The sequence below is a fragment of the Ovis aries genome, chromosome 18, assembly GCF_016772045.2.
Source record: "Ovis aries strain OAR_USU_Benz2616 breed Rambouillet chromosome 18, ARS-UI_Ramb_v3.0, whole genome shotgun sequence".
NCBI lineage: Eukaryota > Metazoa > Chordata > Mammalia > Artiodactyla > Bovidae > Ovis > Ovis aries.
In genome coordinates this window covers 32,105,428-32,174,408 of record NC_056071.1, presented here as the reverse complement: position 1 = coordinate 32,174,408, position 68,981 = coordinate 32,105,428, and the positions used below count along the sequence as shown (strand labels likewise).

Genomic DNA, 68,981 nt, shown 5'->3' with positions numbered 1-68,981 from the left:
GATTCCAGCTTGTGCTTCATCCAGCCCAGCATTTCTCATGATGTATTCTGCATATAAGTTAAATAAGCAGGGTGACAATATACAGCCTTGACGTACTCCTTTTCCTATTTGGAACCAGTCTGTTGTTCCATGTCCAGTTCTAACTGTTGCTTCCTGACCTGCATACAGGTTTCTCAAGAGGCAGGTCAGGTGGTCTGGTATGCCCATCTCTTTCAGAATTTTCCACAGTTTATTGTGATCCACACAGTCGAAGGCTTTGGCATAGTCAATAAAGCAGAAATAGATGTTTTTCTGGAACTCTCTTACTTTTTCAATGAGCCAGCAGATATTGGCAATTTGATCTTTGGTTCCTCTGCCTTTTCTAAAACCAGCTTGAACATCTGGAAGTTCACATATTGCTGAAGGCTGGCCTGGAGAATTTTGAGCATTGCTTTACTAGCGTGTGAGATGAGTGCAATTGTGCGATAGTTGGAGCACTCTTTGGCATTGCCTTTCTTTGGGTTTGGAATGAAAACTGACCTTTTCCAGTGCTGTGGCCACGGCTGAGTTTTCCAAGTTTGCTGGCATATTGAGTACAGCCTTTTCACAGCATCATCTTTCAGGATTTGAAATAGCTCAACTGGAATTTCATCACCTCCACTAGCTTTGTTCATAGTGATGGTTCCTAAGGCCCACTTGACTTCACGTTCCCGGATGTCTGGCTCTAGGTGAGAAACTCTCACACCTGAGCAATGGGGAGGGGTGTGTGGAGAGGAAAGTGGAGGGTGGGAGAGAAAACAGGAGTAGAGTCAGCCGGGGGCCAGGCATGCTTTGTCTGGGCGAGGGCCTCTGGGCGGAGGCGAGAAGATGGAGCCTGGCCTATGCCCCCAGTTACAGCCTTGGGAGCCTGCACGAGGAGCTGACGCTGGAGCTGTCCACCCCTCATACCCACAGTGTGCACGTGTCAACAAGCACACATAGAAAACCAGCACAGTGCATGTAAATGGAAATGAACATGCATGAACACACATGTGCACGCAAACTCCTCATGCGAAGGCAGATGTTCGTTAGAAATTCTAGAACATCAAGGCTGAAGGACGTCAGACAGTCTCATCTGACTCCCACATGAAAAAGAGAAACTGTATTTTCAATGGCCCAGGACAGACTCTCCTTCTGGGGAGACCCACAGGCTTACCCAAGTCCCTCCAGGAGCAGCTGAGCTCCCTACCAATTATTCCCACAAGTTGTGTGGAGAGAGAGTGAGGTTGGGATCAAGACCCACCTGCCCTCTTGGCATGATGGCAAAGCCCTACCACCACGGCTGCCCACGCTTCTGAGTGCCTGCTGTCTCCTTCCTCTCAAAGCTGATTTCCAGGCCCACTAGACCTTCTCTCTCCATCTCCTTTGCTGTGTCTTCCTTTGTCTACCTTCACTCTAACCCTGGTTCTTAGTGATTCTGCGGTTTTTTTCTTTCTTTCTCCCCCATCTCTCTGTCTCTCTTTCCTTGGTCTCTCAGTTTCTCTCCGGTTCCCTCTCTGCTGGGCTCTATCCCTCTCACTCTATTTTCTTTCTCTCTCTCTCCAGGATCTTTCTTTGCCTTCCAGGAAAAGCTGACGTGGCTCTGGTCACTCAGCGGGAGTGAGGCCTCTTTGGGGTGGGGGCTTCAGGAGGGCTGAGCCGCTGCAGCTGGGGAGGGATTGGCCGCCCCATGGGAAGGAGAGGCTGGAGGGATGGGAGGAGAAAGGGCTGGGCTTCCAAGGAGGGCTGGAGAAGGGGGAGCCGGAAGAAAAACTCTGGGAAGAGGCGAGCACCACCTCCCCTGTTAGGGCGATCAGCTATTCCAGCTGGCCTGGGACTGTCTGGATTTTAACACCGAAAGCCCTGCATCCCAGGACTGCTGGGCACTCTACCCTGAGGCCCACAGGAGCCAGGATGGGGCAGGCAGGAAGGGCTTCCAGACCTGACTCCTTCCCTCACACTCCACACCTTCCAATTCTCCCACTGTTGAAGGGCTGCCGGGTATCCAGGGATGGTGCAGAGGTTTGGGGTCTGGGAGATGCTCTCTAGTCCTGGGCCTTTATGCCCGCATCTGCGATCTAGGGATAGTCAGGGTGTTCACACACTCACCAAGGACCCCCACCTCCAGGCCCCCAGGGAGCTCCTGGCCTGGAAAGAGAAAGGGGAGCTAACTCCTGGTTGTGTCCTTACCTGCTCGCATCATCTCCTGTGGGACAGGCTTTGTAGGGAGAGCTTGATAAGATGATGGCACCCGGAGAGCTGAGGGGCTGCCTAGGAGGTGATAAGTCCCACCCTTGGAGGCGCGCCACTGCTTCTCAGGCTTTGTGGTGGGTGGCCCCACGTGGCCCACTGTGAAGCGCCTTGGAAGACACGAGACGCTTCTTAGTAGAGGCCCGCTGCATCCCGGTGGCCCTTGTCCTGTTGTCCTTCCTGGGAGAGGTGGCTCATGCTGCCCCCTTTTTACCCTCAGGAGGTGATGGGATCTGGGCAGATGGGGGAGGGTTGTCAGTGACTGATGGGTGCAGACTCGATGGGCAGGTTACTCTTGCTTCACCTGCCATAGCTCCCATTCCCCCCACACCCCCACCCCCAGCTGTTCTGCACGGGATTCTGAGGATGGCCTGGCGCTGGGTTACCATCAAGGTCTTTGGCAATGTGGAATGAGGTGCAAGGACCCTCAGGAAGGCTGGTAACATGCTCACATACCCAATGGACTGCGGATGCCCCACGCACGCTCATGCTCATGTTAAGTCGCTCAGTCATGTCCAGCTCTGTGCGACCCTGTGGACTGTAGCCTGCCAGGCTCCTCCATCCATGGGATTCTCCAGGCAAGGGTACTGGAGTGGGTGGTCATTCCCTCCCAACCCAGGGATTGAACCCACATATCTTATGTCTCTTGCATTGGCAGGCAGCTAGTGCCACCGGGGAAGTGGGTCCCCTACATTGTGTGAGATAGCCTTAAAACATCCTAAGGAACCTGGTCTGGACCCAGAGTCCCTATCTGTAAAAGAGGGTGTGGAGAAGGGAGCCTCCAAAGTGCTTTCATTTCTGGCATCTGATGCTCACCCAACTCACCCACTCGTTGAGTCAAGAACTATTTATTGAGCATCTTCTCTTGTGCCAGGGATTAGCAACAACTGGGAGGACACATTGTCTGCCTTCAACAGGCTTCCTTCCTAGTAGAGGGGTCTCCCTTTAAACACGTGGGAGTACATTTATGTTGAGTGAATTAACTGAGAGAACCTCTAAAAAGAAAGACAGTTCTAAACAAGTAAACTAACAGGGGAAAATTAAGAGGCAACTTAAAGAAATAGACAATGTAGATAGAAGGACACTTTTTAGAAAAGGCTATTATTAGCTTCAGAGAAATAAAAAATATATATACATAAAACAAGAACTGGGTGTAAATCTCCTCCCCGGAGGCAGTTAGAGTTGGGACAGTGGAGTTCAAAGAGTGATACTGCCTCTCCAGACAAGCAGCACCAACGGTGGGGTTTCAGGCCCTTTGGGAGACCCCAGAGAGAATATTACAGAAGGAGCAAGGTCCTCAACCTCACCTGGCTGCCAGGCGCAGTCCTGGGTGATAGAGCCGTCTCTGTGCCTGAGTGCCTCAGAATCCCCATCAGAAAGCTGAAGCCTGGCTGATTCCTGTCCGGAGCTTCCTTTTACCCGACTGGAGTGCAGTCACATCCCTGCCTGCCTCCGCCCTCCTCTCCCAGCTCATCCAGAGACCTCCTGGGACTTCAAGTGTTTAGGACAGCCCAGCCCTGGAGCCAGCAGGCAGCCGTGACTTGGGGCGGCGGGCTGGTGAGGAGGATGTGTTTTCTTACAAAAACAGGTCTGAAGTTTTGGCTTCTCCCTGAGACTCTGCATCATGGTGGGTGTTTTATACACTTTGGTCTCAGCTTTTCACTGGAACACACCCACCACCCACACAGACACATGGTCACAGAGATGCACATTCATTTCTACACATAAACACACACACACGTGCCTAAATATACGAATTAGACTCACGCACATCCACACAAACACACAAAGACTTAACCTCACAACCCGCACAAATACACACACTCAAACATTCCCAAACACACAAATTCACACATACATGATCTCACACCCACATCCACACACACACACACACACACACACACACAGACACAAACTCATCCACACACAGAGATGTCACACCCACACTCAGACATGCAGACACAGTCCCTCACGTGGTCCCAACTTGGAGAATGCCCTCTCCTTTTTCTCCTGTTCAAAGTGAGGTTAAAAGTCCCCCACCTTCCATGGGATTCAATTTCCCACCCCTCCCTCCCATAAAAGCCTTCTGGCCCATCTTTTCTTGGGTCCTGTCCAGCTAGTGCTGTGGCTTTAAGGAAGTTGAAGCTGCTAAAAGTGAGTGAGAGAGAGAGAGAAGAAAAAAACAAAAAATTTGGCATCTTTTCCCCCTCAAGTTTCTGGTGTCACTTATGAAACACGGGTCCTTGTTGCTGCAGAGAGGCAGTCGTTTTGCTGGAAGGAGGGAGTATACGGACTGCCTGGGTTCCCTTCCTGCAGCCTCGTGTCAACAGATGGTCTCAGGCACCCTGTCTGGATAAGGGCAGGCCCAGGTGTGCAGACTGAAGGTGGGACAGGGACCAGGCTGTCCCTTCCTCCAGCATCGTCATCTTTCCTTGGCCCTGCAGACTGTCCAGGACTAACTCTTTCTTTGTTGCTTATTGGTTCCATCTTAGAAGAAGCTCTGCTTGACTAAGAAAGAGTAGTTTGAAGGTAAGTCAGCGGCAAAAGGGCTCTAAGGGCCAGTGGGAGGAGAAAGCAGTCTACTGGGCACGGGGACTGGACACTTTCCTGTTGGTTTGGGGTGCTCAAACAATCCCTTCCTTGGATCTGTTCAGGGGCCACGGATCCCTCTAACAACCACAGCTCTGGAAACCCCAGCAGTATTTGGGTTGAGCCACTGGCCTCATCCAAGCCAGCTGAGAGGTCCTGGCAGGGGTTTATTTAGGCAGCTGCCTGGTGTAGTTTGAACCGAAAAGGCCAAGGGTGTGAGTCTGTAGAAAGGGTCTGGTGTGTGCTGTGGTCACGGCTGATAGGAGCAGGAGAGCGGTGGGTGGGGCGGATGGGGGTGGTGTGCACTGCACAAGGGGCCTTGTCTAGGCCAGGGGGCAGAGCATACCTTTGGGGGGCTCCAGGGGGAGGGGCTGTGGCCAGGATGTGGGAGGGCAGGAGGGAGGCTCTGCCAAATGCTGGGGGAGGAGGCGGCTGGAAAACAGATTTCAAGTCACAAAGTCAGCTAGGAGCCGGCGGAGGCAGGGAGAGCTCTCGGCTCAGAGAAGGAGCTGGGGTCCTCTTCCATCTTGTCTTCGCCCCCTCCTGACTGCGTGACCTCGGGCAAGTCCTGGACCTTCTGTGGGCCTCAGTTTCCCCTTCTGTAGAATGGGGGTGGTGGGCTAGGTGGTGTGGGGGGTGTCTTATCTGGATTATGTGGGCAGGGCCTTCTGATGGGGAAGAGCTCTGTGTCGGGGTGCTGAGAGGGACAAGTGCCTTCTGTGGGTCTTTGGGGGTCACCTTGGAGGCATGTCCTTCTCTGCAGGATGCAGGAGCTGCGTCTGCTGTGCCTGGTGGTCCTTGTGGGCCTGGCACGGGCCTGTCCAGAGCCCTGTGAATGCGGGGAGAAGTACGGCTTCCACATTGCCGACTGTGCCTACCGTGACCTGAAGGCTGTGCCATCCGGCTTCCCGGCCAACGTGACCACGCTGAGCCTATCGGCCAACCAGCTGTCAAGCCTGCCGGGGGGCGCCTTTAGGGAAGTGCCCCGGCTGCAGTCGCTGTGGCTGGCCCACAATGAGATCCGCAGCGTGGCCGCGGGTGCCCTGGCATCTCTGAGCCAACTCAAGAGCCTGGATCTCAGCCACAATCTCATCTCTGACTTTGCCTGGAGCGACCTGCACAGCCTCAGCGCCCTTCAGTTGCTCAAGATGGACAGCAACGAGCTGACCTTCATCCCCCGTGACGCCTTCCGCAGCCTTCGCGCCCTGCGCTCGCTGCAGCTCAACCATAACCGCCTGCACACGCTGGCCGAGGGCACTTTTGCCCCGCTCACTGCACTGTCTCACCTGCAGATCAACGATAACCCCTTCGACTGTACCTGCGGCATCGTATGGTTCAAGACGTGGGCCCTGACCACGGCCGTGTCCATCCCAGAGCAGGACAACATCACCTGCACTTCGCCCCACGTGCTCAAGGGCACGCGGCTGAACCGTCTGCTGCCGCTGCCCTGCTCCGCACCCTCGGTGCAGCTTACCTACCAGCCCAGCCAGGATGGGGCCGAGCTGCGTCCGGGCTTCGTGCTGGCACTGCACTGTGATGTGGATGGGCAGCCAGCCCCTCAGCTCCACTGGCACATCCAGACTCCTGGTGGCACCGTGGAGATTGCTAGCCCCAACGTGGGTGCCGATGGGCGTGCCCTGCCTGGTGTCCTGGCGGCCAGCAGCCGCCCACGCTTCCAAGCCTTTGCCAATGGCAGCCTGCTCATCCCTGACTTTGGCAAGCTGGAGGAGGGCACCTACAGCTGCCTGGCTACCAACGAGCTGGGCAGCGCAGAGAGCTCGGTGAATGTGGCCCTGGCCACACCAGGTGAGGGTGGCGAGGACGTGCTGGGCCGCAGGTTCCGGGGCAAAGCGGCCGAGGGGAAGGTCTGCTACACGGTTGACAACGAGGTGCAGCCGTCGGGTCCGGAGGACAACGTGGTCATCATCTACCTCAGCCGCGCCAGGGGCCCCGAGGCTGCAGCAACAGCAGAAGGTGTCTCTGGGAAGCAGCCCCCTGGCCTGCTTCTGCTGGGCCAGAGCCTCCTCCTCCTCTTCCTCGCTTCCTTCTAGCCCCACCCCTACCTGAGGGCTTGCTGACTCCTGCCCTGACCACTGGCTGTCCCTCACAAGTGGTGCAGTGGCCTGGGGGTAGCAATTCTTGGAGCCTGCATCAGGGACTTCCCACCTTCCTACCTCCCCTTCTCATCCCTTCTGGGACACCCAGCACTCCCACTTCTAGACTTGCTCAAAGCTAGTGACTAGGATGAAATTGGATCCCCTAACTCACCGTCTACGGTGCTAATTGCTGCTAACCACGCTGCACATGCTCCTCTGTCTCGGGGGCAGCATGCCGACCAGGCGATGCCCTAACCACCCAGGGGGAGCCTCCCTGACGGACTTCCAGGCACTGGGACTGACAAGCTCTCTAAGGCTACGGTCAGGGCCTGGGGCCTGGGGCTGGGCGGGAAGTAGCCTAAAGCAGATGGGCACGGGAGATGTAGAATTAGGACACAGAGCAAGTGGCTGGCGTAGCTTGGAGGCTCTCTGATCTGCTTGAGCTCCTGCTGACCTTCCATGTTCTCTAACGACTTGAGGGCTGGGGAGTCTCTGCCCTCAGACAGGACTAGAAGGCCCAGGATGGTGCTCATCTCCAACTCTTCCTCCCTTGATGTGCCCCTCCATCCTGGATTCCTGCCCTGCCTTCCTCTCCAGGTACACATCTATCACCTGCCTTCCCCTCTACCTCGGGAGAGGCTAGCCAGCCTGGGGGCGGCAGAGAAATAAATAGCATTTCTGATGCTCCCCTGCGTCTGCCTCGAGTTTTGTCTGGATCTAGGAGCCCTGATGCCTCCAACCCCGCCCCTTTCCAGATCAAAGGGTGCTATGCTTAGGGACAATAGCCTGTGAAAGAAGCTCTGAAGCCTCTGACCAGAGCCCCCAGAACTGCTGAGACCAGCAAAGTGGAGACAGGGAGGCCCAGGAACGTAGGGTAGCAGCTGTGAGACTTGGAGTCTGGCCAGCCCCCCTTCCCCCTCCTCTACACACAGTATCTCCTCATCCCTGTCAGCTTGCAGCTCCCACTAGGCTGCTGTCACCAGAGCACAGGCCGAGGATGACCTCACCTCTGATGGAAAACAGCAGGATGCAGCCAAGTCCCCTGTGCTGTGTTACCTTGGGTGAGTCACTGCCCATCTCTGGACTTTGATTTCCTCAGAAAACAAAGGATGGGGTGGGACATGGTAATGTCAAGGGTTCCACTGACTCTGAGTATCTAAGGCCTTATAATCCTAACCCAGCATGGACCCCTTGACATCTCTGGCTCTGTTCACAGCTGAGCAGGCTTGGCTTCTTGCAGTAGGATGTGGGCCTAAGACCTGAGTTGGGGGCAGCTGGGGAACACTTGTGTCCTGCCTGAACTAGCTAAAGTCCCCTGTGGCCCCGTGCCCTCAGGGTGAAGCCAGAGTCTCCGGTCAGACGTTTCTGGCCCTTCTGGCTGGCTCTCTGAAGTCACCCCTCCCCACCCCTATGGGAACAGCTAATTAATTGTTCCTTGAACGCTCTGAGATGCGTCATCCTCTGTATATTTACTTACACTGTTCCATCTCTCCGGACATCCTCCTGCTTGTCACTTGACTAAGTCAGCTTTTGAGACTCGGCTTAGGTACCACCTCCTCCAGAAATCCTTCCTGGATGCTTTTCCCTCACCCCCTCAGACTGGACTAGGCCCCCTCCTCCAGCTTACATAGCCCTGAGTGTCCAGTGTCCCAGTCTGATCACACACTTTTATGACTGTTTCCATATGAAGGACAGACCCTGTCAATCACAGACACAGGGCTAGGAATACATTTTTCAACGGGCTTCAGTGGGATCATCTCTGCCTCCCTTGCCCTCTTCCTGGGCACCCTTGAAGGTGAGTTGGAGCTCCCTGGCCCTGCCTGGCTTCCTGCCAGTTTGAGGCTGTAGTTTGGGATTGGGAATGTGGTGGGGGTGGTCTTCACTAGCTGTACAGACATCTCTTGAGGCCCCACTGATCTGGGTGTGTGGGGTGGCTGCATTCGGCCCACTCTCGGTAGCCCCAGCCCCACAGTAGTCCCCACCTCAGCCAACCCCCAGCAGGAGTGGGGGGCCCCCTCAGTGGCCCTTCCCTTTGCAGGCCAGTCTCCTCCCACCTCCGTGTGTGTGTGTGTGTGTGTGTGTGTGTGTGTGTGTCACTCAGTCTTGTCCAACTCTTTGCCACCCCATGGACTGTGGCCCACCAGCCTCCTCTGTCCATGGAATCAAAGTGGGTTGCCATTTTCTTCTCCAGGGGATCTTCCTGACCCAGGGGTTGCACCCCAGTCTTCTGCATTGTAGGCAGATTCTTTACCCTCTGAGACACTAGGGAAGCCCCCCACCCCAACCTCCATACTCTGTTTCATATTGCTTTCTCCTGAAATCTCTCCTCCTCCCCAAATCGCCCATTCTTGAAGACCCAGAATCAGTCTTACTTCCAAAGCCTACACTGACACAGCTCAGGGGTGGCACCCTGGGTCCCGAGTCTCTCCACCACCCAAAGGGATGTGGCCACAGGTTCCCCTCTGCCCTCTCCACCCAGCCCAGCATGTGACCAGAATACCCCAACCCCACCCAAGCCCCACAAACACACTGTTGATTCACTGAAAGTCTGGGTGGTTTTCCCCACATATCCCCTGCCCCCCCAACCCCCACCTCAGGAGGACTGCTTCTCAAGCACAAGTTTATTACAGAGAGCACACTAACCTCTTTCATAATCTCTAAGGGCATACCAACTACAAAAATATCAGGCTCTCAAGTGTGGCCAGCTCGGTGTGGGGTCTGGTTGAGCCATGACTTTGCTGTGGGATAGGAGCCCATGGCTTCCTCCTGGGCTGCCTTGCAAGCCATGAGAACCCCCAGAGGGAGAGGGGGAAAGCTGTAAGAGACAGGAGGCACTGCGTCTCATCACGGTGGTGACGAGAAGCTGAGGGGGCCAAGCTGGAAGGCTAGGCTGTCCTGGCCTGAACCGCCAACCCAGGTCAGGAGAAGGCTTCAGGGAAGCCTGGAGGCTGGTGGCAGGGCCGGGCATCGGGAGGGGCCTGGACCTGCTTCCTGGGCCAAGCTCGCCTTCTCCAGAGCCCTTACTGGCTTCCCAAGGTCAAGAGGGGCAGACCAGAGCCTTCCCAAGGCTCGAGGCTCATAGTGCTGACGGACTTCCATCCAACCACAGCGAGCCCCGGCTGGTTCTGCTAAATCCCCGGGCCCTGCAGGCAGAGCTGGGGCCAAGCAGGGGGCTGCCGTGGCCATGGTGATGACGCTGGGAGAGCCGGGGAGGGACGGGCTGGGAGGCAGGGACACGGCAGTGCAGCCTTCCCCGGCTCAGGGCTGGGCACCGTTGGCCCGAGCACCTGGCAGGGCTGTCTTCCGGAAGGCCTGCAGAGCTGGGTTGTGCAGCAGTGTGTACGCCAGACCCCAGCGAGCCCTGCCGTGGCGGGCCCTGGGCCCCGCTCCTCTGGCCACCAGGTCCTTGGCCTGTAGCAGCTGAATCCCTGAGAAGAGGCCTTCTGTGAGTCACTCAACAAACACCCGGCCAAACCCTGCCCTCCCCCCGCCACCCCAGCACCAAGATGGGGGCCAAATCTGAAAATTGCCCGTGTAGAGTCGGGGAGGTTGACGAGACAGGGGCTCCGGGTGCTATTTCACAGGGTGGGAAGCCGGAAGAAGTGTGGGGCTGCAGAAGGGGTTTGTTCAAGCTCAGGTGGTCACCCTCTGGGTGGCCGGTGGGACAGGGTGAGGAGGAGCTCTGTGAAGGCAGGGCTGGGACCAGGGACTGGAGGCAGCTCAGTGTCCCCCTCCCTACTACACCCAGGCTGCAGGGCAGGGAAGACAGACGGCTTAGAAGGAGAGTAGGGGTAGCCCGGGTGGGGCGGTGACAGAGCCCCTTAGCAAGACAGCGGTCTCATGCCCAAGTGAGGACTAAGTGTGTGTGCACACATGTGACAGACAGTGTGTATATGTTAGTATCAAGGAAAAAGTTACCCTGAGATGGACCAGGAAAATTCTCACTTCTCTCCCACAGGCAGCCCAGAGAGGAAGTAAGCATTTTCCTGGCCCTCTCTCCCTTGCCTGTGTTGGAGAAGGGGGCGTGCCTTCCTCCTGGGAGAAGCCAGCTGGGTTCCACCTCCCCCCGTCCCCACTGGAAGGGCATACCTTCCTCTTCCTCCCCCAGTCTGAGGCCATCCCGGGGGGTCACGCGGGGCTGGGGCCTCTGAGTCTGCAGGAGCAGGGTGCAGAAGGCTGTCGCAGCTGGGTGTGCCTGGCTGACCTCCATCTTCAAGAAGTTGCAATATGTGTGGTAGCCTGGGTGGGGGGTGCAGCGCTAGCTGGGGAGGGCCCAGATGCCCCGAAACACAGACCCGGGAAGTGTCCTGCACACCCTGCCTGTGAGCGCGCGGCCCCCTGCACATGCCCATGGCTCAGGGTTACGGACATCCTCCAAGGAGACTAGGTCAGGGCAGAGCCTCCCTCCCTGCTTGGCCAGGCTGAGCATCCCCCACCATCAGCTCCCGCCCAGTGACCTTACCGGGGTCAAGAGTGGCAGCTCTAAGCGGCAGCAGGCTGAGGTCCATCCGGCCAAGGTGGACGGCATTGTAGAGGGCGGAGAGGAGCACTCTCCAGGCGGCCACCATGGTGCCCACCAGCATGTTGATGGGGAAGAGAAGGAAGGTGGCTGCAGAGAGTGCTCTTCTGCGGGCCGGGAGAAGAGGGCTGAGGCAGGTCCCCACACAGAGGCCCTTCCTCGGGTCAGTGTCAGACTGAGATGACCACAGCTGCCGTGCATTTACTGAGCACACCTCAGTGCACCCACGTTGTGCCTTACGTCTGCCCTCTTAACCCAGCTCACCCATTCCCCCAATCTGGGATGCCCAGACAGATTGACTGACTTAGGTGACTTAGCTAAGGCTGCCTAGCTGGTCAGTGGCAGATTTGGGGTTTCACTCCAGGTCCACCTGGATCTTTCTATGATCCTGGTGTCTCCCACTTCCCTCCTCTGGGTCCCTTGTCCACGACTCTAAGCCTCTCCTGGGGCCAGGATCTCCCACAGCCTAGCAGAGAAATGACATGGCTATTAACCTCGTTCCTGCAAAGAGGGGAGCAGGGCTGATCCCCAAGAAGGGAAACTCAAGGGGGTATTTCTGGCCCTGTGACAGGTAAACAGAGGCATTTTGAACTAAGCTGGGCCACGGCAGCCTCTCTCTGTGGATAAGGCGAGCCCTTTTTACCACCTGCTGGGGTTCCCTGTTAGAGAAAGGGGAAAGACAGCAGTGGAGGGAGAGGGGGACAGAAAGGAAGACAGGGAAGAGGCGGCCAAGGGCCTGAGGGAGCCACGAGCCCAGGAGCCACCTCACCGGTTGGTCAGCCCCGGGCGTCCATGGTGAGTGTCCAGAAAGAGCCAGTGGGCGGCCACCTTCTGCAGGGTCACAGCCAGGACCAAGGTCAGCCAGAAGGGCCTGTGAGAGGTGAGGGGATGGGGAGGGTGTCACTGTTAGTGGCCCTTGGGGAAGGGGTCTCAGAACCCTCAGCCTTTTCCTCACTTACCACGAGGACTTCAGGTAATGGAGGAGCAGGAGGTTCCTGCCGTGAAGCATGGGCATGAACACCAGGAAGGCCAGGGTCAAGGTCCCCAGGAAGAAGAGGATCTGCTGTACCAGGAGTCCTGCCAGCATCGGGAGGAGGGGCGCAGGCATCAGCCCACCCCCTCCACTCCCAGGCACTCAAAGCTTTGGAATCAGGTAGACCCGGTTTCAGATCCCTGCTCTGCTGCTGTTTAGTTGGGCCACCTTGAGCAAGTTACTTAACCTCTCTGAGCCTTGGTTTCTTCCTCTGTAAAAAGGGGAAAGCAGCCCCTACCAGGAGGGCCGCGCTGAGAGGGCAGTGAGACGAAATCTGTGGCCACTCTTGGAAAACCACAAAGTGCTTTGCAAATGTTATTTTCCCCCCAATTGCTCCTGCATCCTTGAGGACAAGACAGTATTTGAAATTAATGTTTACATTCCTACTGGCCAGAGCCTGGCCCATGGTAGGCACCTGAAAGCTGTCTATTAAAATGATGGGCTATTGTTTACCTAGGATGTGTACAAAAGGGCTTCAGAGGCTTAAAGTTTACCAATTCAAGGAATTATGACTTTTAGTGCTAATAGTCCCTCTACCCCTTTATCATCTTTTCCCACCTTACCCAGAGGGGCGAGAACTGAAAGAAGCCGCAGGAAGGGAAATCAGGTCCTTGCTGGCTTCAGCCCGCTCACATTTGAGAGGACTTTACTCACTGCAGTGCCCAAGGGAAGAATCAGAAACTTGGAGCATGGAAGGGTCCTTGAAGTCCACTAGTCCAATTCTCTCAGAGTAGGACCCCCTTTGCAGCCCCCAGTAATGGCCACATAACCATGCTAGTGGAGGATGGGGAAGCCTGGCATGATACAGTCCACGGGGTTGCAGAGAGTCGGATGTGACTTAGCGACTGGACAATATCAGCCATGCTTGAATACTCCCATTGACAGGGATCTCATTACCTACTGAGAGCCCATCATGATATAGCCCTCCCTTACAAAAGCAGGAATGTGCCTCCTTCAACTTTCCAGCCCTGGGTCACCCTCTGTGCTAACACCTGGTAGCACCCAGGAGCCAACCTAGTGAGGGATGTTCTTTCACCAAGGGCTGCTGCTCCTAACCCCTCCCTCTCATCCCACCTGTGCGGACTCCCTGAGGGCAGGGGAGGCAAGGTGGCTCCTTCCTTTTGCTTTTATCCCAGAGCCAGCTCCAGCACAGGCAGACCTGCAGGGGCAGCCAAGACCTGCAGTGCATTCCTTCCCCTACTCGGGCCAGCGTCTGGGGTTGGAAGGCGGTCAGTGCTGAGGTCAGGTGGAGCGGGCGAGGGGGGCTCACCAAGGCAGGTAAAAGCAGTCTGGTAGGCAGTGAAGCTCATCCAACAGAATATGGCCTGGCGGGAGGGGTGGGGGCTCTGGGTCAGGGGGCCTATGTCCAGGGCACCCCCTCGGTGCAGAGCTCGCAGGTTGGTCCTAGGGTGGGAGTGAGGAAGGCAGGGATCTCAGGGTGCACACATGCTTCCTTATTGCCAGCTCTGGGCCAGCCTCTGGCTGAACTCCTAGTCTAACCCACAGCCACGGGCAGGGAAGCCCAGGGCTGTGGGAGCCCAGTGGAGCCTACTAATCCAGCCTGGGAGGTCAGGGAGGGCTTCCCAGAGGAGGTGATGCCTGAGTTGAGTTTTAAAGGATGAATAAGAGTAAGTTGGTAGGGGCTGGGGCAGGGATCAAGGGAGACAAATTAAAACAGAAGACTCAACCTGAGCCAAGTCAGGAAAGTGAGACACAACAGTAGGGATAGAAAATGACTTGCAGCTCAGCCACCAGGGCAGGAGGCCAGGTTCCAGGTAGGCAGAGGCTTGAGAGCCTTAGCCACCTGACAGGAAGAGCCGACTCACTGGAAAAGACTGCTGCTAGGAAAGACTGAAGGCAGGAGGAGAAGGAGGTGACAGAGGATGAGATGGTTGGAAGGCATCATTGACTCAATGGGCATGAGTTTGAGGAAACTCTGGGAGTTGATGAAGGACAGGAAAGCCTTGTGTGCTGCAGTCCCTGGGGTTGCAAAGAGTTAGACACAACTTAGCAACTGAACAACAACAACAAGTAGCGCCAACCCAGTAAGAAAAGATCCCGGAGCAGGAACCCTGAGGTCTGATCAATGTAAAGCACGGGGACCAGCTCCCTGCTAAGTCCCTGGCCCTCCCCTTCCCACCCACCCTACTCCCAACCAGAACTTTCTCTCCTTCTCTGCTCACACTTCTTCAGTGCTCCTTACCATTCACCATGAAAGGGCAAGGTAGGCGGCTTGGCATTCAATATCCCACAAGAATCTCTCTGGTGCCCCAGGCGCCAGCCGGCCCGCCCCCTCACCCACACTCACACTTGCTCTTGCTCACGCAGCTCCTCCCGCCCATGGCACCCTGCCTCCCTCATCTCCCAGTAGGACGCCAGCTCTCCCAGGTAACCCCTCCTCAGAGGACAAACTCCACACTTCAGCCCTTCATCAGCCATGCCCTGCATTAGTCACAGACGTTTCTCCGACCAGACAGGGACACCCCACCTTCTCCACCCACTGCAGGGCAGCTGGCCTCAGGGACAGCTCGGTCCTGCAGGCATTCTCCCTCCCTCTAGTCCCAAGATTTTCCCCTCCTGGGTCATGGGTCCTGCAGGCCCGACCTCTCCCCAACATCTGTATCAGGGGGTGTCAGAGCCTGCCACTGACCTGTGTGTCACCAGCGAGTGGACCAGCATGAGGAAGGTGAGCAAGCAAGACAGGACCAAGGCCGAGATGTAGCAAACTGGAAAGCCGAAAAGGAGCAAAGTGGCAGGTCAGGGCCTGGGGCGGGTCTCCTGGGTAATCTCTGAACTGCTGTCGAGGGACGGCTGGGTGGGAGTTACCCCCACCCCACAGCCACACTGAGCAGAGGCCTCTCGTCACTTTCCCTGTTCTCAGATCCAGTGTAAGTCGACAACTTTGGTTGGCCCATACTGCCAGGTGACATCTGATGGCCAGGATGGGAGAGGCCAGCTCTGAGGTTGCAGACCTGGCCCTCACTCTGGTCTTGCTGCTTCCACTGCTGTGTGGCCCCCAGTGAGGGACTCCATGGGGGTCTGCCTGGTGTCTGCCTCCAGCTCCATGACCTCCCGGCTCTGAGGCATCAGGAGACCATGCCATTGCCCAGCCTCAGCTTGTCCATACCAGGCACACCGCTGGGCTGCCCATCTCCCAGCATGTTGTGAACACTAAAATCCCATCAAGGCCTGCATTAGTGGCCTTGGTTCAGAGCACAGAAGATACAAGCACCCATCAGCGTGACCTGAGTCCATCAGAATGAGGGACATAACCGCTGCTGCGCCATCTCCTCCTCAACTCCCCATCCACCCTGGCCAGGAGTTCCTTGTATCAGCAGCAACTGGGAGAAAATGCATTGAACAAGCCTGGTCTTTAAGCATAGCAGAGCTGTAACCCTTCCTATATCCACAGCCAGTACCCTCTGTACCCTCAGAACAATCCCACAGGAGAGGCCCTGGGAGATGTGGGACCCACAAAGAAGCTGAGACTCAGAGCTGGTGGGCTTGACCCACCAGCCACACCACTTGGAAGTTATGGAGCAGGCTGTGCAATCTTTCGATCTAGGATAAGCCTGGGAGGTCTGCACCCTGATCTCATTAGTCATCTGAGGAAAGTGTTCCTGGTTCCCATCAGAGACTCAGGAGGGGAGCAAACACATCTGGTCCCCTACCAGAATCTGGTAGGAGAGGCAAGCACTGGGTCCGTGCAGCCACAGGTACTGGAGATATGAGTCTTATCACTGACAGCATATTAGGATCACCTGGAGTTTTCAGTTCCCATGGCCCAGGGACTTCCAGTGGCCCAGAGGTTAAGAATCTGCCTTGCAATGCAGGAGACATGAGTTTGATTCCTGGTCGGGGAACTAGGATCCCACATGCTGCAGGGCAACTAAGCCCACGTGCCACAGCTACTGAGCCTGTACATCACAACTGGGAAGCCGGAGTGCCACAAGGAAAGATCCTGACTACTGCAACTAAGACCCCACGCACCAAAAAAAATAATTTCAAAAATTCCCATAGCCCAAGCTGTGCCCCAGAGCAATAAAGTCAGAATTTCTGGGCATGGAACCCAGACCTTAGCTTTTGGGAAAGCAATCCCAGTAATTCCAACTTGCACTCAGGGCTGAGAACCACTGAACTGGTTTTTGTTTTTTTTTTCCAAAGTCAGAGCCTTAATGATTTCTTTGCGTCAACAGTTGATTGAAATCCAACAGGTCAACCATCATGTGTAAAGCGCCTGCTACAAGTGGTTCTCAAACTCAGTCTTGTATTTGAATCATGGAGAAGGCTTGTCCAGTCACAGAGGCTGGGCCCCACCCTCCAGGTTTCTGAGTCTGACTAGAGCCTTGGGATTTCTTTAAAGTTACCAGGTGATTCTCAGGCACAGACAGGAGCGAGGATGACCGCTACAGAAACCTGGGGCCACTGTGCCTGTCCCTGGTTCAGTCGTGCAGAGGGGGGCCCTTTACTGAACATGAGGTTAGAAGAAAGCCCTGGGCATGCACAGCTCTGCTCCGCTCTGTCTAGAGCCCTGCCCTCCTAGAGCCAACATGATGCCCGCAAAGATACACTCTGGACTGTTTCTGCCAGGAGTCAAGGAGTTTGCCTGCAGAGGCTGCCAAGGTGAGCAAATAGGTTAACTGAAGGGAAGAGTTATCTGACTCTGATCCCCAGCCTGGCCTTGGTCTTCAGGTGTCTACCTCTCACTCCTCTCTCCCTCAGTTGGTTCCCTCCTAATCCTGGTACTCATAAAATCTTCCTGCTCTTCGCTTCCTCTGGAACTCTGCACCTTCCCCCTTCCAGGCCCGGGTTTTGCGGATCAGTCTGTCTCCCACACCTGATCAGGAGTCTCGAGGACAAAGATGCCTTTAGAGCTTCAACACCCATCTTACAGGTAGGGAGATTGAGATCCAAAGGAGTAAACAGCTTGCCCAGGACACACAGCTGGTAAGTGATGGAGCACAAATTCTAATCTAGCTGGCCTGACTCAAATCTAGCTGGCCTGACTCAGAGTGCGAGCTTTCTGTGAAAGATGCCGGGCTTATGGTCCAGGTGTCGGGTGGGTAGCCCTAAAACAGGCTCTCAAAGCTCAGAAGACATTAGCTTCTTAGACTGAGAACAGACCAAAGGGCCTCAGATCTCATCTCAGTTCTACCCCTGGTTTGCCTTGTGCTTAGGGCATATCCCTAAACCTCTTGGGCCTCAGTTTGCCTTGCCTGTGAACTGGAAAGGTAAACACTGATCTACTTAACCCCCGCTTCCAAGGAGATTCAGAGTGGGAGCATCTGGACTTGGAAACTGCAGCATGTGATTGTAAGTGTCAAGTGTGTTGCATAGAAACCAAATCCCTTGTCCTAGACATGTCTGCCTCTTGATTTCCTGCTCTGTGAGAGGAGATCAATGATGCTAACCCAACAGGGCCGCTGTGAGCAAGGTCTGAGCTTGGATATGGACGGATAAGGGTCATGTCTGCTCCTGCCTGTGGCTCAGATTGCAACCAACTTGGAAAATCTTGGAGATGTCATTTTCAGCCCATCCAGAGCTTGTCACCTACGGGCTTCAGTCACAGTTCCAGGACAGATTCTGGTAGGGGAGCAGATGCACTCAGGAAAGTGGTGGTCAGGGAAGGAAGCAGTCACTGCACACACCTCTGCCCACCCGTATTCCCTCCCTGATGGTCTTGGTAAGGAAGAGCAGCAGAGCAGTCATACCTCCACCTGCAATAATGGCAGCCTAAGCTCCGACCATCACATGTTACTCCTCAGGAGCCAGGGTGCCTGTGCCAGCCAGGGACTCCCTAGCCAGAAGAGAGTGTAGGCCACATGACATCTGACCAACAGGCCCTGTCTTAAGGTGGTAGATAGTCCCAGCCTGGGTGTTAGGAGACTTTATTCTTCTCTTGGCTCTATTTCTGCCTGGCTGTACAACCTCAGACCAGTTCTTCCCCCTGTGTCAAGTGAGGATGTGTCTCAGTCTCCAGCATAGGGCTGTGGAGATGAGGTAGTGGGTAACAGGGCGAAGGGCTAGAGGAGGCATCAGACCACAGAATTGGCGAGGGGCACCTGGTATAGTTTTGGAGCCCAGGAGCTCATTGTCAAGGGAAGGAAGGAGAAAGGAGGTGCCTTGAGGACAGGGATTGGGAAGAGAGAGCATTCACCCTTCCTGACCCCACCCACCTGCCATAGGATTAACTCAGAATCCTGGCCTGCCATCCTGACACACTGCCTGCTTGCCTGCTTCCCTCAGAGCCCACGGCTGTCCCCTCAGCTCACACACTCCATGCCCTCCTCCACCTCCACCCCTGCAGAGCAGGGCAAAGTTGCTGGGGGCAGGGGTGGGGGTGGAGGTGAGAGATCCCACACAAGCTGACAGGGGACCAGTGAGATGACCCCTTCAGGTCTCAAGACTCGAAACTGGAAGCTCCAGCCTCCCAATTTGTAGATGAGGCAGCCGAGACTCAGAGAGGGGATGCCCAAGGCGCCCCACGTGTCCATGGCTCCTGGGATAGAGCTCAGGCATCCCAGCTTGGGTCCCCACTGCAGCGCCTCAGGGGCTTCTGGGAGGCCTCACCTTCTAGAGCCCACAGGTGGTGCTTCACCAGCTCTACCACCTCCTGCTTGTCCTCTGAGAGCACGATCCCAAAGCCGGCCAGCAGGTAGGAGACGTCCGTGGTGATCCCTGCCCTCACCTTCTGGATGGTGGGTACCACACCCACTAGCAGCAGCAGGGCCACCTGGAAGAACCCCAAAATTAGGATGGCAGGGCCTGGCTGTGCTCACACCAGGCATTCCCATCCCAGGAGAAGTGTTTTCTGAGACTTCAGGAGATAAACTCCAGCAGCCTGTGGGCTGCAGCCACATGCCCATCACTCATCACAGTGTTCTTATCTGTCTCTTGGAGCAGCATCCTCAAGCCTCTAATCAGCATGTTACAGATACGACTTTAGCCTCATCGACCCCAGACATGCTTTCAAGCAACTCAAGTGCACATGTGCATCTCTGAATCGTCTATCTAAATTTAGTATGAAATTTCCAGTTTTTCCATGTTGGAGAAAGCAAAGTGTCCCCTAAATGAGCACAAGCATTGAAGCTAGCCAGACCTGGATTCGAATTTTGGCTACCCCGAGATATTGGCTGTAGGAACAAGGCCAAGTCAAATTCATCTCTCAGCCTCAATTTCCTCCATCTGCGAAAGGGAGAAGACTCATACCTACCTCCCAGGATGTTCCGATTTTTTTGTCTCTTTTAGGGGGAGGGGTGGTGGGGGGTGGTGGGGATTTATCAAACATACATTATTTCACTAAATCTTCCCGACTGAAAGGAAGTAATTCTATTTCCTCCATTTCACAGACAAACTAGTGCGTTCAGGGATGTTGAGTACCTTGTCCAAATCACTTGAGGTAAACAAAAGAGTGAGGATTTAAATCTATGTTTACATGACTCCAGAACTCATGCTCTGACCCTGTGTGAGCCCAACAAGGGTTAGCATCCCCTCCCTTCTGGGTAGGCCAGCATTCCCAAGATGGCCAGAAGCAAGAGGATAGGATTGCGGGTGGGGCTCTTGGAGAGTTGAGCCTAAGTCATCTCAGGGTTGGGGGTTGGGAGCAGGGGTCCAGAGGCACATGGCATGACAGAGGCAGGACATACCTGGTAGATGGCCGTCCCTGTCAGGGTGACTGAAAGCACCAGCTTCAGGGGGAGTCGGAATCCTGCAGTCCCCAAAAGGAGGGGTATGGTGAACCCCAGCACCACCCAGGCCCCGGAGCCCCCTCCCGCCCAAAGGACCCAGGAATAGGACCAGGGCTCACAGGATCCTGGACCACCAAGGCCAGTCAGGGGCTTCCCCTTGTCTCCTGATGACAATGGTACTAAAGGTAGGAGCTGGCCTTCTACAGCAGCTGTTCTGTGCGGATGAGGGGTGCGGTCACCCGTCACTCTTGACCTCAGCTCCCCACCCCATACCTCGCTGCGGAATGTAGATGGAGTGTCTGAAGTAGATCCAGGCCCGGGATGCGAAGCCATGCTTGCAGGTGTGGGAGCTGCGGAAAGACCCAGGCAGGGGGCAGCTCTCAGGAGAAGCTCCTGCCCCGAGCCTGGGCCCCAAGGTCTGGTTGATTCTTCAACTCTGCCCCACCATGGGGCCCAGCGCCAACCTCCCAAACAAACCTGCCTGCCCAGGCCTGTCCCCCAGCCCACAGGATGTACCTGGAACCTCACCTGCTTTTCAGCTTCTTCTGGCAAAGGAGGGTCCTCAGATATTCTTCAGAGTAGCTGCTCTGCAGCCCCTGTGGGGACAGAGGACAAGAAGGTGGGACCTGTCTTGAGCCATCCCTGGGGCCCTGGCTCAGGATACCTTGCTGGGCACCCAGTAGGTGCTCCATACAAACCTCTTGGCTGTGGTAGAGTACAGAGAAAGGGCACCTTGTGGGCATAAGGGCCCCCCCAGAGCTGTCCTCCCCTCCTCCTTAAATAAAAGACTAATCCGTCTCCTAGCTAAGAACTCCCAATGCTGGCAAGTCTTTCCTAAGGGCTATTTCCAACCCTCCCCTGCTTTGCTCAGTCTCTTCACATCACTGCCTTCCTCCTGGCCCTCTGGCCTTTGCTAGCTGAGACGGGGGCTAAAGGGATACTATGTCCCACGAGTTTATCCCTGACCAGGACACAGGCTGGGCCGTTTTGGGTCAGATGCCCCAGGCCTCTCCTACTCCAGGGAGATCACAAGGGTGACCTGATTTGTCTAAGCCACATTCCAGGCCTTAAGCTGCCTGCCAAGTGGCAGAGGTCCACAGTAAGATGCGGTGAGCCCCTGGCCCCTGATCATTTGGAAAATATAGGCCAAGTCACCCATTGCCATGGGAACCCTGGGATCCAGGGCAGGTGTGGATCAGCTCAAAGAATGACTGTGTCCTTTGAGGATTAAAACTCTTTGACCAAGGGCCAAAGAGGATTTTATTTCTCCTAAGACTTCCCAAGAGGAAAGGCGTGCAGTGGAAGGAGAGGCTGAGACGATCCCCAGGAGAGGAGGGAAGGGCCTGAGCAAGGCAGAGACGTGCTGGTATCCTGGGGAGCCACTCTCCTCCTCTGAGCATCTGGAGGGCAGTAGTGACAAGTACTGAGGACCCTACTGCTACCCTGTGAGCATGAAACCTGCAGTCAAGGGGGCCAGCGGGGTATCCAGGGCCACCCTGGAGACACTGAGCCCACCCGCCTCTTCTCCCCTGTGGGGACCTCACTCCTTCTCTGGTTTCAGTCCCAGCCCCTCTGTTGAGCTCCAGGCCCAGGGTCCAGCTGCCCGCCAGACCCCTCGGCACCACACACGCACAGCTGTACATCGCCCCCCGCACACCTGCTCTCATCCAGGGCATCTCGCCAGGAACTGGCGCCACCACCCACCCGCTGTCTGTCCTGGATGCCACCCTTCAAGCCTTTCCTTCAACCTCCCCATCTGCAGAGCAACCAGCCTTTTGCATCTCTGTGGGGTAGTTTCCCTCCTCCCCCTCTCTCACCAGGAAAAACCTTGGACCCCTCCTCCACCCATGCTCTGGGATTGCAATTCTCGCACTGTAAGTATATCTCTGTATCCATTGCCCCCAGCACGCTGGGAAGTCCAACACAGGTCACCCAGCTGAGTCTAAAGCCCCAGCCCAGGACCTGGCATAGGATAGGTGCTTGGAGAATGGAGAATATGATTGGCGTATCTTGTAAGAATTCTCCCTTGCCATGACATCTTCATCCACACACACACCTACCCAAAACTTCAGAAATATTTGCTGAGTGTCTACCATGTCTACCAACTCTACCATGATGCTGGGAAAGTTTGAAGGCAGGAAGAGAAGGTGATAGAGGATGGGACGGTTGGATGGCATCACTGTGTCAGTGGACATGAGTTTGAGCAAACTCTGGGAAATGGTGAAGGACAGGGAAGCCTGGCGAGCTGCAGCCATGCAGTCACAAAGAGTCAGACACACTGAACCACTGAACAGTGTGCCAAGACCTGCCCGGTGCTGCAAACCATGCAAGAGTGAGCAGATGCAGCCCGTCTCTGCCACTCACACTCTTTGCCATGCCTGCAGTGCCTTTCTTTTTTTCTCCCTATGCCAGATCTTCCCTGTCCTTCACCCCCTGCCATGTCTGCTTCCTCCAGGAAGCCCTCCAAACACGACTTAGTTCTTCCAGCCCTGCCCTTTACCCAAAGTTATCCAACCTAGGGTTGATGTAATTCAGGTGCTCTCTGAATCATGTCAGCATCTACAGAGCTTCTATTAGGCCCAAGGCCCTGGCCTGTCTCATTTCTCCAGCTAGATCCTCTGTGTTCCAGAAATAGGGCTATGAGTTCCCTGTCTTCCAGCCCACTTCTCCTTTGTTGAGTCCCCACTCTGCAAACAGCTCGGTGCCCCAGGGATCCTGGGTGCCAGCTGAGGGCCTGACTTGGCCTTTGCTTTGGGAAGGACGACTCACCAGTTCCTCAGTGACTCAGCAAGTGTTTTCTGAGTACCTGCTATATTCTAGGCCCTACACCAAGCATGACCACATGTAGGAGACCAAAAGACCTGGGTGAGTCCAAGGTGTCTTGAGTGCTAAGTACAAGCCCACCCAGCCCTGAGCCTTTACCTTGGAACCCGTGGCTGCCCCATGACTGAAGCTTCTCACCAGCTGCACTGGGTACCAAAGGCTCAGGAATCCGAGGCCCAGAAGGAGAGGCAGCGAGGCCAACAGGGAGTAGTGCTTGTAGATCTGGAGGAACAGACAAACACGAAGACACATCTGCCTTCTGCCTCCTTTCCTCGGTCAAAGACTGAGATTCATTTCCCTTTCCAGCTCACAGGGGCCCCTGAAGGTGATCGAGGGTGCGTGGGAAGGCTTCTGGTTCTATTACTATCCTACAACCTAGGTCACTTGGCACCGACTCCTACTTCTCCTTCTTGGGCCCCACAGAGGTGCTTGCCCCTCCTCCAGGCCCCTAGACTCCCCGGGCCCTTTCAGGAGCCAAAGGGAGGATGTTTTGTGAGTCCCTCCTACCCACCCCAGGGGACTGCTGTGGGACCTGAAACAGGAGACAGCCACCTTCTATGTCCCTATGTTCCTGGTGCTTTGACACTGGCCTGTTTTTGTTTTTTTCTATTACAGTTTGCAACCTGAGCAACTACGAAGAACATGCCCTGCCTCCTGGGGCTGAGGCCCTCCTAGGGTTGAGCCTGGATTCATTTATCTGTTAATGCCATATGTTTTTACTGAGAGCTTAGTATGTGCCAGGTCCTGGCTGGTGAAAAAGACCAACCAAGTCCTTATTCTCACGGGAACCACCTAAGCTTCAACTCTACCCTTAAGGATTCGTGTTATCAGCTCCATTGTGGGAGTGGGGTGGAGTGGGTGGGGGAACCTGAGCCTCAGAAAGGTGATAAGGTGTTCTCAAAGAACCTGGCACCACTTGGCATCATTGCATATATTTGCTTGTTTGACTGTGTGTCCCCTTCCAGAAAAGGCAGCTCTTGGGATGCCAGAGACTTCATCAGTCTTATTCACAGCTCTACTCAGGGCCTAGAAATGCCCCTAGGACAGAGAATATACTCAAATATGTTTGCGGAATGAACTAAGGCAGGAAGGGATAAAGCTGGATTCAAACCTGGTTGTCTGACTATGTAGGTTACACTCACACCCTTTGGGCTCTGGACCAGGCAGCTTCACACCCTAACCAAGCCCAGTGAACCAGGGTCTGAGGTTCTGGAATTCTCTTTTTAGCCCTCTGAGACCATCACCCAACTCAGTGCTTGCATTCTGCAGCTTTCTTCACTCCTTCTCCAGCCCGGCCAAGGGAAGTCTGGGCAATTAATAATGGGGAGATTTCAGGGTTCCTCTCCCTCCTTCTCTGCCCCTTCCCTCCCTTCCCTCTCCCAGACAGGAAGCTCCTGAGGGCAGGCCCAGCTGTCTCTCCCACAGAAGGGCCGAGCTTGGAAGGAGCACATGGCTAGAGGCATGAATCCCATGCCCAGCAGAAGTCAGCAGGGAAGCATGTAGACAGAGATGAAAGGAGCCTCGCCGGCTGACGCAGCTCCCCCATGCCATGCTGTCCCGGGCTGTCCCGAGTCCATGGTTACCTTGGGTGACTCGGGACACTCTGCCCTTTGCCAGACCTGGACCCCCAGATGAGCCCAGGACAGCAGGCTGCCGAGCAAGTGGGCAGCTCCATGTCTGATGGTGGCACAGGCAGCCAGCGGATAGTAGAGGGCAGGGTAATAGAGCAGAGCCAGTATCTTCCACGGCCCTGGAAGGCAAGACAGGCAGAGAGACACACAATGGAGGAGCAGAGGTGGGGCCTGGGTCCCTCCCATCCCCACTTCCCTCCCGTCTCTATCTCCCCAGCCCCTCAGCTGATTCAATAGGCAACAGCCCTGCATTCAAGCCAGGCTCTTGACTAGTATCACCTCCGTGATCTTGGACAAGTTACCTCTTGAAGTCTCAGCTTCCCCATCTGTAAAATGGAAATAAGAGAGCATATTAGCCAAGATCAAAGGAGAAGGTATATGTAGGGTGCATAGCACCGTGTCTGAGTTAGTACTAAATAAATTCAGCTACTATTTTATTAGTGTTCCCATCTCTGACCCTTGGCCTCCACCACTGTAGAATGGAGCTAATATCTGCACTTTGTGGAGTTGTTGTGAGGATCAGATGACCTAAAGAGGCCACGTTGGAGGGCGGTGGCTCCTCTGGATGGTGGCTGTGCTTTCTACCACCACTTCCTTAAGCCCAGATCAACTCTCCAGGACCCCTCCCTATTCCCCTCCCCACGCTCCTTCATGTTCACACGAGACTAGGCTGTCTGGGGTCTGGGGGACTCAGCCTTTGCCCCCTCACCCAGGGGAGCAGAGTTTGTACAGGAGCCAAGAGAGCAGCATTGACCCAGGGATGGAGTGACAAGATTCCAGGCACTGTGGTGGGACAGTTGGCGAGGGTGATGGGACAGTGTCTTCTGGCCAATGGCTCATGACTGGGATCAGGAGCCCCAGTGCTCTGGAGATCTACCCGCCTGCTGCCGTCCATCCAGCCCCGGGCATGAGCCATGCTGGGTACCTTGGCCGAGTGGTGAGGCGAGGCTCAGGAAAGGCAGCGGGTCCTCGGTGGGGAGCAGCAGGCACAGGGAGCTGAAGAGGACCATGAAGACGGCGACAGGCACGGCCCGGGGCCTGTCTCCAGCCAAGAAATCCACAGGGCTGGTACAGAGCAGGGGCAGACAAGAGCGAGTCACTCAGGCCCTGCAGGCCCATTACCACCCCGTGTTCCAAACAGGGGGGAGGTGGAATCCTGCTTTCCAGATGGGGAAACTGAGGCCCCTTCATGTATTCACTCTACAAATATCTATGGAGTGCCTCCTACGGATCCAGACCTGGGCCCTATGGCAAGTGACTCAGGAACACGCCCCCCTCCCCCCAACACACAGATGCAGAAGGAACAAGTCTAAGCACTGCTCCCCCCCCCCCCCACCCCGCCCACTCTGGAAGCTTCAGGAAACGGCCGCCTCCACACTAATCGGTCTGTCTGGGCTGGCAGACCTTCAGAGAGCTGGAGAGTCACAACATCCTTATGCAACGGCCGCCGCCCTGGCCTGGGAGTGGCCCCAGGGCAGAGGGCAGACAGCGGGCACGGTTATCCCAGGCATTGCCCCTCTGAGCTCAGAGCAAGCCTCTGAGACCCTCTGCTTGCTCTAGATTGCCTCCATGCCCAGAGGGCTCTATCCTGCTTCGTTCTCCCCCGGGCCCACCCCTAGGCAGGGCAAGCTCTTTTTCCAACCAGCTGGTGCAGCAGAAACCCCCGGCTCATTCCCATCAAAACCAGTATGGCAGGCCCCACCTTGGTGTGCAGTTCTGAGTGCAAGGCTGTCTACACTGAGGCTCCGCCTTCCACCACCCCCGATTCTTCAGTTTCTCTCACACTTGCCTGCCCAGTCCCAACTCCTCAGAGTCATCCCCACCCCAGGCTCTGGGGTTGCAAGGCTGAAGGAGGCAGGGGGAGAAATGTCAGCCAGAGGGGCTGGAGGGCAGTCCCTCATAAGCCTAAGTCAGTAGGAAACACCCTCAGGGAAGAGGGCGAAGATGGCGCGGAGTGATCATGGCCCGTCCAGACCATGGGTTGCCTGGCCCGTCCAGACCATGGGTTGCCTGAGGGGGTGTGTCCTGGAGCTGGGCCCTCTTGGGCTCCGTCTCCCTGGGGTCTGGAACAGGAGTGGGTGCCCCTGAGCAGGTCCCTCCCCTTCTCTCTGGGAGTCCCAAACAAACCTGGAGATCTCGGTGAGGGGGGGCAGACGGGAGAGCCTCCAGACTGAGAGGGTTCTGGGTGTCACCGAGGCCCAGGTACCTAACAACGCACCACCCTCCCAGAGTGACCCTGTCAGCTGGGCCCCCCGGAGAGGGGAGCCCAGGCCAAGGCACCAACCTGGGCAGCCCGGGCCTGCCATGCCCACAGCGGGGCCAGAGCTGGCGGCGCCGCACCAGCGTGGCCAGCAGGAGCAACACGAGGATCTGAAAGAAGAGCACAGAGGCGGGGCTAGGGCGCCCAGGCCTTCCCCAGGGGCTGAGTCAGAGCCCTCGGCCCTGGGAACCCCCTAACCCCCATGCACGCTCGGGCAGCATGTTGGGGACTGGCACGGAGGTGACAGAGGTTTGAGAGGTTTTACTCCGTCTGCATCCTGGTTTGGGTCCCTACCCTGGGAGAACTCCCAGTACCACCCCCCCCCCCCCACCCCCATGTTTAGGCTCCCAGCGTCTCCCTTCACCACCCCAGCCTACATCCCCCTATTCAGGCTGGCAGCAGGTCAGTTTGGACTCACCGACAGCACGGCCAGGCAGGTGTGGTAGAGGCCGGGTGGCACGTTGGGCTGGCAGGAGGGGACCAGCCTGCAGAGCAAGTGAAGGCTGGTCAGGCTGAGGTAGGAAAACCCCAGGTGTGCAGCGAGGTCTGGGGTTCCAGGCTCCCTATGCTGGGGCTCTACTCATCACCTCCCTTGACCCCTCTGATCGCTCTCACACAGTTCCACCTTCTCAGAGCTGTTCTGGGCCCCATGACCCTACGGGGTGCCGGTCCCATACCAAGGCTTCAGGTTACAGGGCTGAAGGAGGCAGAGGGCTCCCCGGGGAAGACATGGGAGAAACAGAATGGGTAGACTCAGCCTTTCTCTCCATAAAGGCTCGCTCCATTCCTCCCTCCTCCAGGAAGCCCTCCAGACTGCTCCAGGTGTCAAAGGCCTCTTCTCCAAACTGCGGCTGAGCATACCACCTGGATCCAGCAATCAAGCACTTGGTTCTGTGATCTGCCTTTCACTCACTGGTATCTGAGTTTGGTCTGTCTGTGACTGGAATGATCTACCTTGGTCTCCCAGGATTTATGTCTCTACTTATTTTACTTTTGCCAAGGGCTGAGTCCTGTGTCAGTGAAAGGTATCAGGTGGAAGCCCTGAGCTCAGGATTGGACCTGAACCTAGAAGAGCAGATAGGATTGGGTTCCTGCGGGAGGGCTAGACCTCTGGGTTTGCTCAGCCAGAGCCTGGGAGCTCCAGCAGGAGGCCACCAATGTGGACGGGGCCACCAAGTTCTGGCCGATGAGGCATCGGAGGAAGCCCCTGCTGCAGCTGGGCCTGCCCTGCCTAGGGGTGGGGGTAGAGGGCTCACCCACCCTGCTGGGCTCCTCCCCCTGTGTGGACAAGACGAATCTCAAGGGTGAGCCTGAGGACTCTGCACTAGAACAGCCCAGGCTTCCTGAGCTTGGAAATATCAGAGAGTGAGCAGCAGGAAAGAACCCAATCCTGTGGGCTTGTCCTTCGGGTACAGGGTACAGAATAAGCCTTTTTTGTGCAACTTCTTGGCCCAAGCAGCTCCAGCCTCTTTCCAAAGCAGAGTAGTGCTCGTGGTAGAGTAGGCACCACAGGGGACCAGGTTCCTTCTGTCTGCGCTCAGGCCTCACACAGCCCACTTACAACTCTGAGGCACCTTACTGGAGTACGTGGGGTGGGGTTTGGGTGAGGCAGGCTCCCTGACCAGCCCCAAGAGTCCAGAGCCACCACTCCTGGCCATCCCTGCTGGCATCTCATCACTTGACAAAGTCCGACTCAATCCTGCCCCCACCCCCAGGCCCAGCCAGAGCAGGGGCCTCCGCAAACTGTTCCTGGGCAGCCTGACCCTTTCCCATTCATCCTAGACCAGGAGGCACCCTGGACCCCTCCACAGCCCTGTCTGGGGGAATCACTGGCCTTTCTGTACCACCTGGCATCCGCCTCCATCTACCCTTTATTTATCTCCATTTGGCTGAGACTCATGGACCCTCAAATGTTTGAGGTCTGGGCAACAGAAATTTGGCTGAGCAAATGCTTGGCTGATGGCCCGTGGACCCATGTTTCGTGCTATGGGGCAGACAAGATGGCACAGACACAAAGAACGCCATGGTGGGGAGGGTGGGAGCACGCTCCTTGAGGGAGTGCAAGCAGATAAAGATGAAGAGGGGGAGACATTTGGGGCAAGGCCTCCGGGCGGGTGGTATTTGAGTTTGGAAGATGGTTAGCATCTCTTCAGGCAAACAAGGGCCAAGGGAGATCCATGCGGAGGAAAGAACAGGAGAAAGTGCAGCGGCGGGCAGCAGCGAGTGGAGCTGGGGCCGCACAAGGCTTTCAGCTTGACTGGAGCCCAGAGGGCAGGCTGAGGGCCGGTTATAGCAGGCATGGGAGGCACTGAGAGTGTTTAAGCAGGACACTGCTCCAGATTCTAGGAGATTTCTGTGGCTAGATTTGAAGGACTTCCCTGGTGGTTCAGTTGTTGGGAATCCACCTCCCAACGCAGGGGACGTGGGTTCAATCCCTGGTCAGAGAACTAAGATTCCACATGCCGTGGGGCAACTAAGCCCACACACACAAGTGCTCTGGGGCCTGTGTGCAGCAACTAAGACCCAATGCAGCCAAATAAATAAACATTAAAGACAAAAAAAACAGCCTAGTACTTACTAAGCATTGAATAAGTGCCATGTACTGCTTGTTCCACATGCTAACTCAGCTGTTACCTAAGAGGTGGATGCTATTAGGATCCTCCTTGTGTAAATGAGGAAAACAAGGCTCAGAGAGGCTAGGCGTCTTGCCCAAATCACACAGCTAGTAAAGCACCAGAGACAGGATTCAAACTGAGGCAGTCTGACTCCGGTAGCCGCAAGTGAACAGGACGTGAAAGATAAGGAATATGTGGAAGCTATTAAGCTGAACCATATGAAACTGCCATTTCTTTACATCAAAGACAGTTGAGTATCAGCATTTTCAAATGGCTCGGCGCAAACAGTCTCAGAGGTATTCAGGAAGAAGAATTGACATGACTTAATGTGGAGGAGCGGAGGGAAGGGGCGTTTCTGGGATGGCTGTAGGGTCCTGGGCCTTATCCCAAGATGAAGAGTGAGAACCAGCGTCCAGTGGAGTCCAAGGAAGCAGAGGCCTGGTACCAGGCAATTCAGAGGTGGTAATGGGCACTCGGGGACAGAGGCCAGACTGCCAAGTGGTGAGGACAGCGGGACAAAGGAGAAGCCAGAACACTGTTTCTAAAGTTTGACTCTGAGCGAGAAGCTGCACAGGGCCCCACCCAGAGCAGAGGGTAGAGCACAGCTCTGGGAGTGAGACAAAGAGGCTGACTGTCTGGGGCAGGGGTCTGCAGGCCTTGGGTCCAGGGAGGCCTGAAGCCCTGCTCCCTGGCCCTGTCCCCCTCCCACAGCAGAGTGACCTGCGCATCACCCTGGCGCTGGCCTCGCTTGGTAGGAGGGCAGGCCATGGAGGAAGCCTCCCAGTTCCGCCTTCCAGGCAGCTCTTTGAAGTGGTGGGGAGGTGACTGACATCCTGGACAGCTGCCACAGATGTATTTGTGTCCCCAGGCTCTGGCTGGGGAGCTCAATATTGATGATGGGTGGATGACACATGAGCACATGGCAAGTAGCGCCCGTAACCTGGCCGGAGGAGCCTTTATGGGGAGGAAGGAGCCAGCCTGGCTTCTATAGATCGATCCTATGTCCAGAGAAGACCCCTGCCAGTGCATCCCATCCCCATCAGATGCACCCCCACCCCCTAACCTCTCCAGCCAGGCCCTGGTGCCAAGGGGGCATGTGGGTAAGTGTGACCAGGAGGTTAAGTCCGTCCCAGACACTGTCACCATTTCCCATGACCCTGACTCCAGCCCAGTGAAGCATGGGGGGAACCCCTGTTCAGAGCTCCTCCAAGTTTGGGGGTACCACCTCACCGGGGTGTCTGACTCACACAGGAAGAAGTGAGTCCAAATTCACCTCCTTGGGATTCCCCTGGGCTCCCAGCTTCCCACGCCCACCTCAGCAAGAAGCTCGACTTGGTTGGGCCAAGTAAATAGAGTCAAACAAAGTTTTTCATTCTCACCTGCAGTGGGAGAAGGGAGCTACAAATACGAGATGTCACCTACCTCATAGGTAGTACTGCTCGTCACTCAGTCCCTGCCATGCTTCCAATTTTATTTAAAGGCCATGTCTAAATACCGGAGCCACGGAGCTGGCTGCAGGCACCCAGCCCCAGCCAATGCCTGGGTCCTGAGGTGGCTATGGACACAGCTTCCAACTAAGGCCTTAACTTGGGTGGAAGTCTGTGTCCTCCTGGGGCTCCTAGGACCCTCTCCATTCTTCTGTTTCTCTCAGCTCACACGCGCACACACACACACACACACACACACACACACACACACACACACAGCAGGAACCTGGGGAGCCCTGGGCTCTCAGGCAAGGGAGGTGGGTACATTGTGCTGACCGCAGGACTGCATCCCAGGTGGTCAGAAGCCCAAGTTCTCCAAACAACACTCCTTCCCCCAGGCTGGGGTGGGGCCTCCCTCCCTGCCGGGTGACCCAGGCCTGGCTAGGCTGCAGCCCGGCCCCTGGGAAGGCACCAGAGCATTTTCCCTTCTCCAGTTTTGGTTGCTGATGGAGAACAGATGTGCACACATCTGGCTTGACACCGCCCACCCCCAACCCCTGGCCTACCTCACCTTTCCAGTTCCCCAAACCCTCAGACAGAGCAGGGAGGTGGGGGATGGGGCCGAGGTCAGGAACAACAATGGGAGAACTGGGCTCTGGGGCCCACGCAGGCTGGGTGTCCTTGGCAGCATGGGGGCACAGAGAGGTCCAGCTCCTCTGCCAGCTTGCCCAGATTAAACAAAGATAGAGGGATCTGGGCAGAGGCAGCCGTGGGCCGAGTCCTCAGGCCACATAGGCCTGGGCAGAGGCCACCTCCCTCCCCTGACCTGGCCCGGGCACTCCTGCTGAAGAGAGCTGGATCTCCTATCTCCACAGAGCCTCAGACCAGCCTGCGCCAACAGGGCAGCCTGTTCCCCCAGGCCTCCCCCTGACCCGGGCCTGCTCAGAGAAACTGACGCTCATTAACAGCGCACCCAAGATGGCCACCTCAGAGACCAGTAACCCCTTGAAGGCAGGACCAACTTCCCTCAGCCACTCACCCAGCACTCTCCGTCTTGGCTACAAGCCAGAGTCACCCAGCCCAGTTGGATCTGAGTTTGCAAGAGGGGCCCCAGGAGTCTATTTTTGAAACACACCACAGGGAGTTCCCTGGTGGTGCAGTGGTTAGGACTCAGCGCTTTCATTGCCAGAGCCCGGATTCAATCCGTAGCCAGGGAACTAGTATCCCGCTGGCCATGCAGCATGGCACCACCATCCCCTCCAAAATAACAGTCAAAAAATAAACACACCACACAGGTGATAGTTAGGTGCCTAGCCTGGCCAAGGTCCCCCACCTCAAGTATCTTAACACCAGCGCAAGGGCTGTTCTCACAGAACAGGGGAGGAGTTGAAACCCAGAGAGGCTGTGACTTGCCAAGGGTCCACAGAGCAAATGAGCAACAGAGTCCCTCTTAGCAACCCTTGCTCAGGGTCTTCCCCACCTACCCCCCAATATCAGTAACCTCTGCCACACCCCACATGCTGGCCAAGAAGAGCCAGAGAGAGTACAACTCACCCCTCGGGCTGGAGCTCCTGGCCACCCTGGGGCTCGTCGATGTACCAGCTGTCATAGGAATCCTCGTCGTCAGTGGCCCCGGAGGAGGTCTGGTTCCCTGCTGCCTGGGTGGACATCCTCAAACCCTTCTCCTCTGACCCCGAACAAGAGGGAAAAAACCACTATAGATGTGAAAAGAGGCTTAGGGGGAAAGAAAAAGAAGAAAGAAAGAAAACCCAAACAAAGAAAGGTTTCTCTTTAATCCTAAAGGTTACTTTCTTGCTTTTAGCTTTCTGGGAAAAGCCCGTCTGGGAGTGAGGGCTGCAAGAGGAGGGAAGGGCTTCTGTCCCCTCCTGTCCCTTCCCGCCCAGTCTCGTGTGGTCTTGCAGGAGGCTATTATCCCTCAGGGTCGGTGCCCCCTCGGGGTCCCTAGGCTCTTGCTAGAGCACCTGTCTCTTTGTGACTGGCCACCGGTAGGCTTTGCCTCAAAGCACCATTTTCAAGGAAGTTTTATCCAATCCAAGCTGCTCACAGAGACCTCCCCCCTTCCTTCCCCTCCTCCCACCCACCCAGATGGACCCACAGACACACACTCAAGGAAGGACCAGGGAGGAAGAAGCTGCGGAGATGAAAGGGTGGGCGGGCAGCGGGCGGGCTCAGCACACCCGGCTGGACTCTCCCAGCTGGGCTCCTGTCCCCTCCCGCTCTCAGGGGTCCAGCCCAATCCCCTCCTCTTTGTTCAGGTTCCCTGGAGACCATCCCCCAGCCTCAGCCTGCCCCTCACTGGCCCCTGTGGGCGCCACTGATGGGAACATACCCAGGGTCCTCGCAAGCCCCCCTCCCAAAGGTGGAGGCCCGGCTCCACCGGCGGTCCGAGCCTGGGAAGAGCGTGGCCTGGAGGGCCAGCACCTCACTGCACCCACATACCTGCCTTCCGCGCCTGCCCCAAATCGCTCACACCTTTGCCCAGCACATCTACTGGGCCCCTACTTACAAGACAGGCATTCTGGTAACCCAGGGAGACTGCTGGGGCTGGGCCAGGGGTGGAGGCAGGGGAGGGAGCCCGTCCTTTCCCTCTCCTGGAGGAACATGTGTCCCTCGCGGGTAAAACCTTTTTGTTTCTCCAACTTGATTTCACAAGGAGATAACTCACCCCCACAAGGCATTTAAATTAGTCCTTTAAACTCAAACCAGACCCGCGAGTAGGCAAGAGCCCTGCCTGCCTCCTGTTCCCCTCAGAGTGTGGGGTGTGGGTGAGGAAGGCAGGAGTGGGGGTTCCTCTCCCCTTCCTGGTCCCCAACTGTGGGTGGGAGTACAGCAAGATACAGACGAGGCAGAGAGCGGTTCTCAGGACCCTACTCCTGGGTGGGAGTCAGACCCCCTCCCTGAACTTTTGAGGGTCCCTGAACTTTTGAGGGTCCCTGTCCTTTCAATACCCCACAGGTGCCTGAGCCACTGCCCTACCCAGCTAAGGCATTCATTCAACAGCTTCGGAAAAGGACATTTATCTATTTGTTTTAACACAAATTCACTGAACACCTACTAAGTGCCAGCACTGTTTGGGGCCCTGTGACAGGAGAATCTACAGTTTAGGAGGATACAGCAGTTTAGGAGGAGGCGGTAAATAAGCTCAAATCTGAAGGTCACAAAGGGAACGCAGATTGCCCTGCTGTACACAAGAAACTGAATTTGGTCTGAAAGGACGGGTTGGGTGGGCTGGAGGGAAGCATGTTCCTGAAAGAGGGAACAGCCTGAGTGATGCTCAGAAGGGTCAGAGCTTGAGATCCTAAAAGCTGTCCTTCCAGATTCTGCAGCCAGGCCCACCAAGCCTTCCAGAATTAGGACGTGATTTTGCCCTGTTGGCCTTGGCTCCTCCCTCTGCTTCCCAATGGCCCCTCTTCCGGGAAGAGGGCTCCGGCCACCCCTCCCCTCCCCCACAGAGACGTCAGTATCTTGCTGACTCAGAGCTGAACCTGAACTTTGATGCAACACAGGAGCCCACACTGCCCATCTGATTTCAGGCATGTGGGGGTGAATCCTGCCTCCCAGGCCCCGCTACGATCTAAGGACAGAGCTGGGTCTCTGCTCCTCTGCCCTCCTTCCCCCTGATGCATGGTTGACTGGGGCCACACAGGCTATCTAAGCTGGGTTTGGCTCGCTGCCTGCTCCGGTGACGATGACTCCTCCATGGGCCTGTCTCGTGCACGCTGCTGTTTCTCCAGGCAGGTTTCCAGAGCCCTCTGCTCCAGCACCCGACCCACCTTCCCTTCACTGCTCAGGAGTCTTAGACCCATAGCTTGCATGCATGCCCGCTAGGTTGCTTCAGTAGTGTCTGACTCTTTGCGACCCTATGGACTGTACCCCACTGTCTATGGGATTCTCCAAGTAAGAATACTGGACTGGGTTGCCATGCCCTCCTCCAGGGGATCTTTTAGGGAACAGCTAACTCTCTGATGTTAAATCCCCCTCCTGATTCCTCCAACAACTGGAATCCAGTCTGTGCTGGGGAGCTCACTTGCTCTACCAGGTAGAGAAGTTCAGAACTGGATAAATGCCCATCAGAAACTGCTTCCTACCCTGTAGGCAGCCTGAATCTGCCTTCCCAGTCTGGTTTGTTCATCCCCTCCTTCATTCAACAGCTCTAACTGCAGGCCGATTATGTGCCAGGCAAGGTTCTCCACACTGAGAATAGAGCAGTGAGCAAGAGAGAAAGTTCTGCACCCCAGGGACCTTTATGTGTAGTGGGGGCGGGGAGAAAGAACACGCATCACGTGTGCTGAAAGGGAAAATAAAGTGAGAGGAGGGAGGAGAGACAGATAGACAGAAGCAGTCTGTTTTCGGCAGGATGCTGAGGACAGGCCAGGTGAGAAGGTGATGTTTCAGCAGACACCTGAACGAAGGTAGGCACCCAGATGGGCACTGAGGAAAGGCACTCACGCTGCCTGGAGGGGCCTCCATCAGCCTCAGGGGCTGCAGCCAGACCAGCAGGGAGGGGCCCAAGCTACAAGGTCCAGGCTTAGCCCCTTCCCCATAGCACCCTTTCCTCACCCAAAGCCTGCTCTGCTTCCAAAGAGACCTCAAGTGAAGTCCGTGCCTCCTCCCAGGACTAGCCCGGAGCCTACGCAGAGAAAGCGGAGACCACTTTCAGGAAGGCCCTCAGCAGAGGTGAGGAAATGATGAGCTTCGCCCCTCTCCCCAGCTCCAGGCGCAGTGGAGAGAGGGCAGCCTTCTGCCCAGTTCCCCGAGTCAGGGCCAGGCTGAAAATGGTAGGAAACAGGTCCAGAAGGAAAGAGCTGGGTTTCCATGTGGCAGCGAGAAGTGCCCCGGTTGGGCAGGCAACCTACCTGGGTGATTTGAGCCCTGGGACGGGCTGTGTGGCCGTGAGTGATTCCCTTGGCTTCTCTGAGCCTCAGCCCTGCCTCTCTTGCAGGATGGGGTAGGTTATCCAGCCAGGAGATTCTTTGTGGGCTCTCTCCTCTCTCCAAGGCCCCCACTCCCTGCCCTCAATGACTTCATGGCCCAGGAATGTGAAGCCAGCACACCAGGCACTGGTTGTAGTAAGAAGGTCAAAGCCACAGAGAGCGGCTGCGATTGCCCAGGGCCCCCCATTGTCTTTTACCCACCCACCCTCTTGGCCCCCCAGTAGAGTGGCCTCCACTCCGGGCGGGGCGGGAAGCAGGCTGAGTTGAAGATCCATGGCTATTGGGTGGTTGCGGAGCTCAGGCTAGGAAGGGAACCCCACTTCTTGAGCCCAAAGCACCACCCTAGCTTGAAGGTAGGAGAGCTCACATCTGTGAAATGGAAGGTTATCACTGAGGTGTTAGGAAGGATGCAGCCCAGTCAGATTGTGAGCTGGTGAGGAAAAGTCTTGAGAAAAGAAAGATGGCAATGACATGCTCCTGAATTCCTCCAAAGGCCTGGAGGCAGAGGACAGGGCAGGCCCTCTGGGGTTGGCTGTATAGGGGGACTCTATCCAGAAGTCAGAGGCCGGCACCTGCCCTTAGGAGAGGAGGGGATGTCGAGTGGAGGTACTTGGAAGACAGTGAAATCTTGGAGAAGGGAGAAGAGGGGAGGAGGAATAACGAGATGCTTTGAGCAGTCCTGGAGGCTTCCTGGAGGAGGGGGCCTGGAGCGAGGCCCAGAGGCTCAGACTGTGAAGAATCGGCCTGCAGAGCAGGAAATCTGGGTTTGACCCCTGGGTTGGGAAGATCCCCTGGAGGGGGAAATGGCAACCCACTCCAGTATTCTTGCCTGGAGAATCCCATGGACAAAGAAGCCTAGTAGACTGCAGTCCACGGGGTCGCAAAGAGTTGGACACGACTGAGCGACTAACACTTGAGCAGTCTTAGAGACTTCCTGGAGGAGGGGGCCTGGAGTGAGGCCTTGAGGTCAGACAGGGTCAGCAATGGCAGCAAAGATGAGGTGTGTCATAGGAGAGTTGAGAAGGGGAATTTGAGAGACAAGGAGAGTGCAGAGCAGGGGTCAGAGATGCCTGGCACACTCAGATGAGGCCAATGCCAACACCCAAGGAACAGCCCAGGCCAACAGGGCTCCCAGCTGAATACAGATCTGGGGATGTTCATGCTGAGAGGGGGTCACTAAAAGCTTCTGGGCTTGAGCAGACAAAAGTCATCTGCCATCTGGGCTTGGCACTGAGCTGCCCGGCCCTGCCCCTCGGGCTGGAGTTGGCCCATGCAGACCTCAGGACAGAGCTTCCTTCCTCTCCGTGTTTTTGTTCAAGTTGATTAAATCTGAGGAATTTTTGCGTCCAGGAACAGAGGCCCACGTGTGTGCCTTCAGCAGCCCGTGGTTATCAAAATCCTTAAAGGGCAAAGTGCTAAGCTTAAAAGGAGCTGACAGTGGGCCAGAAGGCAGGAGGAAGAACCTCAGACACACCCCCAAGGACCCCCAGTTCCTCCAGAGGCCCCCACTTAGCATCTTAGCAATATCTCCAGAACTTTAGTAACACCGCAAGAACTCCCAGAACCCAGTGTCAACCCTTTATGAGCCCCCAGAACTTCAGTAACACGCCAGAACATCTACAACACCTGAGAACTCCAGCTACTTCCTGAGGACCCTCAACTCTGGCAAATCAGGCATGGGTGGGGCAAGATGGTCAAAATCATACTGGGCAGGTTCAAAAGGCCCAGAGACCCCTCACTGCTCACCACATTCCTATCCCAGCTTTTGCCTTAGAAGTCCAACTGCACCCTCAAAATTTCTACAGCACTGAAACCTCAGTAACATCCCAGAGCCTCAGCAACACCCCAGTCTCTGGCAGGGAGCCTGAAATCTCCCACAGCAGACCATGGCCAAGGAGTGCTTCAGTCCAGGAGTAGGGGGACGGCCCATGCCCCTGCCTGTGCAGTCCAGCCCCCACGAGCCTGTGGATAAGCAGCCAAGGCAGGTTCAGCCCCATGTGGATCTATGAGCTCTGGGTCTGTCCCCATCTACACAGTGCGCACGCACACGCACGCATGCACACACACACACGCACACGCACACGCACACACACACACACGCACACGCACACGCACACGCACACGCACACACACACACACACACACACACACTGAACTGCCCCTGGCACACACAGATACCTAATCCTGGCTCCAGACCCAGCCTGACCCCATTCGGTGGTTGGAAGGCAGCATTACTGGCTGCTCAGCTTATGAAGGAAAAGTGTGGGTTAGCTCTCTACTCCTACCTCCCTTGCCGCATGAGAGCATCAGTAGCATCATCTGATATGCCCTTCTTGGAATTCTCCTGCCCCCTCACCAATAGCATCACCACAGCAAGAGAGACTGAAGCCAGAGCGTGCTGGCATGAGTGTGGGCACTGGTGGGAAAGAGGGCAGCCAGCTCTTTCAGGGGAGCAGTTGTTCTTCCCCTCCCAGAGTGCTAGGCTAGAACTGGTTCAGAGGAGGGAAGGCAGGGAGGCAGATTTCAGCTCAAGATAAAGGTAGGTTTCTTAATCTCACAGAGTAGTGAGCCTGCCACAAGAGGAGGCAATCAAGAATTGGCTAGTAACATCAAGATACTACAGAGGGTTTCCTGCCTTCACAGGAGGGCTGGTCAAAAGGCCATGAGGACTCCCCTAGCTTTAGAGGCCTGGATTCTCCCTTCCTAACACCTCCTCCCTAGGATGGTACCACCGTGGTCTGGTCTTGAGATGTGGGCTTTGTGCTACCCTCTTTCCTCACTAAGGACACCGACTACTGGGCAGATCCCGAGTTCTCCTTCCTTGTTGCCTGCTGACTACAGGACAGGGCTCTCCATCAATCTCTTGCCCACTTGCAAATCCTATGTGCTCAGTCACTTTAGTCGTGTCCGACTCTTTGTGGTCCTATGGACTATAGCTCACCAGGCTTCTCTGTCCACGAGATTCTCCAGGCATGAATACTAGAGTAGGTTGCCGTGCCCTCCTCCAGGTTCCCAACCCAAGGATCGAACCTGCGTCTCTGGTGTCTCCTGCATTACAGGCAGATTCTACTGAGCTACCTGGGAATCCGATGCGGACTTTATGCAGACTCAACTGTTCTGGTGTGCCCCTGCCTTTTGGAGCTTGCACTAGCTCCCAGGGTACCCCAAGTCCAGCCATCTCCAGGCCTCCAACCTCATCCCCCAGAATTGCTCGACCCTACCATTCCTGCCTCCTTCCTGCCCCATGCCTTCATTTGTGCTCTGCCCCCCACCATACCTTTTCCTTGCTCCCCAACCTGTCGCAAACCTACCTGGCCCACAGGCTTGGCTCCAGCCCCACTGCCGCAGCGTTCTCTTGACCTCTCCCTTCGGTATCTCTTCCTTCTCTTTAGTGATCACCCTCAGGAGTCCTGTGCCTCCGGGCAGACAGAGTGTTCCCCACCACCTGGGACCTCCTACTCTGAGCACCAGCCCCAGCTCTGGCTGGGATCCCGGAGGGATGACTGGCTGTACCGCCGTCTCAGCACTTGGCCCTGAGCAGAGTCCCCAGCACCTGCTTTAAAAGGTGTTTGATCTCCTCCCTCCCTCCAGGAAAGTCAGCTCCCTCCTTCCCACCAGTCCTGGCCCTGCCCCTCCTCCCGCCCCCCAGGCCTCTCCCGCCCCCCAGGCCTCCCCCATCCCCCAGGCCTCCCCAACCCCCCAAGCCTCCTGCCTGTGATTCTGGGGATCAGAGAAGCCCACCTCACCCCCATCTCTCCAGCTCAGGCCCACAGCCCGGCTGGGGCCCCACACAACACACAGGGCGGCTTGTTTTTGGCAGAGACTCTCCAACCCCCAAACCATTTGCCCGAAACTTGATCTCCTTGGCCCTTAGTCACCTCGGTGGAGAAGCCTGCACGGGGCTTTCTTTGATGGCTGAGTTTCCCCAGCTGTGGCCCTGGGTGGGTTCAGGAACCCCCTACCTACCTCCGTTTGTCACCATCCATCACTCCCAGGGGGCCATTGCCTGATGAATTGCACCAGGCCGGAGGGGAACCACCAGCTAATCTTTTAATAACCCGATCAGCGTCCTGCTGCTGCCCAGCTGGGCTGAGGGCCCTGACTCTGGGAAGAGGGGAATCTGTCACACTTTCATGGAGCCTTGGGGCTCAAAATTCAGGTAGGATCCATTCCAGGGGGAGAGCCTAAAGCATCTCTCAAAGAGCTTTCTCTCTACTCTAGAAGGCTGGGTTTCTGGGGGCTGCTATTCACCCCAAGCGCAACCCCCAAGGCTGCAGGGACAGTCGCCCCGTCCCTGTCCCTGAGTTGGGAAGGGGAGATGTTTGGGTCAGATTTTCCCATTCCCCCCCACTCCCCCTAGGAGGGGTGACCTGGAAGAGTGTGAACCAGGTAGGGAAGGAAAACAGGGCTCAGAAGATGCCAACATATGGTGCTATGGTAGTCGGGGAGGGAAGGAGTGAAGGTGGAATCCAGAAGCAGGGCCCTCAATTCCCAAGAGAAGGATACCAGGGGAGGTGTCTTCTGCCTCCTCAACCTGGGAAGGGGACCCAGTCAATGAAAGGGTGGGGCAGCCTAGGCACCAATTAGAATGTGAAATTGGCTTCTGGTGATGGCACAGACCCCAGAGCAGGACTTCTGTGGTGGTCCAGGGGTTAAGAATCCACCTGCCAACGCAGGGAATGTGAGTTTGATCCCGGGTGAGGGAAGATCCCACGTGCCGTGAAGCAACTAAGCCTGTCACCACAATTACTGAAGCCCACGTGCCGAGCCTATGCTCCGCAACAAGAGCGTGGCCCCCACTCACCACAACTAGAGAAAGGCCGCGCATAGCAACGGAGACCCAGCATGGCCAAATAAATAAATTTTTTTAAAAAAGACCCCAGAACAGCGGGCACAGAGATGAGGATGTTGCCAGAGCTGTGCCTGCCAAACAGGAGGGAAGGAAGGCAGGAGGGAGAGGGAGCCGTCCAAGCCAGGACGGAAGGGGTCTCTGACCTGACTATTATCTTCCCCATGGAGAAGGATTTTCACAGAAAGGGTTAAACCCCCAACACTAGGAGAGAATTCAACTTTGGCCCATTTTTAGAAATCTGTCCTCAAGGACCACTTGTATATGTATATGCAGAGAAAATGCCCAAGACTGTCAGTAATGTAAAAATTTGTCAACACGCCCAATATTCATCAATGAACTTTGGTAAGTCTGTATGGTAAGGTACTGTTCAACTGTCCCAAAGAATGAAGTACCTCCACATGAACCAACAAGGAAGAGCTCCAAGGCAGAATGCCATGTAATAACCAAAAAGGCAAGTTACAGAATGCTATATACATATGCTCCTTTAAACTAGATACACATTTGTGTGTGTGTGTTGTTTGTGTGTCTGTAAACACACAAAATGAAATGGACAGACACACATCAAACTGTCCACAGTGATCACACTCAGGGGAAGGATGAGTTTGGGGAAATGAAGGGCGATTTTCACTAATAAAAACTATTATCTGTCTTTAGTAAACAAAGGAAAACATTGTAAGGCTGTGTTGAAGCTGCTGTGAGGAGCTGTGACACCATCACTGAACTGTGTGAAACGATTCTGTGCCCAACATAGTACTGAATATTTCACAGTATTCCTTGAAGTTAGATGCAACCTTGTGTTCCAAGTCTTAGCCAATAAGATGGAAAAAGAAATGCTGAGCGTGACTTCCAAAGAGGTGTTCTTTTAAAGAGGGGTGGTTTCTTTAGCCCTTCCTTCTTCCAACTGGTTGAAATGTCCTTGTGATGGCTGGCCCACAAGCAGCCATCTTGGACTATAAGGTAGAGGTCATGAGTTAAGTAGGAAAGAGCAATAAATTAGCGGCTAAAACAGAGTCTGAGTTAAGACCACATCCTAGGGCTGGAGGAGACCTGAGACCCCTGCCTGAACCCACATCCAGAGGAAACAGAACCTCTGGGGGCACGTGATATGTCAGGGGCAGTGACTGAGCTAGCAGAAGCTTTGCCAGAGATCCCCCACCCCCATCCCACCCACACATATACACAGAGTTCATGGTTCTTTCCCCAGAAACCTCCCTCCCCAGAGCTTTAATGTTGCTCCGTTCTGTGACTAGGAGACTCCCTCTGGGGCCCAGTCTTAGGGTTGCATGAAGGCCCCCACAGTTGCTTAAGTGACCGGCCTGGGACATACCTCTCAGGACTCGGACTCTGGTGAGGACATAGCAGAACCTCTGCCCACCGGTGGGTCTGTCAGTTTCTCCTACTTGCTTTCTCTCTCTCTCTCTCTGTCCTGTCTTCTTGTCTGTCCCCATCCATCAGCGCCTCTTTTCATCTCAGTTATTGTCTGTCTAGCCCACCCGCTCTCTGAGCACCCCAGTCTGCTTGTCTGCTCTCTGCCCTGTCTGTCTCTGCCTCCTTCTCTCTTGTCTATCTCTGTCTCCCTCTGGTCTTCCTGGCTTTCCCTTTCTGTTTCGCTCCTGCTCCTGCACTGTCTCTCTTTCCATCTCCCTCTCTCTGAGCCTGACTGTGAAGCACACCTCTCTCCTCAACACTTCGGGCAGTACCTTTCGTTCGGTCACACTGTGTGCTGACTCGGTGCCACCCCGCCAGCTCCTGCCTCCTCTCTTCCCCTCTACCTGCTCTGTCTGCCTGTGGCCCCCAGGCAGGCTGGACGCCCTCTCAGGGGTTTGAGTCCTTGAAGCCAGTGGGGCAGCTGAGCAACTGGGCACGCAGAAAGCAAAGCTCAGTGCTGCGGATGCTGGCGGAGAGGCTAGCAACTGCTCCCTCCTACGATCCCAGAACTTTATCCCTTCTTACCAAGGCTGGCAGAGTGGGCTATTGGGGTGAGCCCAGGGACCATGGGTATGACTCTAGCTCACACTTGGCTGAAGGCCAGAGCCAGAGGGCTTCAGGAATGACCTAAGACCCTCCAATGTTCCATGCTGGCTCCTGGAGCAAAAACCACCAGGGGAAGAGTATGTAAACTGATGGGTTCGGAGGCTTGGGGACTGGATCAGCCACCACTGAGACAGGAGAGTTTCAAGGTAGCCATGCCCCAATCCTGACCACCACAATCAAAGGAGGGAAGAAGCCAGGCTTCTAATTTTGCCTTTATCACTCACTAGCTGAGTGACCACAAATAAAGTCCTTTCCAGCCCTAGGCCTCAGTTTTCCCTTCTGTGCAATGGACGGAAACAGGCTGCTGTGTTTCACTTTGTTGGTCTGAGTCTGTGATTCTGTCACCCCATGAATCTCTAGCACAGTGGATCTGAAGGGAGTAGAGTATGGGGCTCAGATGGTTTCACTGTTGGGGAGGGGAGGCTAACAGGAGAGGGGCTGGGGGCTGAAATCCCAGTGTGAAGCAGTGATGATCACATGATCCCACTGGCCTGGGAATGAGGCAGTCTGAGGTCCAGATCTGTCCCTTCACTCATCCACCTGGTCTCTCTGTGTCTCCGTTTTCCCTTCCGTAGAAGGGGATAGTAGTAGTCCCAGCTCCCAGGCCTCAGGAGGACCCAGGGAACTCCTCCTGGTCCCTGCCAGGAAGACTCAGCTCAGAGTGCGGAGGTGAGGGGTGAGGAAGGGGGGAGTTGGCGGTGGGCCTTGGGAGGTGGGGGTCTTCGGGCCCACAGGAGCCATGGGGGCTGTCAGCAGGGGAGCAATTATGGGAAGCAGGAAGGGGGCTCTCTGGAGTGGGCTAATCACAGGCTGCAGCTCTACCAGACAAAGCCAGCAGCCTCTGAATGGCCACTCTTCTGGAGAAGAAAGAACACTGTAGGCCTTGCAGGCTGGAACTGTGGAAAGCAGCCTGGAAGTCCGCCCCGCTGCCTCCTCTCCTCACGCCACACCCCCTGCCCCTTCTTGGCTCCTTCTGTGGGAGTCAGGATTCTTCCTAGAGTTTAAACCTTTTGAAAAACCACAGGAGGCTGAATCAGGGAGGCAGCTGGGAATAGAGAAAATACTAGGAAGGGAGTCAAGATCTGGTCCTGCTCTACTATCCTGGGCTCAGTTTTTCCATCAGTAAAATGGGGGTACTATCCTGTCCTGACCTGATAAAATTCATGAGGTGTCCAGACTTTCTTGGTGGAACAGAGGCTAGGCTCAGAGAAGCCTGAGAATTAGGAACAGGCCTGCTGCCCTGCCACTTGCCCCCCCTCGCTCCTGGCACCAGCCTGTCCCCTGAGATACCAGGATGCATCTCTGAGTCCAAGTGGGGGTCAAAAGCCCAAAATGGTCTTCATTATCACAGATGGGTTCCAGATGAAATGACCAAAAGAACTATTTCCTATTCTTTCATGCACTCACGGGCTTCCCAGGTAGCTCAGTGGTAAAGAACCCCCTTGCCAATGTAGGAGACAATGTAGGATTCGATCCCTGGGTTGGGAAGATCCCCTGGAATAGGAAATGCCAACCCCATCCAGTATTCTTGCCTGGCAAATTCCATGGACAGAGGAGCCTGGCAGGCTACAGTACATGGGGTCGTAAAGAGCCGCATTCAACTGCACAAGCCAAAGCTGGGCGAGGTCTGTCCTTCAATTCTTCCTTCTTTCCCTCCCTCCCTCCCTTTCCCCTCCCACTCTCCCTTCCTACCTTCCTTCCTTTCTTTCTACAAGGCTTTAAGTTCTCCCAGTCACCTATCCTTTGCCCAGCCCTGTCCTGGGCACTCAGACATGATTCCTGAAAAACCTTCAGTGGAGCATGGGCAAGACATCATTTGAGACAGGAGAGGAATATGCAGTGTGTGGCAACCGGGAGGGGTCGACAACCTGATTCCAGAGGAGGAGGCTATTAGCCAGACTGGAGGTTGAGTAGGGTGACATCAGGGGAGCCTGGGCAGTCTGGGCAGAGAAAACAGCCCCAGCAAAGACAGGAAGGGGAGACAGGGCAGGCCTGGCCTGGGGCAAGAGTGAGCCCTCCCCAGGACACTACATGGAATGAAATAAGTCAGCCACCAAAGGACAAGTACCTTGTGATTCCACTTACCTGAGGCGCCTAGAGTAATCTCATTCATAGAGATAGAAAGTAGCCTGGTGCTTGCCAGAGGCTAAGGGAAGGGAAATGGAAAGATGTTGTGTAATGGTGTAGAGTTTCAATTTTACAAGATGAAGAATGCTCTGGAGCTTGGTTGCACAACAAAGTAAATATCCTTAACACTACTGAACTTGCACACTTAAAAATGGTCAAGATGGTCAGTTTTATCTTATGTATGTGTGCGTGTGTGCGTGCTAAGTCACTTCAGTCATGTCTGACTCTTTGCAACCCTATGGACTGTAGCCAATCAGGCTCCTCTGTCCATGGGATTCCCCAGGCAAGAATACTGCAGTGGGTTGCCGTGCCCTCCTGCAGGGAATATTCCCAACCCAGGGATCAACCCAGGTCTCCTGCATTGCAAGCAGTTTCTTTACTGTCTGAGCCACCAGGGAAGCCCTGATATTACATATATTTTATCACAAGTTAAAAACAAAAACAAAAAACAGTCACACATACACACCAAAACATGAGTTTCACCCAGAGACTAAGGAGGGGAGGGGAGGCTAGAAACGGGAGGGGGTGGGGTGTCAGATGCAGAGGGCCCTCAATCTATACTATCGCTGACATAGTCATCTCAGATCCTCTGTGGAAAGTTGGAGGGAGGCAAAGAAGAGAGGAAGGGGAAAGAGGGAAGCGCTGAGGAAGGGACTCAGGACAGTTCAAAGCACAGTGGTGTGCCTGGGGCCGGCCTGCAGGAGCAAGGGTCTGGATGCAGTGCACAGAGGTTTGTCCGAAGGCAGAAGAGACTGGTTCCCATCTTGTAACAGCTCTGAGGGTCACTTCAAACATACAAGAGAAGAGGCTCACTCAACCTCCAAAACTTCAGACCTAGAAGAAGCATACCATAGCTTCTGGACTCAGGCTGGTTGGTCAGGCCCAGTTGTGGAGCCAAAGGTTTCTAGGTAACCTCTGCCAGCCAAAATGGCCAGACTGTGGCCTTTCCCAATATGACTTACACAGTTTTAGACCACCAGAATTAATCTGGGAAAACTTATCCATCTGACTCCTACCCATTATACAGATTGGTCCACTGATACCCAGAGAGGGAAAGGAATCTGCCCAAGATGACCTGCAAGTTAGGTGACTACATCTCTGGCCTTATGAACCCTCTCTGTCTCAGTTTCTCCTTGGAGGAGCTGAAGAAACTGAATTTTAATCATTGTAGAAGAAGACTACCACATACACCAGGGCCCTTAGCTGGACTGGCCAAACCATCTTTAGACTGTAGGTGTTAGTCATGTCTGACTCTTTGTGACTCACCACGGACTGTGGTCCACCAGGCTTCTCTGTCCATGGAATTCTTCAGGCAAAAATACTGGAGTGGGTTGCCATTCCCTTCTCCAGGGTATCTTCCCAATCAGGGATCAAACTCAGGTCTCCTGCATTGCAGGTAGATTCCTTACCATCTGAGCCACCAGGAAAGCCCACCTGTACACTGGTTCTCTTATTTTTTGAGAATGATGCCTTCCAGTCAAGATGACTTCAAATGAATGCTTTTGGATGAAATCTGTACTGTCCATAAATCCACCTGTTAGTCTCAGAACTTTACTTCTAGAGTTTTAAGGTACAGAAGTCCTGAATAGTATGATTGAAATCCATAAGCCAGTCCCAGGACATGTTTAGTAGGGGGAAATGTAGATAGATTTAGAATCTCTAGGTTCATATCTCAACTCTGCTTCTTACTAGACACATTATCTGAGATTCTCTCTGCCTCAGATTCTTCATCTGTAAGATGAGGATAATTATATCTATCTCACAGAGCCATATAATGTCTGGTACCAGTAGCTGCTCAATGAAGAGGAAATGATGGTGATGATACTGGCTAAGGACAAGAATGATAATAGTGGTGCTGATGATGGTTATATTGATGGTGATGGCAGAGATGACTCTTACTGAGGAGTGTTCAGAATCCCCCCTCTCCCACTGGTATCAGCAAGACCCAGGGTGAGGAAGGATGGGTTCTAGCTTGACAATTCTTTGGTCAAGAATTGTGGCAAGTTCTGGGCTCTCTGCAAAGAGAAACTGTGCCCCATATTCTATGTTTTGAAGCTTAACAAACTAGTTCTAGAAGCAGGTGTTAAGGATATGTTCCCAGGGAACAGACACTTCCCTAACTCAAGATCTCCAAGGAATGAATAGGCATGTGGAAACAGGCTTTCCTGGAAATGGGAAGTCCTGATTACCCCATACCCACATGCTCCCCACACAGGGATAAGTACTCCTTAACCCTGACCCTGGTCAAATTTTTCCATAGAACTTATCATCGTCTAGCAGACATCACCGTTTACTTATTTTCTATATTTAGTGTTTACTTGTATCTGCCCCATGTCCCTCCCCGCCTAGAAGATAAGCTTCAGGAGGGCAAGAATCTTTGGCTTACTGCTTCACTTTTGATGCTGAAAATAGTGCCTGGCACATAAGACATGCTCAATAAATATTTGTTGGATGAACAAAAGCTAAATGGGAGGAATCTACTGTTGCCTTTGTTCCCTGGGATAGGCCCAGCTTCCTAACTTGTTACCTGGGTTCTCCACAAACAAACAGAAAGGTGGAGTGTGGCCCTGAGTGCCCAGCATGTAGGTTTTTAGACTGGGCCCAGGTAGGGACTGTGGGTGGAAGGGGGCTGTGTTGAGCCCACGGGTCAGTCCCCAACACAGGCAAGGCCTTCCGGGGGCCTGAACCCCAGGTCCCTACATCCCTGCTGAGTCAGAGGCTGAAGACTGAGGCAAAGACACTGGACCTGGAGTTCGAAGTCTTGAATGTGGGGTTTAATGAGGAGGGCAGGTATGCCCTCCGGCTGTCGACTGAGGACCCCCTGCAGGCTTGCTCTGGGGCCGGGGTGTAGCTGCAGGTGATTGATGGGGACCCCCTCCCCACCTACTCTGCTGTCACTGATGCTGTTGAGCCGAAAGACCCTGGGCAGAGCCTCACCCTCACCAGGAACAAATTAGCCTTTACTTTCCCTAAAGGTATGAAGTAAAGGTGGTGGCTGGGGAGGAACAGAGACCCTGCAAATTCTGCCCAGCCCCTGTCAGGGACTCCAGGGAGCCTCAAGGGAAACAGGAGGGGCAGGGGCAGAGCTCTAGACTGAACCCACAGCTCTGCTGGTGTGACTGATGGCAAAGCTGACCCTCTGTGAGCCCCCACCTCCTTCAAGGTGACCTGGGGACACTGATGCTGGTCAGAGTCAGATGAGGAGGGAATGAAAGGACAGGCGAGGAATGGCTTTGTGAAACTGTAAGAGCTGAGCACACAGAAGGTCTGGGGCCAGTCCTGCTGGGCATCACACCGAGTAGCCACTGGACTGTGGGCACGCAGGGTAGACAGAGAGATGGAGACCTGGGCCCCACTTTCTGCAATATTCCAGCAATCAGGTAGAAAGGCAGAAATTCCAAATAAAGAATAGTTAACTGATCTGGAAAGAGGAGCAAATCCATGCCTAGCTTGTGAGGCCATCCAAAGAGGCTTCCTGAAGGAGGAGGCAGTGAGAGAATGGGGAAACTAAGTCCCAGGCTTTCACATGGTCAGAGATCAGGGTCAGGTTGAACTCCTCCCTGGGTGGCAGGACCCAGGATCATCTCACAGGCTAGGAGCCCTCAGCTCCCCACATGAGTAAAGGGAGGAGGCCATAGGTGTGGCCTGGCAAAGGGTCATCCTCAAGAAACTCCTAGCCAAGCCTGGTTTCAATTTGAAGGCCAAGCTGCTTGTGTTTCCCAGGGGCCCTGCCTGTCATCCTCATCCCCTGGGGGAGGCAGAGAGAGAGATTCCAGAGTCCATCTCTGGGACCCACGTTCCCTACCCAGGTTTCTGCAAGAATGATGGACAGCACGACGCATAACTGTGTGTGGAGGCGCTGAGCCTGGGCAGGGCCTCGGGAAGGGTGGCCCAGGGGGTGTACGTGGCCATCTTCCCCATCTACCCACACCCAGACCAGCCCCGTGTGAATTGCTCCGCGCAGGACAGGAATACAAGGACTGTACCGCTACTGCGGCAACCTGGCTCTGCTCCAAACCAGTGCAGACTCCACGGCCCACCACTGAAGGGACCTGGCTTACAGGGTGGCCTTCCACATGCACCTCGCCCCTCAGCCTCCTGCCACAAACTGCCATTCTGGTGCCAGCCAGCTGGAACCAATGTCACTGCACGCAGAGCTCCAGCTGCCCAGGCTGCAGGTAGGTGTTCCCTGGGTGCCCATCAGGTTCTAGCATCACTGCTCCCCTAGTTAGGAAACCCTGTGTCTCTGATGAGCCTGGCTGCCCCACAGTCCTTCACTGAGCGGAACGGCAGAACTTGCCTAGGTTGCCTCATTGGGTTCTGAAGAACAAGCAGTCTGAGGGTGGAACGGGGAGTTCCAGTTTGAAGTGGGAGACAGAATGGAGCAAACAAATGCCACACAGATCAAGGACATCACTGGGTGGGATTTCTTTGCCCAGTGGTGAGTGTCCCCAGAGACGCTTCAGTCCTCAAACTCACTCTCACATGTTCTCACCGGGTTTCAAGGGAGGCCTGGAGTGACCAGGAGACAGAAGTCTTTCTTTTCCCTCACTCAACCCCATCTAGCTTCCACCACAACCAGGCAGGACTCAGCCCTGAACTGGGACCCTGGCAGCCTCAGGCCCAGGTGAGAGGATCTAGCTTTCGTCCAAGCTAAGGAGGATTCATTCCCCAATGTGGTAGTGTTCTGCAACCAGACAGTGTATCTGGTGGGCCTCACAGCCAGTATAGGCAGAAGCTAGTAGAGCAAGCCGTCCATTTCACAGGCGGAGAAACTGAGGCTCATCCCCCAAGGACGCTTGATTCCATCTAATGCCAGCCACATTTCCTGGGGACCTTAGTGCACAGTAGTGCATGGGATCCAAAGCTGGGTCAAACCCTGGGTTCAAGATGCCACCTGGCTTGAAGACAGCCTGGCACAATGTGGGGATCCTATGGGCCCAGAAGTTATGTGCTGGGAGGAGAGCTCTGATGAGGGAGTGTGCAGGTCTGAATTTGAAGCCTAGGAAAGGCTTTTCAAAAGAGATGTTATTCGAGGTGAATCCTTCATTCATTCAGGCTTCCCTGATAGCTCAGTTGGTAAAGAATCCACCTGCAATGCGGGAGACCCCCGTTCGATTCCTGGGTTGGAAATATCCGCTGGAGAAGGAGGCTACCCACTCCAGTATTCTTGGGCTTCCCTTGTGGTTCAGTTGGTAAAGTATCTGCCTGCAATGCCAGAGACCTGGGTTCGATCCCTGGGTTGGGAAGATTCTCCGGAAAAGGGAAAGGCTACCCACTCCAGTATTCAGGCCTGGAGAATTCCATGGACTGTATAGTCCATGGGGGTCACAAAGAGTTGGACACAACTGAGCCACTTTGACTTTCACCTTCATTCATTCATTCATTCCCTCATTGATCCATTCATTCATCCATCAAACACTTGTTAAGTACTGACTCTCTCAGATTCCATGCTAGGTGAGTAAGATTTAGTAATGGTAATTGTGGGCTTTGAGGAGTATATTCCAAGGAGGAGTGACCAGAATAAGCTGACTGAGAAGGAAAGGGTTTGGCTGGCAGAAGAAATGAGCTGAGGTTGAAACCAAAAGTTTGCAACCAAAGGTGCCTGGCTGTCCTGCAGGGCCTCCGTCCCATGATGCATTGGTTTGAAAGTGGAGCCCAGGCTGGTGGGCTCAGCTGGGCTGGGAGATGGCCGATGGGTGGGAGAAAGTGGAAGGAAGAGTGACAGAAGAGCTAGATGGATATCCATGTCAGGAGGCAATGGGGAGCCCCCAGAAGGGTTTGTGCAGAAGAAAGACAATCTGATCTGTGGTCTAGCCAGAGTAATCTGGCAGAATGTGCCAGGAAACCAGAAGAATGGACCAAGGACCAACTTCTCTTGCCCAGGTCTCAGTTTGTTACCTGGACTACTTTGGCCTCTGTTTATTAATTCGTTAGTCAGTCAATCAGCAAATACTGTTGATCACCTACTCTATGCCCAGCTCTGAGCTGGGTGCTGAGGGTACTGCGGTGAGCTTGTGAATAAAATAGATAAGGCTTGGACTCCTACATGTTCTAGAGTTTATCACAGGCCAAGATAATGCAAGAAGCTCAGAGCTCAGGGAGAAGCAGTCCCGTGCTGTCTAGGTCCCTGCGTGCCCTGACCACCTGATCCAGGGGCCACGTGGACCGTTTTTGTGCAGGCTGCTCCTCTGAATGCCTCTGAGGGAGGGTGGGACTCCCGCAGGGAAGGGGGGCTGGGAGATGGCTGAGCCAGCCCGCTGCAGCTCTAATTTCTGTTATTTAATGCCATCATCTCCCTGCCGTTCTCCCTCTTAAAGTGTCAGATGTCTGCTTCTACCAAGACAAGAAAATAGCTTTCAAGGGAGAGGAAAATCACTTCCCTCCTAGGGGAGGGGTCAGCCATCACAACCCTGACAACAGGGCCAGGAAGCCAGTGGGGGGAACAGACAACGGAGAGGCGTCCTCCAGAGGAGAGAAGGGCTGTCCCACCTCAGGCAAACTTACCCAGCAGTTCAGCATGAGGAAGCGGGGTACCTTTCTGGCATCTTTGGAGGCTCAGAGACACAACTTGTGGGACAGAGCATGACCAGACACTCAGGGAGGGGTGGGCTTGCAGGCGGTCGTCTGGACCTGTGGGCAGCTCTTTGGGGAAGTGGATCAGGCCTAGAATCACAGGGAGGGAAACCATCCTCTCTCCCCTCCTTGCAGATAGGGAAAATGAAGCCCAGGAGGGAAGGACTTAACCCAGCTCTCTTTGATTCTCAGATGAAGAGGAGGAGAAAGCAATCTAGAGGGGTTGAAGGTGTCGAGAAGAAAAGACAGTGAGCAGGGGGGAAGGAGAGGAGAGGAGGGAATTGCATTCTCAAATTCAGCCCAACGTCAGCAATGCTCAGTTCAAGGCCAGGAATGGATTTCTAGGCTCCAGATGCTCATGGGTAGACCGAAGGCCATTTCCTTCAGGAAGACTTCCGTGCATTAATTTTGTTCCTTCCAAACTAGCCTCCATCCTGTCTGCATCAGCTATTTCAGTCATTCAGTCTATTCAATTGAGAACGTCATTGTAAACTCACAAGTTGTTTTCCAACTTGCGTGTCAGGTTTTTTTTAAGCCAGGACTGATGATGGTCATAGATTGAGAGATGGGGTAAGGGTGGAGCAAGGGGCAGAGGGCAGGGGATTAGGAATGGCACGAGCAAGAAAGAGTAAGGGGCGGGAGGCAAGGCTCACTGTGAAGCTGCAGTGACTGACTTTGAATCACTTTGCTTCTCAGCCATGGTCCACAGGTTACATAGCCCTAAATGGCCATGCCAGGGCTAGTCACAGGTTTCCCGAAATCCTGGAGGCTCTGCTGGGACAATCCATTCCCCTAAAATAACATCTTTTCTTCAGTCCTCAAGCTACCTCCTCTGTGTGTGGGGAGCTGGGAAAGGAGTGGGGGTAGGAGGTGTGGGGGTTGGTGGTAGGGAGGGCTTACCTCCCTGAGTATTTCCAGTGTGTACGGCCAGGCCACAGACCCCAGAGCAGACCCCAGACCCTCGGGGCCTGACCCACGAATTGGGGGACCAGGACGTGCAGGCAGTGGCTGCAGAGGAAAGATTACCGCACACAGGAGGGAACCAGCTCCAGGCTTCCTGCCAGATGCAAGAGGTGCTCCGGCGGTTTCCTTTCCAGGCAGAGCTCCGCCAGACTCATCCTGTCCCTGACGCTGCCTCCTTCACCTCTTGGCTGGTTTGAGACCGTGAGGCTGTACCACCCCAGCACTCCCAAGGCCCTTTCTCCCCAGGGCAAGAGAGAGTTGATCTGAGCAGAATGAGGGTGGCCTGTCCAGTGCAGGGCAGAGTAAGGTACCCAAGGATGAGGGAAGCAGCAAGTGTTAAGTCGCTCAGTCGGTGTCTGACTCTTTGCAACTCCATGGCTTTGTAGTCCGCCAGGCTCCTCTGTCCATAGAATTCTCCAGGCAAGAATACTGGAGTGGGCAGCCATTCCCTTCTCCAGGGGATCTTCCCAACCCAGGGATCGAACATGGATCTCCTGCATTCCAGGCAGATTCTTTACTGTCTGAGCCACCAGGGAAGGACAGAAGGAGGAGCACGGTGCAGGCCAAATCTGGCTGCTGAGCCCTTGTGGGGGGCTCCTGCTCAACTCCTTTAAGGGCATATGAGGCCTCTTGGGAAATAAGGGTTAGGGGGAACGGGGTGGAGGGGACGGGGTAGGGGTGGGGAGGAGGCCACTGCGGCTTTGGGCGGGGAGCTGCAGGGCCCTCAGGGGCCGCAGGCCCTCCTCGCACCTCACTCACCTCTTTAAGAGATCCTGAAGGTGTAAGGACAATCTCCTGCGAGCCAGGCGGAGCTATTTAAGAGGGAAACTGTGGCCTGGAAATTCCCAGTGATGAAATTTCTGGAAACATGAACTTGAAAATTCCTTGCTGCGGCTCTGTGAGCCATCCTGGGGGCTCCTGCGCTGGGCCCTGGAGCTTCCTCCCACGCAGAGGTGGGAGGGAGAATGGGAGCTGGAGGCTGGGGAGGTGGGCTCCCTCCCCTCACATGTACCTCTTGCAAACAATCGCAGTTTTGTTTCAAGGAAATGATTCTGTTCCCGAGGAGCCTTTTAAATGATGCTTTCAAGGGTCTTTTTTTTTTTTTTAATTCTTTCCATTTAAAACATTTTTTTTTTTTTTTTTTTTTTGCCCTGGAGGGGAAAAAAAAGAGAGGAGAAAAAGCTAATACAGCAATCTCCAAATGCTGAGCACCTGGCTCTAAGCCTGCGGATTCTGGTTGTAGCCTTGGCACCAACAGGCTGGGGGGCTTTCATTAAAAAGAAGAGGAGGGGAACGAGAAGTCAGTGGCTCGACCCGCATGCCTGCCGCCGGCTGTCCGTCTGGGCGTCTGTCTCCCTTTGTTCCCGCCTTCCTCCCCTCCCCCGCCCCGTCTCAGATTCTCTCCATCCTCTTCGGCTCGTAGTTCCGGCTGGCTCTCCAGCCCCGAACACTTCCAGCCCCAGGCATCTTTCTGCCTTCGGCCCAGCGCACTCCAGGCCTTCACTCTCTTCCCCTTTCTGCTCCGCTTTTCAATTTATTCTGCCTTTTATTGCTCGCTATTGCAGAGACTATTGCCCTGGAGACAGGAATGGTTCTAGTAGGGAAAGGCACACTTGGTGGATTTCATTAACATTCCTGCCCGGTCCGTCTGCGGTGGGGGCGGGTAGCTGGCCCGGCAGGGCAGCCGGGTGCCTCTTTGCTCCCACCCCTACACCTCAGTACCAGGCCTTTAGGGTCAGGGGCGGCTGCCCAACTGTACCTAGGCTTGTGGTGGAAGGGGATGGCCCATAGCCCATTTCACAGGTAGGGAAACCGAGGCTTGGACTGCTACTAACATGGAAAGGGTGAGAACAGGTTAGATCAGGACTGCCAGCCCCCTCCCCAGCTAATGCCCCAGTTCCTCGGTATCGGGGCCCCATGTCACCCTCCCCTCTCCCTTCCTGTGCTCCATCACGTGACAGAAGCTGTGAGCAGGTCAGGTCCTCCTTGCAAATGAGGCAGTTTTATGGGCTTTAGAAAAACACTCCAATTGTTCCCTCAATTACCCTGAGCGGATTGAATATATTAATCTCTCTCTTAACTGGAGTGAGACTCGGCTGCTGCCCCTCCCCCAGCCACCAGCATCCCTTCACCGCACGTGCCAGGGAGTGACTCCCAATCCCTGCTCCCCTGGCCTGGGCACCTGAGCAGGTCAGCCTGGGTCCAGGCAGCATACTTCTGCTGTGCCTAACACACACACACACACGTGTGCACATGTGCACACTCACACATGCACACACTCAGACATACACACGCACGCACACACACTCATACACAGACGCACGAGGCTGCTTTACATTTCTCTCTCAATTTGTATTGATTTTCTCCTTTGCCGCTATTTGGAAGAATCTTTTCCTTGTGTAAAGTTGATCAAGGGGCCGAGGGTGGCGGGAGGGGAATGTGGGCAGCTCCCCCTTCTGCTCCTGTGACAACTGCCTCCAGCTTAAACACACTCTGCCCCAGGCAGCTGAGCTCCGTTAAAAGCTACCTGAGGTTTCCCTTTGTAGCTCGATTTTCTTTTATTTCTGGGGAACAAAGACTCTGTCAAGGCGTTCCCAGAGAGCGCTGTCACCCATGCAGGGAAGGATGTAGACCCGTCACCAATCATCCAGTTGGAGAGGCCAGGCTGGTAGGAGAGGCGGGGCTGGCTCAGGCCGGCCCCAGGGAGGGCAAGGGTGAGGGGCATGGCCAGTCCCCACTCAGGAAGAGAAAGGCTCTTAGCTATTTGTACCACAATGACCTTGCCAACTGCCTTCTGTCCCCTCGTGCTCATGGGTGGCACTGAAAGGTTTTCTGCCCATGCGGGTCTCTGAAGGGCCTCAAAAGTCCCTGAGTAAGACCTAAAAATATGTTATTTGGGGGGGTCTCATATTTAGGTCCTTGCCCAAGCTGGTCTCTTCTCTCCCCTGGCCGATTTCCATGTCTCTGTATATGCCTGTGGAGTCAATGCCTGAAGCTCACAGAAGTAGGGTATAGGAGAGGTTTGGGGTCCAGCCACCTTGCAGTGAGAGGCAGGCATAGTGGGGTCAGGTGGATCTGGGTTCAGGTCAGTCTCTGGCATTTATGTAGTAGCTGAGTGACCCTGTGCAAGTTGTATAACTTCCCTCAGCCTCCATTTTCACATCTGTAAAATGGGGTAGGACCATTCCTATGCCCTCTATTGCCGGGGAAATTAAATGACCTAGTATATGGTTAGCTTTGCCCTGCAGCCAGGGTTTAATAAATGCTGTCCTAGTCACGAGTTGGGATGTCTGGGCAAAGCAGATAGGTCTGAAATGGCCTCAGTTTCTGCATGTAGGAAAGAGGGTAGCTCCTTTATGCCTAGCTGGTCTCCCTAGGGGAGGGCATTGGGATCTTGTGAACCGCATTGTCTCTGGGACCCAGGTACCAGGTTTCTGGGTGGAGGAGGCTGGATCAGCCTGGGGTGCTGGTCTGCGAAGAAACTCCATTAGCAGATTGCTGTATCCGAGCACACCAGATGGCCCTGCTGCCCAGCCCCCATCGCTGCCTTCCTTCACCCCAGCCAGGGGCTGTCACTGACTCACACCTCCTAGAAGCTGTGTGTGTGTGTGTGTGTGTGAGTGTGTGATATATGTGGGGTGAGGGGGAGATGGAGAGGAAGGGGTTACCTGGCTCTGATGTCCTCCCAGCCAGCCCAGGCCCAGCTGCTGATGGGTTCCAGGGTGGGAGTGAGGGGGACTGTGATTGCCTTCTCATCTCCAGAAATTACCTTCATGGGAAAGGAGGAAGGAGGGGCAGGAGGGCGCAGTTGTCCTGACCTTTTAAGGCCATCTTCCTCTTCTCTCCTTCACTCACACCCTTGGAAAGTGGAGGCTCCCCCAACAAACACTCTGGAACACAGCCACTCTCACAGACATGCAGATGCACAAGGACATGCATGTCGAGTATACACGGACCCACCACATTCCGGACATGCAGAGACCCCCCCACACCCCGACATCACAATAATAGACTCACAACAGCTCACTGGTGGTCGTACCTGGGGCACACCGCCTCCCACACAAACACAGGCCCACACCTCCTTGGGTAACTTCTGGCTTTATCTCGGTAGGAATTCTCCAAGTGCAGCCTCTACCAGATGAGAAAGAGGCTTTGGGGACACAACATGTGTGATGTAAGAGGTGAAATTAAAACCCTGTGTGAAACAATCTTTAATAACTGGTCTTTGATGAAACAGCGGGCCGAGGAGGGCAGGAGAGAAAGAAAGCTGACAGTGCCCAGTTGGCCTGCCCTGGTCCTGGTGAGGGCTTGGCCTGTCAGGAGTCAGCCAAGACACCCCAACCTGGATTCCGAGCTGGCACTGCAGAGTCCCTGGGCGAGGAGCAGCTGAGGCCAGCAGGATGGATGGAGGATGAGTTGAGGACATCCTTTCTCCCATGCTTTCTCCCATCCTTGTCCTTGGATCCAATGGTCCAACCTCCTTTAGCCCACAGTGGTCCTCTGTCCATCCAGCCCTCCATCCATCCATCCACTCCCCCAGCAGTAAGCAAGGTAGCTGATCTCTCAGCCCTTAGGGAGCTGCCAGGCTATGTGGGGAGAAGAGACAGGAGAAGTTGGAAGATCATGACCTAAGAAGCACACTCTGAGGGCCCTGGAGCTCGGGGAAGAGGGATGGGCTTGAGTTGGGTGGTCATCACGGACTCAGTCTCTCGTAGGAAAGCCAGTTCTGACTGGGAATCAAAAGACCTTGGTTTAGGATTCCATTTTGAGGTTGCTTAAGAGCTGTATTGTTTTTCTGTCGCTAAGTCGTGTCTGACTCTCTGCAACCCCAGGGACTGCAGGTCTGCCAGGCTTCCGTGTCCTTCACCATCTCCCAGAGCTTGCTCAGACTCATGTCCATTGAGTCAGTGATACCATCCAACCATTTGATCCTCTGTTGCCCCTTCTTTTCCTGCCCTCAATCTTTCTCAGCATCAGGGTCTTTTCCAATGAGTTGACTTTTCACATCAGGTGGCCAAAGTACTGGAGCTTCAGCTTCAGCATCACTTCTTCCAATGAATACTCATGGTTGATTTCCTTTAGGATTGAGTGGTTTGATCTCCTTGCTGTCCAAGGGACTCTCAAGAGTCTTCTCCAGCACCATAGTTTGAAAGCATCAATTCCTTCATCGCTCAGCCTTCTTTATGGTCCAACTTTCATATCTCTACATGACTACTGGAAAAACCATATCTGTAAGTGCTGTATGACTTCAAGAAAATCACTTACTTCCCTGGGCCTCAAGTTCTTCATCTTGAGGGCAGAGCAGTGCCCACTGACAGGGAGGTTGTGAGGCTTAGATGAGGAAGAAGGTGGGAAATTTCTTGGTTCATTATAATCCACCTCACAAATGTCAGGGGGTGGGGCATCTAATCCCTGCCTCAAAGAATGGGTGTGATTCTAGTAGGGATTGAGGAAAGTGGTTTTCAAGTGGAGAGGACAGGGTGAGCAAAGGCGTGGGAGCCGGAACATGGAGGTGTGTGAAGGAACAGCAAGCAGGGAGAAAGGATGGAGTGGAGGGACCACGCTTGTGGGAATAGGGAGTGGCAGGGAATGCCGAAGCAAGGGAGGGTCGGTGCCAACTCCAGGCCTCTGAGCCCTCTGCTGTCACGTTTGCCCAGGCTGCTTGGAGCCAGGCTGGCAAGTGCAAAGGGCTCAAAGTCCATTAGAGCATCGCATGGATCTTGGGAGGTAGGCAGGGTAGCCTTGATAAGGTTCATTTCCTGGAGCAAGAAACTGAGTCGCTAGGAAGCCACTTACCCAAGGCTTCCTACTGACTCAGTAGTAAAGTCAGGCTGGAATCCCAGTCTCCACGATATGTTTTGTTTTTTCTGATACAGTAATCAGCGCAGAGGTGGGAATGAGTTGCTGTGTTCTTTCCCAGGGAGACTCATTCTTCAGTGGGCTTTCTAGACAACGTGACGGGATCATGGGCAAACACTTGGAGGAAGAGATTTCTTCCCTGTCGCCCCATATCCTACCACAACCAGCCAAGACAGATTACTCAGGGTTATGCTGACCCTAACAGCAAGTGCTCATTGTCCCGGATGGTTTGGGAGCCGGACTGGGGAGGAGGCTGGGGCAGTCAGTGACTCAGAGTCCCCAGGCAAACTCCCTAGACCGCTGGAGTTGGCTGAGGACACTTAGAAAAAAGTGTTGCATAAATAGCCCCAGCGCAGAACTAAGCCCTTACCCACCCTATCTGAGGAGTGAGAGTGAGTTACAGCCAAGAAAATGCTGTGGATAAACATCAACTTTGTATTCCCGTATGAATTCAGATCCCTGCTCTGCCTTGTATTACGTGTTTCTGATGAAGTCACTTCACTTCTCTGACTCTCTGTTTTCTCCTCTGCAATATGGGGATGACAATGTCTACTTTGCAGTGTGACTATGAAGATTAAATAATATGTTAGCCTGACTGCAGTCCAGGAGTCCTCCCTGGAGGAGAGGGGATTCCAAATAGATTCCAGTTCCAATACAGGTAAACTGGAATACACCACTGGAAGGATACAGCCTCGGAGGCAGGAGTGGGCCGCACCTCAGCACCCCTACTGTCCCTGTAGGGAGGTGCATCAACTCTCATGCAAGAATTATCTGTTAAACCCTGATTCTGCTCTAAGCCTGGCCTCTCAGAGCTCTCAGGGAGGTGAGACCCCCACAGAGACCAGAGCAGTCATGGGGATGGGAGGGGAAGCTGCTGGGCCTACCCTGGGTGTGGAGGGAATGTTCTTTAACCCCTGCACTGCCACTTTCCAGCTATGGGAAGCTGCCCCCTCTTTCTACATCTATAAAATGGGAATAATGATGATAGTTCCTGGACAGAATCATTGAATTGAATAAGTAGTCAATTTAATTGGGAGGCTAGGTTAACATGAATACACTACCATGTGTAAACTAGTTAGTGGGAAGCTGCTGTATAGCGCAGGGAGCTCAGCTCAGTGCTCTGTGATAACCTAGAGGGGTATGGGAGGTGCAAGAGGGAGGGGATATGTGTATACGTCTGTGTATATGTACAGCTGATTCACTTCATTGTACAGCAGAAACTAACACAGCATTGTAAAGCAATTATACGGCAATTTTTAAAATTATGGGCAAAAAAATAAACATACTAAATGCTTAGAAACTTAAGTGATGATTATTATACCAAGTGAACAGCAACTTGCCGGATAAGCAGGGGTTGGAGGGCTACATTCTACGCAGGGGGACAGCCTCTGCAAAGGCCCAGAGGCTTGAGAGGGCGTGGGTTCTTTTAGGATCTCAGGGAGGTAAGTAGTGGTGGATGGGGACAGGTAAGGGACCAGGCCTTGGGAGCACAAGTAGGAGGGAGCGAATTGAGTCAGCCCCACCCCGCAACCCAGCAGCAAGCCTGCCCTTGTCACTGTTGGGAGGTGGTGGAGGCTGGGTAGAGCTGAGACCGGGTGGGGCTAGGGGGTGGATATTATTTTAAACTTCCTCTTAAAGCATAATTGCTTTTTGTCAGCGGGTGTTCTGGGAGGCACCTCCCCATGAGATTGCTTTCCAGGCTCCTCTCCTCCAGGAGACAGGCAGGGCTGGGCCAGCTCTGCTCTACTTTAATACACTGCAAATGCGATTTCATGGCCGCAAATGAGATTAGGGCCAGAGTCTCTGCTCTCTGGTAGAGACGGTGGGCAGGCGGTGTGGGCCAGGGGCTGGTGCTGAGCACAGAATGAGGTGGAGGGAACCAAGGGATGCAAGCAGTTGAGGTCTGAATAAGCAGTTTCTTCTAACTAGAGCTCCCTGGACTTGCTTGCTCATTCCAGCTGCAGAGCAGCCCCTGAGGCCCTGTCCTGGGAGTCGGGGTGTTCTGGGCTGTCTCCCCCAAACTCTTCACAAGCGCCGCATTAAGGTAGAGGGCTGTGATGACAAATGCTGGCTCTATAGCCGTATGGCTTGGGTCTAAGCTTGGCTCTTCAGCACTTGCTACTGCCTCTGTTTTTTCATCTGTAAAAGGGGTTTAAAGTTGTACTAACCTCACATGCAGCTGTGAGCACTAAGTGAACATATATAAAATGCATAGACAAGTGCCTGGCACACACACCTTGGGAGGTGTGTGCTAAGTCGCTTCAGTTGTGTTTGACTCTTTGCTACCCCATGGGCTATAGCCCACCAGGCTCCTCTGTCCATGGAATTCTCCAGGCAAGAATGCTGGAGTGGGTTATCATTTCCTCCTCCAGGGATCTTCCCAACCCAGGGATTGATCTTATGTCTCCTGGAGGTGGGTTCTTTACCACTAGTGCCACTGGAAAGCCTGCTTATGAGGTTCACACTCCCAATATTCATGCTCTAGTTGGGGAAAAAGGTCCCTGAGGCCTTGCTCTCTGGAAGAGGGAGGGCTATTTGGGAAGCAGGCATCACTACCCCAGCTGAAGTGGGGGCATCTGGAGAACTGGCAGGGAGGAAGAGGGCATCTATTCTTAACATCTTCCCTCACTCATTTGATGAGCACCCACCTGGCCCTCATCTTTTACCAGGCAACAGCCTGGGCCTTGGGGACAGGGCATCACCAGGCACAGTCTCCGCCCTCAGAGACAGAATAGTCAATAGTGGGTCATGAGCCAGGCCAGGGGGAGGCCCAGGGACTGTGGGTCTGATGCCCCTGGGTGGAGATGTGAGCTACAGGGGGAAGTGTCGGGGAAGATTTGCTGGAGGTTATTGCATTTGTGTCTTGAAGATATATGATGAGTTATTCCAGCTGGTAGATGGAGGACAATCCAGCCAGAGCTTAGGTGAAAGGCAGAAGGCTGGAGAGACCAATGCCCATTCAGGGGACCTCAGGCATGTAACGTGGCTGGAGCGTGGGTGTGAGGCAGGGATTGGCTGTGATGAAGCTGGAGGGGCTGGGGTGAGCAGACCGGGAGACTCGTGAGTCAGCACCTCTCCTGAGAGTAATGGGGAAATGTTTATCAAAGCAGAACAGGGACATGGTCAGATTTCTGGGTGGGAAGAGTAGGGTTGAGGGAACTGGTTGAGCCTACTGCCACCTCTGCCTACTGCTCGGTCCTGAGTGGACCCTTTGGCAGGGTCCCTCTTCCACCCCCTTCTGACAGAAGGGAATGGCAGGAGGCCTTTCCTGTTTACCCCTTTATTCAGTCCTTTGTTAACAAGTTATTGATTTTTCCCAAGAAAAGTGCCCCAAAGCCACATTGCATCTTTAACAAAGTGATTCACAGCGTGATGATGGGACCAGGGCTGCCCCAAACAAGAGCTCTGGTTACCAAATGCTGAGAGGACTTCGATGCAGCGATCAATAAATGTGCCCGCTGAGCTCAGGGACACGGAGTCGGTGTCAGTCAACAAGGAGAACAGCACACCCATAACAATCATTGCGAGTCTCCCATTGCAGAGCTATGGCTGCAGGGGCTCCAGATTGGCACAGACTGGCGTAAACACGAGGGAAGCTTGTTTCTGGGCTGTCTGCCATGCGCCAAGTGTCCATTCTCTCACCTGATCCTCACCGCACCCCTACAAAGTAGATTATCCTTGCTGTTTCACAGATGAGGAAGGGAGGCCCGAGGGAGTCAGAAGTGAAGTGAAGTGTCAGTCATTCAGTTGTGTCCAATTCTATGCAACCCTATGAACTGCACCCCACTAGGCTCCTCCATCCATGGGATTTTCCAGGCAAGAATACTGGATTAGGTAGCCATTCCCTTCTCCAAGGGGTCTTCCTGATCCAGGGATCGAAGCCAGGTCTCCTGCATTGCAGGCAGATTCTTTACCATCTGAGCCACCAGGGAAGCCTGGTAAGGCAGTCAGAGGACTTGCCCAAGTCCTTGCCACGGGGCCTGGAGGAGGCAGGGTTAAAGCCGCACCCGGCAGATTTCAAGCCCATTGATAGAGTTCTTTGCTGCCCAGTGTGGTGGTGCTAGGCCAGTCTGGTCAGGCCTGAAGGATGGAAACTGGATGCAGGACAGGATTGAGATTGTAAAGTACTCCGTGACAAAATGCGGAGGCACATGCGTTATGCCCAGCTGCCATTGACTGAGAAGATCCAGGTCACCTCCACACAGTTGAGCACCAGAGGAAGGTCAGAAGGGGAGGCCCCGAGTGCCTCCAGGATCCACCACCCAGTCAGCAGGTAAGCTACATTGAAGGGGCATAGCTGGAGCTGGGAGCAAGCTTCCATCAGTGATCCCAGGCATAGCCTCTGGACACTGGGACCCTGACAGACAGCCCTGCCACCCATTTGTGCTAGACAGAATGGGCTCCTCTGGGCACCCCAGCTACTGCCCTGGCTGACAGGGGCTTGGCCCACCTTGCCCAGCTAAGCCTCCAGGGTGCTCCACCTCTCTCTCCTTTGACTCTGGTGTCTGCAGATGGCACACTGTCACAGAGCATCTCTTTGGACCCATTCAAAAAGTCGGGTGTTTCCATCTCTGAACTTCACTTGTTTCCTTTTCTAATTTATTTTTTACTGAAGTATAATTGAATTACAATGTTGTGTTAATTACTTCTGTATAACAAAGTTAATCTGTTATCATATATATATATATATATATATATATATATACACACACACATATATACCCACACATTCTTTTCCATATTCTTTTTTGTTATGGTTTATCACAGGATATTGAATATAATTCCCTGTACTGTACTATATTCTTGCCTGGGAAATCCAGAGGCGCCTAGCAGGCTACAGTCCATGGGGTCACAAAAGAGTTGGACACAACAGCAACTCAGCAACAACTATATAGTAGGACGTTGTTGTCTATCCAATTTATATACGCCAGTTTGCATCTGCAGTCCCACACTCCAGGTCCAACTCTCTCCCACCCCTCTCCCGCTTGGCAGCTACCAGTCTGTTCTCTATGTCCCTGATTCTGCTTCAGAGATGTTACAGGCTCATTTGTGTTGTATATTAGATTCCGCATATAGGTGATATCATATGGAGTTTGTCTTCCTCGTTCTGATTTACTTAGTATGCTCATCTCTAGTTGCATCCATGTTGCTGAAAAAGGCATTATTTCATTCTTTTTATGGCTGAGCAATATTCCATTGTATACATGGACAACATCTTCTTTATCCATTCACCTGTTGATGGACATTTAGGCTGTTTCCTTGTGAATTTGACCTTCTTCATGTTGTCCCAGTTTTAGGAGTGAGGGATGGAGTAAGGAAAAAGCAATATGCTTTGGTGGTTATGAGCACAGGCTTTGGAGCCAGCAGGTCTGCATCCAGATCCCAACTCTGCTGCTCTGAAGTTTCGACAAGTTCCTTAATTTTGCAGAGCATCTGTTTCTTTGTCTTAAAGTGGAGTAGCAGCAATAACCCCTGGGGACTGAGTGTGAGGATGGAATGAGTCAGTGACAAGTGCTGGTCACTGCACCTGGCTCATAGTAAGCGCTCCCTCATTAGCAGGGAGTGAAGAGTGTGAAGGTAGCTGAGTGTGAAGATGCAGAGGTGACGAGGATGGCAGTGATACCAGGGTCAGATGGGTGCTCGGGCCCACAGAGAGGGGCTCACACAGCAGGTGCCTCAGTCAGGGGCCTTGTGGGAAAAAGAAGGCATTCAAATTCAGTCATTTGAGGGGAATTGATCAGAGGGGTTGTTTGCAAAGTTGAGGGTGATATTTAGGAAAAATAAAAGGGACAGTGTAGTCCCCTGGGAGCTAGTAAGTCAGAGGACCCCTTACTGCCCCTTAGCCTTAACAAGCAAGAGAGGGAATGATGACCTGGAAGGGCAGCTATAGGAGCGTGCTGCCTGTCAGGCCGCGTGGCCCTGGGGAGGGGAGCAGCCACCTGGAGAACCAGCCAGGAGGATATGCCAAGCTCCCTGATGACCCTCCCATATACCCAGCTCAACCAGAACCCAGTGAAATAGTGACATAGATAGCCTTCTGGGCACAGGGCGGGGTGGAGACGCGGGAGAATGGGAGACACCCGGCACTGTAGGTGACAGGAGAGGAGACTCAGCTGCATCCTCCAGCCACGCTCACCAGCTCTCCAGTGGGGACTCTCTCAGAAGAAGCCAGCGGCCCAGTCCTTGGGCTGCTTCTTTGGTGTGGGAGGGGCTGAGGGCAGGAATGGGGACAGGCTGGAGGGAACCACAGACCGAGGGGTTCCAGGTGCCCCCAGCAGACCTCTGGCTGCAGTGACTGAAGCTCAAACTCTGCCCAACACCTTAACAGGTAGGATGTGAACTGGCCCCAGGCACCCCAGTGGGAGTTGTAACTGAAGCACAAGGCAGAGCAAGTCTCCCCTACTCACCCTCAAATCTCTCTAGAAACTTCCAGGTTGAGCCTCAGCTGATGTGAGGTCAGAGCAGCTGTGGATTCACCACTGTAATTAGAGGAGGGGGTCCCTCCTGGAGTCTGCCAGCCTTCAGCCAACAAGTGAGCACCTGCTGTACACACCCCTGGGGCTCAGGGGAAGTGGCGTTTGGAGCGCAGAGACCCTCTTAGGGAACTGCCTTGGCTGACAATTGTCAGTAACTCCGGGAGGGGCAGGGACTTGACCTCAGGTTTATTTCCTGTCAGGAGTGAACTCAGCAGCGCAGGTGCAGGCAGGTGTTACCATGAACAGAGGACTGTACAGAGCAGGAGAGAAGGGGGTCAGGAAGGGCTCCTGGACAACGTGTCTTGAGCTGGACCCTGAGGATTTAGGTAGGAGAGGAGGAGAGCTTTCTGGCGAGGGGGTTACCTTGAGAATGGTGGCTGTGGGAATGGGCTTGGAAGCCAGGATCAGAGTGAGTCGGGGAAGAGAGTAGGTGGGGGGCTGGAATATCTGGGGTGGGCTGAAGGCTCCGGTGCTGGGTGAAGATGTGCAGACTGTGCCCTGCAGACATCTTTTTACTTCTCTGGCTTATTTGTTCTGGGGTAGAACCTGCCAAGGCAAAGTTGTTTAGCAAGGAAAAGAGCAAGCATTTTGGGAACACTTAATAGGATCAGCACTAAGAGCTTTGCCTGCACTGTCTCATTCAGTCCTCATAGCTGCCTGATTTCCCCACTGTACAAATAAGAGAGCTGAAGCTCCAAGAGGGTTAGTATTTGAACCATGGTCACACAGTTATCAGTTGCTATTTGCTATGAAATCCACTAAATTTCCCACTTCATTTATCCCCTCCCTGTCCCAGAAGCCCAGTTCAGCTGCCCAGAAGAAATGGAGATAAAATGTTGGTATGGGGGATGGGGAGTAGTGGTGGGGAAAGAATGGGAGAGATGGAGGGGTAGACGCTTCCTGCTGCCCAGCGAGCCCAGCGCCAAGCTAAGGGAGGAAGCAGAACCCCTCCTTCCCCAAGAGCTGGACTCAGATCCGGAGCAGTGGCTGTGGGCTCCTTAATGGCTGTGTTTAACCCCTGGCCCCATTGAAAGAGGCTGCTCCAAGTGTTCTCTGCTAGGGGGAGGGGGTGGGTAGGGTTACCTATTAGCTGTGAGATCAATCATTACCTGCTTCCCCTCACAATGGAATCTCCCTGAGTCATCAAAGCTTGGGGCTCGTCCCCCGGGGCAGGGGAGCAGAAGGTCTTCTGGGCACTTGGGAAGGAGATTCATGTCCCTTGGCAGGGGGAGGCCAAGTTCCCTTTACTGGGAAAGGGGAATGAGGCAGGTAGAAGAGCTGGGGGTGGGGGAGGTGGAGTAGCTGGGGAAGGGGCTTCATTGTGTTGTAATGTAGGAAAGCCATGTCCAGTCCCCTGGCTGGTGGCCCTCTCCCTGGTGAGGAGTAAGCAGATCTGGGGGGGCAAGGTTAGTGAAATACAGGAGTGAGTGTCCCAGAGGCCCTTGGTCCAGGGAGCTGGGCAGCCAGTGAGGCAGTGGGAAGGCCCTCTTTCCGGCATTGCTGAGTGTGCAGGGATCACTAGCACTCTGGAGCCAGACCGCCTGGAACCAGCCCTCAATTGCATTATCTTCTTCCCAGGCAGGAAGGTCACCGGGCTGGGAGCTGCAGAGACAGATAATTCAAAGGCTAGAAGGGCAGCCGGGTGAGAGCCCAGGGGTCACCGGGAGGAGCTGCAGGGCAGGGCAGGGGCCACAGCAGGGCAGGCAAAGCAGTTAGGGTGCAGAATTTAAAGAGGTACAGTGTCAGGAACACTCACATAGCCCTGAGAGCCAGTGCCTCTTAAACGTTTGCTCCCTGAGAGCCCTCCTGGAGGGCCCTGGACTGAGCCACGAAGGGCCTCTGGAGTAGCGCTGGTCCCCAGCCCCCACCACAACTTGCTGCCAAAGCTTTGGGCCTGATAGAAGGGGAGACACCCTAGGGAGACTGGGGAACCATCCCCGGAGGCCTTCTCCATGCGTACTAGATAGAGACAGTCAGCCCAGCCTGGGAAGGGAGAAAACTGGGAGTGGAACTCACAGCCTCCGTCCCCAACCATCTGAGTAACCTTGGCTGGTGACCTTTCAGTTCTGATTAAAGGTGAGCTCTCAGCTTTTCTGTTCTAAACGAGGGAGAAGCACATCCTCTCTTCGTGGATCACAGCCTTGTTGTGGCGAAGGGGATTGCGTAACTCGATGAAGCTATGAGCCATGCTGTTTAGGGCCACCCAAGACGGACGGGTCATAGCGGAGAGCTCTGACAAAACGTGGTCCACTGGAGGAGGAAATGGCAAAACATCCCATATACTTGCCAGGAGAACCCCATGAGGAGTATGAAAAGGCAAAAAGATATGACACCAGGAGATGAACCCCCAGGTCGGAAGGTATCCCGTATGCTACTGGGGAAGAATGGATGGCAATTACTAATAGCTCCAGAAAGAATGAAGCAGCCAAAGTGGGAAAAACTCTCAGTTCTGGATGTGTCTGGTGATGAAAGTAAAATCCAATGCTGTAAAGAACGATATTGCATAGGAACATGAAATGTTAGTTCTGTGAATCAAGGTGAATTGGACATGGTCAAGCAGGAGATGGCAAGATTGAATGCCAACATCTTAGGAATTGATATCTTAGGAAATGGACACGAATGGGTGAATTTAATTCAGATAACAAGATTGCCAGGAGAAATATCAATAACCTCAGATATGCAGATGACACCACCCTTATAGCAGAAAGTGAAGAAGAACTAAAGAGCCTCTCGATGAAAGTGAAAGAGGAGAGTGAAAAAGTTGGCTTAAAGCTCAACATTCAGAAAACTAAGATCATGGCATCCAGTCCCATCACTTTGTGGCAAATAGATGGGGAAACAGTGGAAACAGTGGCTGACCTTACTTTTCTGGGCTCCAAAATCACTGCAGATGGTGATTATAGCCATGAAATTAAAAGATGCTTACTCCTTGGAAGGAAAGTTATGACCAACCTAGATAGCATATTAAAAAGCAGAGACATTACTTTGTCCACAAAGGTCAGTCAGGTCAAGGCTATGGTTTTTCCAGTGGTCATGTATGGATGTGAGAGTTGGGACTGTAAAGAAAGCTGAGCACCAAAGAATTGATGTTTTTGAACTGTGGTGTTGGAGAAGACTCTTAAGAGTCCCTTGGACTGCAAGGAGATCCAACAAGTCCATCCTAAAGGAGACCAGTACTGGGTGTTCATTGGAAGGACTGATATTGAAGCTGAAACTAATATGTTGGCCACCTGATGCAAAGAGCTGACTCAGTTGAAAAGACCCTGATGCTGCGAAAGATTGAAGGCGGGAGGAGAAGGGGATGACAGGGGATGAGATGGTTGGATGGCATCACCGACTCGATGGACATGGTTTTGGGTGGACTCCAGGAGTTGGTGATGGACAGGGAGGCCTGGCATGCTACGGTTCTTTGGGCTCGCAAAGAGTTGGACACGACTGAGCAACTGAACTGAACTGAACCATTATATCTACTAGTATGGGCAAGAATCCCTTAGAAGAAATGGAGTAGCCCTCATAGTCAACAGAAGAGTCTGAAATGCACTACTTGAGTGCAACCTCAAAAATGACAGAAAGGTCTTGATTCATTTCCAAGGCAAACCATTCAACTTCCAAGTCTGTGCCCCAACCACTAATGCTGAATAAGCTGAAGTTGACCGATTCCATGAAGACCTATAAGACCTCCTGGAACTAACACACACACACACACACACACACACAAATGTCCTTTTCATCATAGGGGATTGGAATGCAAAAGTAGGAAGTTAAGGGATACTTGGAATAACATGCAAGTTTGGCCTTGGAGTACAAAATTAAGCAGGGCAAAGGCTAACAGAGTTTTGTTAAGAGAACACATTAGTCATAGCAAACACCCTTTTCTAACAACACAAAGAGCTGGCTCTACACATGGACATCACCAGTTGATCATTATGAAATCAGATTGATTATATTCTTTGCAGCCAAAGATGGCAAAGCTCTGTACAGTCAGAAAAAACAAGACTGGGAGCTGACTGTGGCTCAGATCAAGAGCTCATTATTGCAGAATTCAGGTTTAAATTGAAGAAAGTAGAGAAAACCACTAAAGCCACTCAGGTATGACCTAAATCAAATCTTTTGTGATTACACAGTGGAGGTGACGAATAGATTAAGGGATATCTGGTAGACAGAGTGCCTGAAGAACTATGGATGGAGATTCATAACACTGTACAGGAGGA

The 68,981-nt window shown here is 54.2% G+C and overlaps 2 protein-coding genes and 1 long non-coding RNA gene across 19 annotated transcripts in view; 1 reads left to right on the top strand and 2 right to left on the bottom strand.

The window, feature by feature from the left end:
• Positions 1–3,672, bottom strand: part of LOC121817105 (uncharacterized) — a 22,141-nt gene extending 18,469 nt beyond the window's left edge. For both annotated transcript variants that reach the window (XR_009597097.1, XR_006056860.2), the window contains exons 1-2: positions 3,555–3,672; positions 2,188–2,480 (exon numbers count right to left, since the gene is read on the bottom strand). This is a non-coding gene — a long non-coding RNA (uncharacterized LOC121817105). The remainder of the gene's footprint in view (positions 1–2,187; positions 2,481–3,554) is intronic.
• Positions 3,673–4,471: 799 nt separating this feature from the next.
• ISLR (immunoglobulin superfamily containing leucine rich repeat) lies at positions 4,472–7,619 on the top strand. Of its 2 annotated transcripts, none has more exons than XM_004017858.5 (2): positions 4,472–4,776; positions 5,600–7,619. In XM_004017858.5, exon 2 carries the CDS (start codon positions 5,601–5,603, stop codon positions 6,885–6,887), a length of 1,287 nt encoding a protein of 428 aa, XP_004017907.2. In that variant the 5' UTR covers positions 4,472–4,776; position 5,600; the 3' UTR covers positions 6,888–7,619. The 2 variants fall into 2 exon arrangements, with proteins under 2 accessions (XP_004017907.2, XP_004017908.2); XM_004017859.4 differs by lacking the exon at positions 4,472–4,776 and adding an exon at positions 5,290–5,397.
• Positions 7,620–9,538: 1,919 nt separating this feature from the next.
• Positions 9,539–53,402, bottom strand: STRA6 (signaling receptor and transporter of retinol STRA6). Of its 15 annotated transcripts, none has more exons than XM_042235257.2 (19): positions 53,195–53,402; positions 32,483–32,615; positions 27,305–27,371; positions 26,911–26,996; positions 25,552–25,691; positions 24,929–24,952; positions 24,579–24,745; positions 23,095–23,217; positions 20,701–20,768; positions 20,446–20,576; positions 20,131–20,192; positions 19,055–19,217; positions 15,135–15,210; positions 13,755–13,888; positions 12,411–12,528; positions 12,221–12,322; positions 11,395–11,558; positions 11,022–11,142; positions 9,539–10,360 (listed from the first exon to the last, which is right to left on the bottom strand). In XM_042235257.2, the coding sequence occupies exons 2-19, from the start codon at positions 32,596–32,598 to the stop codon at positions 10,009–10,011; spliced, it is 2,214 nt and encodes a 737-aa protein (XP_042091191.1). In that variant the 5' UTR covers positions 32,599–32,615; positions 53,195–53,402; the 3' UTR covers positions 9,539–10,008. The 15 variants fall into 15 exon arrangements, with proteins under 15 accessions (XP_042091191.1, XP_042091184.1, XP_042091187.1 ...); XM_042235250.1 differs by lacking the exon at positions 53,195–53,402 and adding an exon at positions 39,195–39,418 and having other exon boundaries at positions 32,483–32,662; XM_042235253.1 differs by lacking the exon at positions 53,195–53,402 and adding an exon at positions 39,195–39,418 and having other exon boundaries at positions 32,483–32,643.
• Between the last annotated feature and the right edge of the window lie 15,579 nt (positions 53,403–68,981).

Bases quoted from the DNA above. Each gene is read 5' to 3' on its own strand.
- ISLR (XM_004017858.5), top strand. From the start codon at position 5,601: ATGCAGGAGCTGCGTCTGCTGTGCCTGGTGGTCCTTGTGGGCCTGGCA.
- STRA6 (XM_042235257.2), bottom strand. From the start codon at position 32,598: ATGTCCACCCAGGCAGCAGGGAACCAGACCTCCTCCGGGGCCACTGAC. The intron at 20,193-20,445 runs GTATGGGGTGGG...TGGGGACTGCAG, and splicing joins CATCTACATTCCGCAGCGAG to GATTCCGACTCCCCCTGAAG. The intron at 13,889-15,134 runs GTCAGTGGCAGG...CTCCCACCCTAG, and splicing joins CACTCGCTGGTGACACACAG to GACCAACCTGCGAGCTCTGC.